General features: G+C 38.2%; 4 protein-coding genes and 2 long non-coding RNA genes across 8 annotated transcripts in view; 3 read left to right on the forward strand and 3 right to left on the reverse strand.

Annotated features, from left to right (window-relative positions):
• The first annotated feature begins 5,544 nt into the window (after nt 1–5,544).
• On the forward strand, nt 5,545–14,500 carry LOC307156921 (uncharacterized protein). The gene is made up of 2 exons (XM_079868635.1): nt 5,545–5,813; nt 8,647–14,500. Exon 2 carries the CDS (start codon nt 8,707–8,709, stop codon nt 14,167–14,169), a length of 5,463 nt encoding a protein of 1,820 aa, XP_079724761.1. The 5' UTR covers nt 5,545–5,813; nt 8,647–8,706; the 3' UTR covers nt 14,170–14,500.
• A 1,459-nt stretch (nt 14,501–15,959) lies between these two features.
• Nucleotides 15,960–19,199, forward strand: LOC307157782. Its single transcript, XR_013821073.1, has 3 exons — nt 15,960–16,085; nt 18,493–18,594; nt 19,009–19,199. It is a non-coding gene; the product is annotated as an uncharacterized lncRNA (long non-coding RNA).
• Nucleotides 19,200–22,211: 3,012 nt separating this feature from the next.
• On the reverse strand, nt 22,212–24,245 carry LOC307157735 (leukotriene A-4 hydrolase-like; the record flags this gene model as incomplete). The annotated part of the gene is made up of 5 exons (XM_079869656.1): nt 24,189–24,245; nt 23,277–23,373; nt 23,064–23,145; nt 22,877–22,981; nt 22,212–22,416 (listed from the first exon to the last, which is right to left on the reverse strand). Exons 1-5 carry the CDS (start codon nt 24,228–24,230, stop codon nt 22,212–22,214), a joined length of 531 nt encoding a protein of 176 aa, XP_079725782.1. The 5' UTR covers nt 24,231–24,245.
• Nucleotides 24,246–32,577: 8,332 nt separating this feature from the next.
• On the reverse strand, nt 32,578–57,810 carry adipor2 (adiponectin receptor 2). The gene is made up of 8 exons (XM_079869725.1): nt 57,679–57,810; nt 47,723–48,006; nt 37,877–38,020; nt 36,220–36,391; nt 35,371–35,557; nt 34,905–35,092; nt 32,872–33,065; nt 32,578–32,761 (listed from the first exon to the last, which is right to left on the reverse strand). The coding sequence occupies exons 2-8, from the start codon at nt 47,768–47,770 to the stop codon at nt 32,633–32,635; spliced, it is 1,062 nt and encodes a 353-aa protein (XP_079725851.1). The 5' UTR covers nt 47,771–48,006; nt 57,679–57,810; the 3' UTR covers nt 32,578–32,632.
• On the forward strand, nt 32,709–35,513 carry LOC307157784. Its single transcript, XR_013821074.1, has 5 exons — nt 32,709–32,786; nt 32,856–33,088; nt 34,093–34,785; nt 34,887–34,995; nt 35,380–35,513. It is a non-coding gene; the product is annotated as an uncharacterized lncRNA (long non-coding RNA).
• A 3,311-nt stretch (nt 57,811–61,121) lies between the features above and the next one.
• The window catches only part of wnt5b (wingless-type MMTV integration site family, member 5b), a 75,574-nt gene continuing 64,606 nt past the window's right edge, over nt 61,122–72,089 (reverse strand). For all 3 annotated transcript variants that reach the window (XM_079868415.1, XM_079868414.1, XM_079868416.1), the window contains 3 exons: nt 71,399–71,646; nt 68,726–69,018; nt 61,122–62,786 (listed from right to left, as the gene is read on the reverse strand). In XM_079868415.1, the coding sequence (XP_079724541.1) occupies nt 62,328–62,786; nt 68,726–69,018; nt 71,399–71,646 (1,000 nt within the window). In that variant the 3' untranslated portion in view covers nt 61,122–62,327. The remainder of the gene's footprint in view (nt 62,787–68,725; nt 69,019–71,398; nt 71,647–72,089) is intronic.

Genomic DNA, 72,089 nt, shown 5'->3' on the forward strand with positions numbered 1-72,089 from the left:
ATACGAATAATCATGCGCAGATCTATCTATCATGTAAAATACCCGTCAATGTGCAGATACTGCGGGTCGTAAGCATATGAAAGAGTAATTAGCGGCAAAAAGGCGCCAGCACTAGTGAGAACTACTTCTCACCTCAGATGGTTCAGACGATCACCATAAGCTGAAGAGTGTTGCGCCCAACCCCCATCGAGACTGTTTATCACTGCCATTTGTGACTTGAAGAAATGCATCTGTTTCTCTAAAACTGTTGTAACAAAAAAAGAAAAAAATATATTCCTCCTGTTTGCTTTTCATCATATAATCAAACATATTTTATCATATAGTTTTAGGGAATTTCATTTGTCTCATGTAAAAAGTCTATGGACAGAGGGTTTGTGCAGATGGAAAAGTAACCAAAATGCTGTACATTAATCATATGGGAGGATAATGGAAAAGCACTGGAAAAGGTTATATTAGATGATTTGGAAAGATATTTTCCACCAATAGAAAGAAGGCCCAGAGGGAGTTATAACTAAGCAAAACTAAGAGGATGGGTGAAAAGAAAAGATAGCTATAAATGTCCATTGGATCCGATAAGAAAAAGGTATAGAAATGAACTATAAGGCAATGGAAAGATCAGATGAACAGCTGGCATCTCAGTTTATTGCTTGCTCAATAAAGCTAATTCTTCTGAGACATTAGAATCTGAGAGCTTTCTTGAGACCCGAAAACTGAAAAGAATCTGCTACAACAATAGTAAATCATATCTTCTTGTGCTGATTTATCATATGTTTCCTTTGATGGTTTTGCTTCTCAAATAGTATCAATGGTGGATCTATATTTTTGACTGTACCTTTTGTTCTGAAGATGTAAGCAAGTTTCCAATAACTACTGGAACAAGTTGTTTTTCTGTAAGTGTATAGTATATTTTAGTGCCACGACTACAATGCCCGAAAAGAACATCTCAATTTAGATATACGAATCTGCATAAGTACTGTCTCTTGAGGCATAATACCAGAATTTTTCATCATGTGTTGTCTAGCAAGATGTTTGTCTGTTCTTTTGCCCCAAAGATGTCAAAACTATCTAGTTTTACAGCTGTGGGCCCAAGAGGCGTTACTTATAGTGTGTTTCCATTTTTCATGTTTAGCTTTCAGACTCAAATCTTGCTCACTGCAGGAGAGCTCTCGTCCACTCGCCTTAGGCGAGAATATTTTACTCAGGTATTAAAAGTGATTTTTAACTTATGTTTATTTTCCTTATTAAACTCTGAATTCTGAATATTCCAAAATATTTTATTCATTTTTTGTTTTTCCATCTGCTATTAAGAAATAAAATTGATTTCTATCTGCATTCCTTCATCTGACTGGATCTCCATGCATCAACATACATCACAGAATTGAGAATAATATTCTGAGAAGTATGTTCAATGTCCTCAATATAACTTCCCATCTTGAACCGCTTTTCTCCAAAAAGCCAGTTCCTAAATTACATCATCCTGCAGGAACTTCTGGTGGGGCGACTATGTAGCCCCTAAAGGGACGTGGTGGTGGAAAAATTTTGTGATGGGAGAATTTTTTTATTATTTTTTAAAAATCTTTTGCGTTCCCCCGTGAAACTTTATAAAATGCGGTGTTGTGGCAAAATTTCTATTAAATCACCATCACTGCGTAAGAGACACTCTGAATAAAATGGTCTTTTAAAAGTATTTATTCTTGCAAGAAGGTTCAGTCTACCACACAGAAGTTACGCTGTAGGGTGAGTGACACACAGACAGGAAGATCTGGGCAGCCTTGATACCCTGTTTCAAGGTTCCTTCTCAGTGGCTGTTTCTTTGACTCATATAGATAAGGGACCCATTGCTGTTCAAGTTTCTATACCTAAAGACACAAACTGTCAGATACTAGGGTCAAAGGTCCTGTCCCATATGTTCCTGAAGCTTCACACCAAGCCCCTCCCCAGGCACGTACATCTTGTTTCACACATTGGCAATATAGACACGTGACACATTACTTTGCAATATATGTTGAAGATCAATGGAAATCAAATTTTTCCATTACAGCGGTCAGTGCTCGGATCAATAACTAGTGAGCTAAACACAAATTATGCTTGTTTACAATCACAGTAACGTAGAGCTACAACCAAATTTCCCTCAAAACGAGCTTTAGCCTAAATGGATCTCTATGAGCAGGCGGCTGAGACACAAGTCCGAAGGGACCAAAAACGTGACTACAAAAATAGTCATTAACTTCAATGTTACAAACTGACACATGCACTGGGCTATTACACTGCTTTTGCACATTTTATATTATGAAAAATGTTCAATAACTTCACTGTAACACCAAATTTAGTTCACACATCACTGCTCTAATGTTGGTTATACAACACTTTAGTTTGGGAAGTAATTGCACATAAAAAATAAGAATAGGTTTACTCAAATTATATTGGTACTGTATACATGGTTACAACCATAGCTTTTGCATTATATTTGCTTACTGAATTTGATGACATTACACTGTAACAGTATGAAGTTATTGAAATTTTTTTCTAAAAGGGGTGTTGTTGATTTTGTTTCATAATAAATAATCATAAAAATTATGCATTTTTATCAAACTGAGTATTGTATAACCAGCAGGAGAGCAGTGATGTGTGTGAATTTGGTGAAAGTAAAGTCCAGTAATTTTAAGCCAAAATGGGGGTAAACCTTGAACAAATTGCAACAGAAGCAAACTCAACTGATTTTGTATCCTCAATATGTCCTGAGTAAAGAAAAAAAAAGCCCCGAAGAATCCCATTAGGGGAAAGTTTCGAAAAAGACTCAAATAAAGCCTATTCATACGCCTGTTCATTCTTTTTCTTACGTGAATATGGTAAAATTTTTAACCTTTAGATATCACCATGAAAATTACTGAGTTGATTACTTACATCAAGACAAACAAAAAATGTATTACAAGTTTTTTGAAATTGTTTGTTAACATGGACAAACGGTGCATAATCTAATTACGTAGGCTATGCTAATTTGCATAAATACCACAACAGGTCTAAACATTGGGTACAGCCAGGTGAAAATGTCTTGTTGAATCTTGTTGACATATAACAGTAAAAGACTTAATGTTAAGGTCTGAATGGAAGGTCTTTTAGGCTACCCATGAACATTAATAGAGGCAGGAAGAAGTAGCCTACTTTAGAAACCAGCCTTTATTCATTATTATTGCAGAGATGGGGTTTGGGGGCTGGGTCCGTGGGACGGTTTCTGGGGATTCACTTTTTATTTTGCCTATACATTTTGTCTTCTGCATTCTCCTTACCATTGTCTTCTGTTCTTCCCTCAGACTCGTCCCCCAGAAACAGTCCCACGGACCCAGCCCCAAACCCCATCTCTTCTTACTGCCTCTATGTATTAATGTTCATGGGTAGCCTAAAAGGGTTCCATTCAGACCTTAACATTAAGTCTTTTACTGTTATATGTCAACAAGATTCAACAAGACATTTTCACCTGGCTATACCCAATGTTTAGATCTGTTGTGGTATTTATGCAAATTATCACATACGTAATTAGATTATGCACCGTTTGTCCATGTTAACAAACAATTAAAAAAAACTTGTAATACATTTTTTACTTGTCTTGATGTAAGTAATCAACTCAGTAATTTTCATGGTGATATCTAAAGGTTAAAAATGTTACCCTATTCACGTAAGAATAGGCGTATCATATGCTATATTTGTGTCTTTTTCGAAACTTTCCCCTAATGGGATTCTTCAGGGCTTTTTTTTTTTCCTTACTCGCGACATATTGAGGATACAAAATCAGTTGAGTTTGCTTCTGTTGCAATTTGTTCAGGGTTGACCCCCATTTTGGCTTAAAATAACAACAGGTTTTGCGTGGGAACGCAAAAATCTTTGAGAGGAACGCAAAGTTTCTCGGGGGAAAGCAAAAGTTTTGAGATAATTTTTTTTTTCTCCCATCCTAAATTTTTTCCACCACCACGTCTCTGTAGGGCTCCATAGGCGATGCCGTGACATTAGGCCTATATTTTTATTTTAAGGAATAAAATATTTCCACCCATTTAATTTTTTTTAAAATGAATTTTAGTTGCTGCCATAAATTTTTACTTAATTTTGGATGACATTTCAACTTAAATTAGGCCTATATTAAACTGACTTAATGTTGAAATCGTGTTAAAAATCCCGTATTAAAAAACATTTAAATTGATTAAATTATTTTGATGAATAATGTTAAATGCAAAAAGATACGTTTCTATGACCTACTAATCATACTAATACATGGTTGAAAGTTTCAAGAGTATTTGTTTTGATTTATAAGTTGTAGCCTGTGCTTAGCCAGTATTATCTCCTGTATGATTTGAATATTGTATATGCTCTTTTGATATATGTTTTTAAAAATAGATTTGTTGGCAGTGCGCCGCCATTAAAAAGAGGCCAAGAAAGTTAATAAATAACTGCGGAAAAGGGAATAGGGGTGGGCTTACAGAAAGTAACAATGTAAAACAGAAAGCTGCATTGAGATTTTTGTACAACTGCATCTCAGCTTTGTTGACTGGAACAATGATCTTTGGCATGTGGAACTTCTTGATTTGAGAGTTTATTGTGGATAAAATAAGATTTTACACCAAAAGCAGCAGCACAAACAACAGTAAGTATAATACAGTAAGTAATAGGCCAGAGGACATGCATCACGAGGGCTCCCCGGGAAACCCGAATTTAGCTCAATGGTGCTCAAGGGTGAAGAGAAAGCAGTATTAAATGCTAAACAGTGTGAGCAGAGCAGACTTGTGAAGGACGTTGTTTGCATATTTATCACATGATCTTAAACTAAAAACCACATGCCTGTCATGCAGAATGACGCAATAAGAGCAAAATGCATCAAAATCACACTTTAGATAGCCTATTTGTTTCACATAGTTTCACATGTGTAAGAAGATTTATTGTTATGAGGCTGGTAGCCGTCCAGAAAACTTCTAAAATGCTCAGACGTTTTCTGTTCGCTGATTGAGCATATTGGGATCCTCATGCATTTTGCTGATTGCTCTTTTGCAAGGCGTGTGTTTGGATGTTGTCACAGGTGGTGGTTGTCAGTGGATGTTTCTGGGCTTATTACATCAGTCCTAAACACGCTTGTCGCACATCTGCAGCAGGATGTTGTGGTTTTCACCGCCCACCCCCAGGCTTTATATTTCCCTTTAACGGTATGTATAAAATGCGTGCATGCTCACAAAACCTATTTCAATTTTGTATTAGTATATGCTACATTGAAAAAATGGAATTAAAATGCTATTATGCTAATAGGACATGTATAAAGCAAGAAAGAAAATAATAAGCTTAAGTGAATGTCAATGAATAGTGATCGATCTTTTCGCTCCTGGGTGCATTGTTTAGCTATAGTGCTGTTTATTAACAATGTTGAGAGAAGATAACAATTTAAAAGAACAAAAAACAAATTCCTTTGCTTACATGAGGAAATTTGCATATGCTTCCCCCCCCCATAGGTGATAAGTGATGGGCGGAGCGAGGATGTCTTAAGACAGCCCCTTCTTTTGTCATGCATTGGCATCTGCACATTCTGCGGATTCTGTACAGCATGTGCTTCGGTCGCGCCCTCACAACGCGAACTGAGTTACATCCGCGCTCATCTCAACTTCCATGACGATTTATGGATGTGCGACAGGCGTTTTGCAAGTTTAATGCAACGCATTAAAACCAAGAGCGTCCGGGATTCTCATGCGGATTACATCTTTGTTTTGAACAGGATAAGTTTGGAAATCCAAACGCGGACAAGGACTGAAGGAGTCGATGTCAGAGATGCACTGTAAATTGTGAGTATCGAACTATACGGAGTTAGGAAAGTTCAATGGGGGGTCTTAGAGGCTTAGAAAGTATGTTAAAATTGCCTGGTTTGTTTTCTGGAAATGTTTCTATCTTTTTTTTAATCCACCCATGTTGTTTTGATGAGATGCATAATGTTACATACATTAGCTGCATAATTGTATATTTTTGCATCGTCCTACATGCATTGCCCACACACACACTTAATAGGTATGATAAGTCGTTAAACGTGTATTCTAGTAGATTTTATGTCACTATTAACCCAGCTTTTAATCACTAAGTTATCTTATAGAGAGTCGTTTCTTCAAATTAGTAGATGCAAGCAGTGTCTGTCGCACGAGCCCCGGTTTATTTTACTGATAAACAGAGTTGGGCAGATTACTGGCAAATGTAACGTTAGTTAGCCTACTTATTACAAATTACTTGACGAAAATAGTATTATTAGTATTATTATTATTACATATTACTATTATATACTACTATTATTATTATTATTACATTGACTGCCGAATGTATAAAGTGATTATTTCCGAATTCGCCATTCAATAATAAATCTCCAATAAATCATGAATCTGTTATAGTCTTGACTGGTAACGCCTTTCGCCTCGGGCTCGCGCTCCGCCAGACGATTTCGAGCAGAGACTTGAGATTGAGAAGGGAGTGAAAGCGCCCAGGTGAAGCAGAGAAGCAAAACTAATGACTGTGCAGGTCAGTTTCATCTGTAATTGTAAAATAGGCTAGTTTTGTCTTTGTTTACTTAGTCAAGCCTTAAACTGCTAGCGGAGTTAACATTATCACCCCATGCTCTGCCCATTAAGTTACTACCTATGCTTAAGGACATCATTATCTATTGTAAAGTTGCAGTAGTAATTTAGCTGACAAATATTCACATCGTTTTATAATAGGTTTAGAGCGAGCTAGGGCAGACAACAACACAACAAATTAACCAAAATAAATGTATGCCTACAGAGATAGCAAAGAGCGCTACCTACAGTTCCTTGAAACAAAACCTGCAAATGCATCCAGGTGCAGATCATAAAAGACTCTGTTTCCAAGTATCAAACCAATAACAAGTACAAATACGCCACTACATTACCAGGTTCCTTTAAACACGTACCCTGAAAATATTATAGTAGATTTATATTAGAAATCCAGTTTGTTTGTGGTATGGTTTTGGGAGCAAAATGAGCAGAATTAAGAGACTGCTCCTGAATTCATGACCACATATCAATACCATGGTTTGGTTATGGAGTGTGATATACAGTAAAACTACGTAATATAGTTAAAGTCTTTAACACATTTTTAATAACATTTAAAAAATAGTTGAATATGTCAATTTGTCTAGGCTGGACATCACTTTTGGCCACTACTTTACATGTACTACTACTATATCAGTATGGTATGTGTTTGTGTGTATATATATATATATATATATATACATACACACATACCATACTGATATCCAATACCGCCACTACCTCCATGCCCCTAAAGATATTGGTGCTACTTATTCATTAGCTACTAATACTCATTCCAGTAGCAATTTGTATATATTCAATTAGTCTCTAGTGCAAAAAAAATGCAGTTTACCAGTTACAATGGGAAAGTTACTTGTCAGTCTTAGTATTAGCTAACTATTAGTGACAAATTGAGTAGTTCCTATAGTCACACTATTGGAAAGAGTACTAGTATCTAATGAAACGTTACTAGTGAAAAATACTCATCAATTTTTCATATTTAATTCCTTTTTAAAAGAAAAAGTACTAGTAACATTCAAATAGAGGAATAAATGTTAAAGCCGTCTTATAATAAATGTTAAAATGCAGCTGAGGGTGTTTGTAGGCTCTGTATATAAAATTGAATGACATATTGAACACAGATCACAGCTCGAATCTGTTCTTCTGTGAACTTTCACATAATTACATAAGCCTAATATTACACTAAAAAGAATGCTGAACTATAGTTAGACAGCATTTGAGGTCATGACTTGTCACAGGTCAAAGGGAACATAGGATATGGGTATCCTATTACCATGAACAACAGCTGCCAGTGTTTGAGGAACAGGGGTTGGTCGCACCATCTATGCATTACAACTTAGCCCAGTTTTAAATGTTTGACTCAAGGACTGTCAAAGGACATTTATTTTGAGTGATATCTGTAAGGTTGCAGGGACATTTTAGGCATGACATTAAAAAACTGCTTGCAGCAGCATTGGTGAGATATAATTTTTTAATTTTTTAATTTTATTTTCTTTATCATCTAATCCAGGGTTTCTCAAACTCGGTCCTGGAGGGCCACTGTCCTGCACAGTTTAGCTCCAACCCTGATCAAACACACCTGAGCAAGCTAATCAATGTCTTCAGGATCACAATGTCTTCAGGATCACTAGAAACTCACAGCTAGGTGTGTTTGATCAGGGTTGGAGCTAAACTGTGCAGGACAGTGGCCCTCCAGGACCGAGCTTGAATAACCCTGATCTAATCAATCATATTTTAAATCATGTAAGATCATGTTCCTGTGTTCATCATTATATAATCTGAAATATCAGCATCAAAGTACTGCGAAAGTATACGGAGCCGTCTGCTCTCTAATCGCTCTTGTGGTCACTTCAGTGTCATACACTGATCGATCTGCGCAGCGCCGCTTCAAGTCGGACACACCTAATGACTTATCAAACAGATTTCTAGAAAACACATCCCCCTTTTCCATATCTCTGCATATTAAGCTAGGACAATTCCTTCTTAAGTGTTGTTCCTTTGATTTTTAATGTTATGTGACCCGATTTCCATATTTGCTTTTATTAACATATTTTTCTTTGTTTAGAACTCTTGTTGAGTAACTCAGCATAAGAGAAAAGGCAGCAGCCATTGAGGAACCTTTACCATGCAGGGATACACATGGCGTTCAAATCAACGTCCCCCGCCACAGTACCTAGAGCGTCCTTCACATCAGTACCAAGAACGTCCTCCACCTCAGTACCAAGAACGTCCTCCACCTCAGTACCAAGAACGACCTCCACTTCATTACCAAGAACAATACCCGCCTAAGTACCAAGATGTCAGGAATGAACAACCCAATATGTTCCAGGCACAGTTATACCAACATTATACCACATCAGAGACAAGATATTCCAATGGACAACAAGAGGCTTCAAATCATTGCCAGTCTTTTCAATCAAACTTGCATGGATATAATACACAGACAAACCAGGCCCATCCCCAATACCCATGTGCAACCTCCAACACACAGCAGCACTACCCGTCTGAAAACCCAAACACAAATGGGTATTATGCCCAATTTGGCACACAATCAAACGTTTCCTCCCCTCGGAACTACGGAAACACAGGACACAATCAAGCTCACATGTATCGGTCTCCACAGTCAGACCATGGCAGCATGGTTGTGGGTAACAACAGGAATTGGAGATTACAGATGTACAACAATGGCAGCCCTTGTTCCATGAACAATCAGCAACAAATTCAACCTCCTAGAACGGCTCCTCGTCATCATCAACAACAACAATTCTCTAGACAACAATCAGGCAAGAAACATAAAATGCACCACCGGACACAAGGACACCATCCACAATCCTCTTCTTGGGCCCATAACAATGGAGTTTCCCAAAGAATTTCCAACAATCAAGCTCAGAGCCAAACGGTGGCCAGTTATACCTCATGCAACTCTACAACACCACCTTCTGGAGTACAGAGCGAGATTTCATTGCCTTCCAGTAACTTAAACCAAAGTCCTGTTACCCATAACCAGCCAGAACTAAGGTCAAATGCAGGTCCAGATGTTTCGGCAACCCATTCTCAGAATAATCAAAGCACTGAGCAACAGTCTCAGGGCACAAACAGTGGGACATATAACGTTAATGAGACCTCTCAAATGACATGGACCAATGAAGCCCAGCCTCAGCCCCAATCTAGATTTGTTAATTCGCTAATATATAAGTTACTGAATTCAAATGACAATGAAAAAGCTGGTAAGCAGCAATCAGATGAAAGAAATGCACATCATAACACTTATTCAGAACAGTCGGAGGTTTGTGCAACCAACAAGACTGATCATCATTTTTCTGAACCTAGTGTACAGTGTACAGGTGAACCCCCAAGTAAGAGAATGAAGTATGCTGTGGTTCAGAGAGACTATTGGAACAAAGAAACAAGTGTTTCCAAAGACAGAAGTGATTTTGGAGTGCAATCTCTCCAACCTGGTACCCATCAGTCAGGTAGCAATAAGAACAGACCTAAAGAAATGAGTCAACACAACATACAGTACAGTACTGACCCAGCGGACTGTCTTGAAGCGGTGTTTGCACTAAGGAAAATCTCACAACAAGTTCACAAGGCAATAGCCATCGTTCCACCCATTTCCCAGCAGACCTCAAACACTGCACAGATGGCTGATACCAGCCCAAAAAAAGCTGACAGTCCACCGTTAAAGATTGATTCCGTTTGGTCAGTTGTTGAAGAGTCTGATGCACAAAAAACTGCAGATGACAAGTTGTCTGGATCCCCCTCACCAACTGCCCAACAGGAGGGCAAAAGCCTTGAAATTGAGACTACAAGCAACATTGCAGAATCTGATATATGCTCTACTAGCCCAGTTGAATGTCCAAATAATGTTCAGCAAGGTGACTGTGATTCAAGTGATACTTCATTTGACTTGTCCAGTGTGCCAGTGGTTAAGTACACACTGGAGAAACTAATGGACTTAGTGAAGTCTTTAGAGATGACGGAATTATCAACCGAACATCCAGAGAAATCTGAGAGCTTTTTTGATACGATCTTGAAACTCTTTTGGAATGGGAATAAAGCCAATCTTGTGGAGACATTGAAATCATTTAGAAAGGAGGTAGAACAGCAGCACTCATCTGTAGAAATCATAAGGGATTATGAGTCTGTGGTATTTGAAAGCATTGAAACTGAAAACCTAAAAAAGCTAGCTCATTGCGACGTTCTCAATGGCGAGATGTATTCATCGTCTGAGGAGTATAGGTCTTCTTGGTTAAATGTTGATGGACAGCCAGCTGATATTGAAAAGGTGCTTTCAGAGCCACTGTTGGATGACATAACTGAGATCAAGACGACATCACAGTGTTTTTCAGATAACACTGTTGTCACTTTAGCCAATTTAGGTGTGAATTCCCTCAAAGATGTGCCCACGGTTTCATCTGATGAAAAAAGTGTAAAGCCAGACACATGTAGTCCAACAGCTCTTTTCACACCCCAGTCAGGAAATGACAGGGAGGAAATAGCCACAGAAAACAATGGCCATTCATATGCAGGGCTGTCTAGAATTACATCTCTGAGCAGCATCTCCATTGAGAAAGAGACATTTCTGAGCAGCGTCTCCATTGAGAAAGAGACACTTCTGAGCAGCGTCTCCATTGAGAAAGAGACATTTCCGAGCAGCGTCTCCAGTGAGAAAGAGACATTTCTGAGCAGTGATTCAAGTGAGAAAGAGACATTCAAGAAACAAGAGGACATCAAACAAAACCACAATTTTAATTCAGATGACTTCCCATTAACAGAAAGATTCACAGAGAAACGTACAGCCTGCAGCGATGAAATAGAAGTATTCAGACAAGATCATTATGAGCAAGCACGTCACAACGTGTCTGTGTCAGATTCACTTCCTCTGAGCCCTGAAGACAATGTTTCAGGTGGTGTAAAAAACTCTGAGGAGTCTTTTTCTTCTGAGACTCTTTGTAAATCCAAGGATACATGGCAGATAGAAGATATTTCAGAAGATGAAAATCCAGGCAATAAAGAGGCTCTTAATAACTCCTCAGACATTGGGCTGGTAGAAGATATTTCAGAAGATGAAAATCCAGGCAATAAGGAGGCTCTTAATAACTCCTCAGACATTGGGCTGGTAGAAGATATTTCAGAAGATGAAAATCCAGGCAATAAGGAGGCTCTTAAAAACTCCTCAGACATTGGGCTGGTAGAAGATATTTCAGAAGATGAAAATCCAGGCAATAAGGAGGCTCTTAATAACTCCTCAGACATTGGGCTGGTAGAGGATATTTCAGATGATGAAAATCCAAGCAACAAGGAGGTTCTTCCTATCTCCTCAGACATCTGGCATGTGGAAGACATCTCTGATGATGAAAATCCAGGCAATAAGGACACTCTTAATAACTTCTCAGACATTGGGCTGGTAGAAGATATTACAGATGATGAAAACACTGGAAATAAGGAGGTCATTTCTATCTCCTCAGACATCTGGCATGTGGAAGACATCTCTGATGATGAAAATCCAGGAAATAAGGACACTCGTAGTAACTCCCCAGACATATGTGTGGTGGAAGATGTTTCTAATGATGAAAATTCAAGGGATGATTCCTTGTTAATGGAAATCACAGTGCTATCATCTGAAGACGCTAAAACATTTTTCCAACAGATGGAAGATGAACCTGTATGCGGCATCAAAACTACTACATCACAATTTGACTGCCCAGATCTTGTAGAGTGCTTTGATGCACCCACTCAGCCTAGCCATGAAGACAACAAAGCAGATAATTGCTCTCTTTGTGGCATCAAAATGGCGATATCCAATTTTTCTAACATGACGAACAGTGATGGTGATCTTTTCTGCTTCCGGTGTTGGGAACAGGCACCATTGCTGGAGCTAGAAGAGCAGCCATGCTCTCCTATGACAAATGAGGCTGACGTACTGGGCTCCCCTGCTAAATCAAACAAACAAGGCCAAGATTGTAGTCCGCTATGTGTTAAACTGGAATTCAATGAGCTAAATGTGGCTTCAACAAAGGAATGCATTGTGGATGAAATGCTGACAGGACAAAGAAGTGACCATTTAGTAAAATCAGAACAAAATTCGCCATCTCTTGAACCGAAAGACAAGGAGCTAACTGTTACTTCAACAAAAAAATGCATTGATGATGAAGGACTGACAAGACAAAAAGGAGACACTATGGTAAAATCAGAACTGGGACAATATCGCAATTCACCATCTCTTGAACTGAAAGTCAATGAGCCAACTGTTGCATCAACAGAGGAACACATTGATGATGAAGGACTGACAGGACAAAAAAGAGACACTATGGTAAAATCAGAACTGGGACAAACCCGTAGTCCACCATTTCTTGATCTTAAGGTCAAGGGGCCAACGGTTACTTCAACAAAAAAATGCATTGATGATGAAGGACTGGCGGGAGAAAAAAGTAAAAGTTTGTTCAAATCAGAACTGAGACAAAATTGTAGTCCAGCATCTCTTAGACCGCAAGTCAAGATGCCAAATGTTTCTTCTACAGAGGAACGCACTCTTTTTCGACTGATAGGACGAAAAAGAGAAAGTATGGTAACATCAGAATTGAGAAAAAATCGACCATCTTTTGAACTAGAAGTCAATGAGCCAACTGTTGCTTCAACAGAGGAACGCACTGAAGAAGAAAGACTGATGGGACAAAAAAGTGAACGTTTTATAAAATCAAAACTGAGACAAAATTGTAGCTCTTCATCTCTTGAAACGCAAGTCAAGGTGCTAAATGTTGCTTCTCCAGAGGATTGTGGTGCAGATGAAGGACTGACAGGACAAAAAAGTAACAGTATGGTAAAATCAGCGACACAGAAAGTGCCTGAAATTCAGAGGCCAGCTGATCAGGAGAAAAACAGAAAAACACCTTCAAAAAAATCAGCTTTTTTAAAGCATAAACTAAAATCTGGTAGCACTAGGACCGGTTCCGATGACTCTGTGCTTTTCGCTCCAGATATTGTGGTTAAAAAGATTGCAAAAAAACGCCCTAGAGGTGGGAGTCAGGACTGCAGCAAGGTGAAGAAATTAAAGGAACACAGACAAGATCCTGACAGAAGAACCTCTCCTCACCCTAGAGAAAACCTACAGAAAGTTAAGGAGAAAGTGCCCGGTCATTCAAATGACACACCACCACACCAAAAGTCAAAAACAAAGCTTGAGCTGTGTGGTATTCTGTCAGTGAATAAAACTAAAACAACTGAGCCAAAGAAAGTGAGATTTGACTTATTTGGATCTAACGGAGAAAATGTTCCCGAGCGGCGTTTTTCAGCCCCCGCTACCTTAACAGTCTCTGATAATTTCAAAGAGTATACCGATGGGCTTTCTGCTAAACAAAAAGTTCACAACCAGTGGAGTAGCACCTTCATACCTAAAACAAAGACCTTTTCTCCCAGATCACCACAGAAGAAAAAAACTCTGAAAACTCAGGATTGCATTAACATGACCGCATTAAAAAGCCATTTGACTCACAGAGCCTCGCTCCCGTCCAGTAGTAAGAGAGAGACAAAACACTTTAGAAAACCAGGTTTTCATCAAAAGCTTACTAAATCACTAAGCAGCTAACCTCGATGCTTGATTATTGCTGTTACTATGTTTACTTAAATGTTTGCACATTATAGCTGTGGCTGAAATGTGTACAGTTTTCTGTTGATGACAGCGATGGATGTGTTTTTTTTATTGTTGTTGAAAGCAAAAGAGAAAACTTTATTTTTCTAGAGCACCATTGTTTGTGATATACTCCACTGTATGTGACTGGAAAATTACTGTAATCTGTTATTTTATGAGAATATTTTTTTATAGTTATTTTAAGTACTTCTTGATGTTGTTACAAAGTGTAAAAAATATAACATTTGTATTTGGAAATAAATGCCAGTTTACTGGAAATTACATGTTCTCTTCCACTTGTTTAGAGCTTCTTTGGTTATTTATTTTGTTATTACAGAAACTCAGTCTTAGAACATCATAGTTCACATTACTCATTCCTTTATAACTTTTTTGTACAATTATGATCTATATGATATTTAATTGTTTTTATTTTATTTTACTTACAACACAGTCAGATTGGTATAGAATATTGACACAATAATTCAGCAAATCCAGTTTCAAAATATACTGGCATAATGCCATATAGATGATTTTTTTTTTTTTTTTTTTTTTTTTTTTTTTGTGTACAAATTGTTAGAAATGATTTTGCAGTTCCAACAAACTGATCTGTGTTTCAGTATCTGTGAATGCTGTCTAGGCTGCATGATAAGAACGGGACACACAAGCAAGTATGCACTCGAAAAGTATTCAAAATTTAATGATAGTTACAAACAGCTCTATATAATAATGAAAATTAAGAAGAAACAACTAATTGTAATGCAGTCGTGAAAAAAATAGTTCTAAGAAATGCACAGAAAGCACTTTTGCATGAACACGAGAAAATTTTGTTCAGGTAGAGAGAAGGTGTTTGAGACCTAAATATCCTTTTACAAATCAAATGTCTCCAATAAAACACCAAATAATAATAAATAAATAAAAAGCAGTCACGTGTTTGCGGCTCTCTGAGCTCCCGTGCGCCCCCTGGTGGGAGATCAATTTAGCTCGTTGCAGGGCACCAGTATTTATTGCTCAATAAATCCAAGCTAACACGATGTATGATTTTTATTTTATTTTACTTTGTTCTTTGAGTTTTTTTCCCCCAAAGAAATATTAGGGTTCCAATAAAAATAAATTGGGGTTGTAAAAGGGAATGCATGGTTCATTAGTCTTCATATATGTTGATTCATATACCAGTATTGTTAGAACTCATCCACATTACAGAGAAAGTGCACAAACTGCACAGTGCACATAGAAAATGTCCTGTTTCCTTTCCAGTGTAACCATTCAACCAGCGGATAGAACAGTAGATGCGCTTCGTCTTTTAAACCACCAGATGGCGCTAAAGAGAACGGACCAGCAGTAAAACGTTTTATTGGCCAATCACTAAAAAGATTTGTTTAAATGCGTTCACAGGTTCATTATCACTACAACACTGGGTGGCGTGTAGTGAATGTAGTGTTAAAGGAACATCAAGACTGAAGTGAAGAGTAATGTGCAAATAGGGAATTGCAAATCCATCCCAGTGATGTTGTTCATTTAAACAAGGAGAGCTGATCTGACAAAACCATAGATTAGTTTTCAAACATATGAACATCACATTTCAGCCCTCTCACCTATGACTGGCCACAGACTCACTTGCCCAGAACACATGTAAGTAGGCGTATAATGTGTTTAACAGTAATATTAATAGCAGAACGACTGAAGCGCAGTTCTTCATTCGCTCCACTGGGCGGCGTGAGCGGGTTTCACTGTCAGAGAGACTCATTTAGATCCTTGACAACATTAACACGTGCAGATGACAGCTATTAATATCACACAACTGTACATATTTCAGCAAATAAACCGACACACAGAGTCCGATAAAATGCGGGAATCGAGTGTCATTAAACTCCGCGGTAAGTAACTTTGCACTTAAAGTGAATGTCTCTAGTATAATGATATCGCGACGCTTAATGTTTTGTATAATTATATTTGTACTGATTTGCTGAAATGTCATCATAGCAGGGGTCGTCAGTTTAATTTTCATGGTGTCTGTATTGGTGACTGGATTGATGTTTGTTAATTGAGTCAGTTGGAGTGAGAAGCTCTGATGTTTCTGTTGCTTCATGCTTTTGTAACGTTAGAGCTGCAGTGATTTTACTTCTAATGAAAAGCATCAAGAGAACAGGGCTAAAACCATGTGCAGGGGCCGGTTTCACAAAGATAGACTTTGACTATGGCTTAGATATAGTAGATAGTCAGACTTCAGATAGACATCTAAATCAGACCGTTGCACAAAGCAGTAGGACTACACTGCAATGCATTCTGGGTAAAATAAGACACTTTTCAAAACAAAAAACATGGCGGATCGAGTACGCGCATTCAACCGCTCAGTCAGAGAATGTAGACGGGCTCTGGCTCAGTGCAGTTTACCCCAGCGGGAAATATGTGTTTGTTGGAGGAGTATAACAGTTACAAGGACATTTTTCTTGGGAAATTTAGTGGAGAATGTAGTAACAAGAAGAAATGTTTAAATTATGAGCCATTTTCCCTTTTCTTTTGGCTGTTTGTAATGTAACTGATTGTTACTGCTGGTTGCCAAGGTAACATAGAGTCTTAAGTTAGCCTGGGGGTAAGGGTGTCTAATTTTTTTGGACTAAAAGTCAGTCTTTATTATTGTGAAACAGTCTAACTTGCATTAGCCTAGTCTATGAGCAAATTTTACACTTGTCTAACACTATAGACCGATCTAAAATAGCTTTGTGAAACCGGCCCTTGGACTTGTCTAACACTATAGACCGGTCTAAAATAGCTTTGTGAAACTGGAAACAAGCCATTTAGGATTACTGTAGATTTGAAAATTAAGCTTTCCCCCGTTATGGTTGAATCACTGAAGTTATTTTGCCAAGAGATCTCTTATTTATTATTGTTACATGTCAGACATGCGAGAGAAACAGCCATAGAAGAGGAAGGTTACAGGAGAGGTGGTCTTCATTCCAGATGTCTCTGTTTCCCTCTCTGTCCAGAAAACTGTCTTTTAGTGTTTACATTCGTGGTACATTCATTCATTCATTCATTCATTTTATTTTATTTAAGTGTCATGCACAGAATTTGTGCCCAGCCCACATGGGCTTATAAGACACTGACATTTCAAATGAAAAGCAGACCTTATACCATTATAGACAATATCATTACATCTTAGGATAGAGCGTTCTTTGCCTTAAAGTCCAAGCTTTCTCCACAAATGTTGCCACACTAAACCATTCATTACTAAACAACCAGCCCAACATATCCCCTTCAGATAACCAAAATAAATCAGGATTCTTACATTGGATCTTTTCAAACAAAACATTTCTCAAATCATTATACAAAGGACAGTAAAACATAAAATGAAATTCATCCTCAACCAGACTCAAATCACATACAGCACAAAGCCGGTCTTCCTCAGGAACCCCTTTATACCGACCCACTTCCACCTCCAAAGGCAGCACTCCTGCTCTGAGCTGTGCACACAGGGATCTCTGTCTCCTTTTCATATTACAATTCACATAGGGCTCTGTGGAAAAGCAGACCTTGAACTGCACATAAATTCTCAGTTTAGGTTTATTTAACACTTCTAACTCCCACTGCTTTTTATGAATATCAAATAATGTTTCTTTTATAGTAGGTATTTTAAATTGTAAATTATTTTGAAACAAAATTTGAGAGTTTACTTTATATGAGATCTCATGAACATCTTTAGTCCAGGGGTGCCCATTGGCTTTATCCCAATTAAAAACTTTCCTGGTAAGTCTATAGTCAGATATGCATCAGTGAAATACATGCCTTTCCTTATAAAGAACATGCCAACTGTACAACGGTTGATGTACACACTCATCATCATTGGAAAACCTTTGCATCAGTGGAACATATTTTGCATTGCACACACACTTCTATGCAAAATATAGCTCATCCCATATCTCTCCTCAACACATGTACAAACACAATCTGACTTCACTAAACATAATATACAAATTATTATGAACATTAATAAAGAAAAATACTACTGAAAATAACATTAAACAATAAAAGTTTAGTCTTCACGTTTACTCTTGTTTATTTTGAAGGAAAGTCTCTTAATTTGAATCGAATTAAAAGATTATTATTGATACAGCCTTACTGAAGTATACTATATTATACTCAGCAATATATGTTTCACTCTGTACAGCTTTAGGCTTTTAATTTATTCCATTTCCATCTATTAACTAGTCTTTAGACTAACTTTCACATTCTCATAATATAGAGTAATGTTGTTTTTTTTCATTAATATGTCTTTCCTTACAGAAGGAATGTGTTTGGACCATTACATCAACAGTCAACAGAAGCAGAGATCTGAGTCGTGTGGACAGACGTTGACTGTAATGATGGACTTCTGCTCATGGACGGGTAATGTATATGATGTGTGATTGTGTGTTTTACTGTGCTAAACATGTAGGTTCCCATCACTTTCTTTTTGAAGGGCCTCCTCTTTGAAAATCAAATGATGGGAACCTAAACAGGTGGGAAAGGGAAGGGGGAGTAGGGTTGCAAAATTCTGGGAATTTTCAAAGATGGAAACTTTCCATGGGAATTTAAGGGAATTAACAGGAATTTATGGGAATAAATGGAAATAAACTGGGAATTTTCAAAGTTGAGGGTTGGCTCTTCATAGGGAACTTAAATATAGTTGAGGAAATTATATTTTAGCATAATCTTGACTAAAACAAACCGATGCCATTCAAATACACTTGAATATCCATGCCATTCCTCAATCACATGCACATAGCATTGACATTTAACTTTTTTTTTTATTCCCCAAAGCATAACTGCTGCTGGTGACTGTGCCGGACACTTCAGGGGTAGACCGCACTGGTTTCCCCCTCCTTTGGGCACGCGCCGCTCACACACACACTCCTATCGCAGAGACCCGGCTGGGATTGAACCAGCAACCTCTGAACCCATGAGGCAGCGCTCTTACCTGTGAGCCACAGATCTCTTGTCTGTTCATGTGAAGGAACTTGTATGTGAGCTGTGATTTTTAAATAAACCAGTTAAAGCTTTCAGTTGTGTGATTTGAACCCAAGCCTCAATCACAGTCTTGTTACCAGAGAACATGTGTTTAGCCACTTGTGCCACTGTGACTTTCACACTGAATCCTGGAGTTTGGGCCACTTTGTTGGAAATAATGCCAGATATACCAAATGTATACACAATCATAAGAACTTTATTCACTTTACATCCCAAACTCAACCTGATAACAGTAAATATAATGTCAAACTGGAAGTATTAACATATGTCATCTTATATTTATGAACTATTATTTAGACTAACTTTTAAAATCTGATGTTACTATATATGAAAATACTATTTGGAGTAACGTTTATGTTTATTTATGTCTGTATCCTACAGAATAAGGGATGTTTGGAGCGTCCAGTCAACAGAAGGACTTCTGCTCATGGACAGGTAACTCTTCTAATGTGTGAATGTGTGTTGTTGGCTTGTAAATTTGTATCTAAATTTGTATCTAATAAATGTATAGTTTTTTGCAATGGGGGTTGAATAATTTCGATTGCAACTGTATACACACTCACAAACAATATTGGCATTTCCTTGTTTGCAAGATGTCTAGTGTTCAGAAGGTCCAGATTTATGACCATCTGTGGGACAGCAGCAAGTCTTTTTGATTTTAGAGTTTAGAGGAAAAAGTCACTGCTAACACTTGTTTGGACTGAGCTTGTTTTGTCTGCTTAGGAGTTTTGAACCAAAATCAAGAATCCAATAAGTTCTGATATCTTTAGCAAACACAAACTCAGCATTCACATTCATCTCAGAGGTAATCGCTCAAGTTCTACATGTTGGTTTGGAAGCGCATGGCCTGGTTTCTGCCATCATTGCTTCATGGTCACATGGGTTCAGAACATTGTTTTGAGCCAATCACCAGATTCCTAATTGTCATGTGACTAATCACTCCATATTTGAACTCCTAAAACACTGTTGAGATTCCTATACATCTATTATAATGTCATATTTACTAACTAACTAACTGTCAGAACTGTGTTGTCTTCAGTGGCTCAATGGTAGTGGTACCATTGCTAAAACAAAAGGTTGTCGGTTCTATTCCAGCTTGTTGTGGTTTTATACAATTTCAGACTCAGATTTCGAAAGACAAATGTACCAGGAGACCTGATTTAATTGTGTTGTCTTTGGTGGTTAAGTGGTAGCGGTACCGTCACTGAAGCGAAAGGTTTCTGGTTCTATTCCAACTTGTTGTGATTTCAGACTCTGTTTCAAAAGATAAATGTACCAGGAGAACTGTCAAACCCGTGTTGTCTTCAGTGGCTCAATGGTAGCGGTGCCGTCACTGAAGCGAAAGGTTTCTGGTTCTATTCCAACTTGTTGCGGTTTTATACTCTGTTGTGATTTCAGACTCTGTTTCAAAAGATAAATGTACCAGGAGAACCGGCCGAACCGTGCAGGCGCTGGTGGCGCAGTGGCGGAGTCATGGTATAGCCTTCCCAAGGTCCATGGTTTGAGCCCGGGTCAGGTGTCTGTACACCCAAAAAACCAAAGGGGGGGGTAGTGTGTGTGTGTCCCCCCCCCGAGGTTTCGGAGTGCCTGTCGCTGTGGTTATGCTGCTTCGCGTTTATTTTTTTGCTACGTTTAATAATATAATAAATAAACTTTAATTATTTAAAACCTTTTTTTTTGGGGGGGGCGGGGCGGGGCTTCTTTTTTTGGACTTTTTTTTCTTTTTTGGACTGACTTTTTTTCTTTTTCATTATTCTTTTCTTTTTCATTTTTGGACTTTTTTCACTTTAGTTGTTAAAAGTAACTGTTACTTTTAAAAGTTACTTAGTAATAGTTACTAAGTACTTTTAAAAGTTACTTAGTAATAGTTACTTTTAAAAGTTGTTAAAAGTAACTAAGTAATAGTTACTTTTACAAGTACTTTTACAAGTACTTTTACAACTAAGTAACTTTTTAACTTTTTAACTAAGTAACTTTTAAAAGTAACTAAGTAACCGTTACTTTTAACAACTACATTTCTAAAACAAAAGTGAAAAGTTACTTTTAAAAGTAACTAAGTAATAGTTACTAAGTTATTAAGTATAGCTACTTTTACATAATTAAAAGTAACTAGTAGTTTTTTTTTTAAACTTTTAGTAACTAATAGTTACTTTTAATTATTTTATTACTTTTACTTTTAAAAGTAGCTAAGTAAAGTAAAAGTAACTATTACTTTGTTAATTTTAAAAGTAAAAGTTACTTTTTAAAAGTTACTTTTAAAAGTTTTTTTAGCAACTAAATTTAAAGTAAAAGTAAAAAGTACAAAATGAAAAAATAATTAAAAAGAAAAAAAAGTCACTTTACAAATAAAAAAAGTGAAAGCAAAAGTACAAAATGAAAAAAATAATCACTATATTTAAACTGTTAAATAGAAGTCAGCTTATCAAAATTTATAAATTTATAATTCAAAATGTATTGTTTAGAATTGTGTCTGTGCTTAAGGATCAACTGATGGAAAGAACCCAGATCTTTTAGCCTCTCTTTATGATGTTTAGCAGGCAGTTTATATGATAATGTTGTGTTTTATATTCTCTCGATGTTGGTTGAGTTGTGGGTTCCCATCGTTTTCTTTTTGAAAAGCAATTGATGGGAACTTAAATGGGTGGGGAAGGGACAGGGAGTCCCCTGAAGAACTGTCCAAAAATGCCACTTTATGATTTGTTGAATTGTGCAACTTAAAGAAATAGAAAAACATACGGATGTTGAGCATGTAGTACACATGAAATACATCTGTTTATGTGCCATGCACCTTATTCTGTATCAAGACACAATTTTTATTGGACAATAGATAGAAACTTTATTACAGAACATTACTTTTGACAAATCATATAAAGGGATATAGCAAGATATGCTGTTTTTTTTAACACCAAACTGCATGATACTGAGTCCTGAGACTGAAACCTCCATCAAGACATTAAAAAGCCAAGCTTCGGCCAATGAGAAAAACGTTCTGCACATTAACCTGATATGCAGGTTTGCATCTGAGGACTAAGCTGAATCACAGAAACACTGCCTGCACATAAGACGTTTTTTTTGATTTTCAGATCCTTGGCCACGAGCATCGCTGTGACAGGGTGCATTGCTCCACGGTGCATTGCTCCACGGTGCTCCTTAAAAGTCTTCACTGCCTCGTCGCTGTACTTGGAGAAGTTGTAAACTTCCCTAAAAGGGAAAGAGAGAGAGAAGGGTCAGCAAGTGCGCTTTTGAAATGGTCTTGAAGAGCTCTCGACAATTAAAAACAAGTTTAGTCAATGTTTTGTTGCTCATGTCAGCAAGGAAATTACAAAACTTTCGGTTACACTTTATTTTAAGGTGTCATTGTTACAGTGTAATTATATATTTAAGTACTGAGTAATATTAAGCAACTACATGTACTTACTATAGGGTTAGGGTAGGATTAGGATTTGGTTGAGGGTTAGTTGCATGTAATTATGCATAATTTACTGTTATTACTATGGTAAGTACATGTAACATATGTAACAAGGACACTGTAAAATAAAGTGTTACCAACTTTCTGTAACGTCCTGTTCCTTTTGGTCCATTTTCAACAACTGACCCTACTTATTGCTGTTGCTGTTTTTGGTCCAATCATGGACTTCTCAGAAAAAATTAATGAATTTACTTAAAGAGCGGGCGAGTGAATTTCATTCTGCCCTGTTCGGTAGCCATCTTCAGCGCCAGGGGAACGGCTTCCTCCCAATGTGCCCTCACACAGACACGCAACCACCTGCATAAACACAAACAATTTGACATGAAACACTGACATATGTGATAATCAGATCATTTAAAGAATCAGGTCTGCTGCTTACCTGAAGCGAACCTCTGAGTTTTTAACACTGTTCAGCTGGTAGACCTCCTGCATCTTCTTCACATGGGACAGAGGAAGCGGCTAAACATGTAAGATTTTATGTGTGGTTTTATAGATATGTGATTTTATCTTGCAGATTCAAGACAAAATAGGATGCAAACAAGATATTCTGGTTCCTAGATATGATCAGGTCCCAGTTTTAACTTATTTAGTACCTCTTGGAGTAACAGAGCCACAAACTCAATGAGTTGAGGAGAGTTTAATTGCTTCACATCTGCCTCAGTGAAACTCGCAAGATCCCCTTCTTTTGCCTAAAATGCATGAACACACAGAAATAGGAAGAGAGGGGTTGTAATGTAATTTAATTTAGATGTAATTTAGAGAAGCTTGAAAACTTAGTAGGGTAGGAAATGTTTTTCATAAACACTTTTTGTCTGAAAACACTGGTTGAACTCTCTTCACATCCTGATAGCAATCAATAATAGAAGTTGTCTAGATATAAAAAAATACATAAAAAAAAACTGTACATGTATCTTTTGTGGAAGTCTCAGGACCAAAAAATGCAATGTTTAAATCCTACCCGCCAGTAAACATATTTCCATACCTCAACACACCCTGCTCTCACAGACACCGCACGTCATCAGCACGTTTCATAAAGCTATGCAGAGTTGTAGACAGTTTACACTTCCTTCTGAACCAAAACAACGAGCTTATACTGCGTTCATGCCATAATTAATAGATTGTCAATAATTAATTATAAAAATTAATAATTAATTAACAACCCTTGACAGTCTACTCGGAGCTGTTCATGCCCTCCGACTCAGAATTATGCGTTTCTATGTCAACACTATAAATGGCGAAATGAATCTGCAGGAGTCGGGTGATACAAGTCAGAGCTCTAAGTTGTTTATGTTCATTATTTTTGTAATGTTATGTGCTTTGAGACACGAGGTAGTTTAACGATTTGCAGACTCTGCTCTGGCTGTGTGCGTTCATGTGTTCTGGAGGAGGTCTGGCTTTGGAGACGCTCTGAAGGGAGGGTGGGATCTTAAGCTTTCAAAGCTAGTTTTCTATTGCTAGCCTCTGGGAAGTTGCCTACCCTACCTTTAACAGGAGAAAGACTCACCTTCACCCATCTCTGGCACAGAGCAGTGCAGGCATCGGCCATAGTAGTGTCATACCTGCGCACAAAGAGGCCACAAACACATTTTTTGTGGACTTTCCAGAGACATAATGATTATTAATGATTTCTGGTATTGCTATCCATGGGGGGACATTTTGTCCTCACTACATAGGGAATACCTGAACCACACACATCCTGATAACACACCCGATGTGCAACATTTTTTATTCTACAGGTTAAAAAGACAAATACAGTCCTCATGAACATTGTATTCAATTTTAATTGAATCACACATTCCAAAAAATTATCTTTGCAATATAAGGTTTTAGGCTGCAGAAAAGAAAGTTAGTGATGTGTAGAATCTTAAACAGAAAAATATCTACTCTCATGCCGTTAAAAAGGTCTGAATGTGTTGTGGCCACTGCACCATAGACAGTATAAGAAGGGCACTGCACTCCAGCGCCATAGGGATCCAAGGCATTATGCTGGAAGTGAAGCGCGCTTGCGCCGCCTAGTGGAGAGGATTAAAACTGCATCAATCATTAGCTTAATTAAGGCAGGTGAAATTATCGTCGCATTAATAAACGAAAAGAGGTGGTGGACAGTCGCAGATGAAAGGAGTGCGATGTAAAATCCATTTATTTGAAAACAAATATATGATTTTGTCAGAATCTCGTCCAGCACGCAGTTTCGACGAGTGAGATCAACTCTCAAACAATACGGCAAGAGTAAGACATTTCTATAAGATATTTATATATTAGGGGACTATGATTGATTTGAAATATTGTTTATCATGCATCGTAATTAAACATTCAGTTTAATTTCTCGTTGTTGCGTCGGTTTTTTTGCCGTTTCAATCAACAATAATGACGACGCATTAAACAAATGGAGTGAACGCAAAGCTCGCTGACTTCTTTAATAGAAAGTTTAACCTATAAAACTGACTGTAAATATGTTTAGAACTTTGCTTTATTTGAATCAAATACTGTTTATGTAAATGTAAAGCGTTTCAGAGCACGTTAAGTTAGTTTTAGGTTCGAAATGCATTGGAGCCTATAGGGACTCATGAACAACTATCACAATAGCCTAGTTGTGGTCAGAATTATTGGCATCCCTGCAAAATATGATCAAAGATGGCTGTATAAATTAAATATGCATTGTTTATCCTTTTGATCTTTCATTCAATAAAAAAATATTTTTATTTTTATTTTATTAAATACTTTATTTTATTAAGCAATCTCCTTTTGCCAAGATATCAGCTCTGAGTTTTCTCCTATAATGCCTGATGAGTTTGGAGAACACCTGACAAGAGATCAGAGACCATCTCTCCAGATCCTTCAGATTCCCAGCTCCATACTGGTGCTTCTTCTCTTCAGTTTTCTATAGGGTTCAGGTCAGGGAACTGGGATGGTCATGGCAGAAGCTTCATTTTGTGCTCCGTAACACATTTTTGTGTTGATTAATGTTTGTTTTGGATCATTGTCCTGATGGAAGATCCAACCACGGCCCATTATAAGATTTCTAGCAGAAGCCGTCAGGTTTTGATTTTTTATCTGTTGGTATTTGCTCAAATCCATGATACCATGTATCTGAACAATGTTCAGGACCTCCAGCTAAAAAATAGGCCCACAACATCAAAGATCCAGCATTTAACCGTGGGCATGGGGTACTTTTTATCCCTGTTTCCACCAAACCTATCTGGTGGGTTTGCTGCCAAAAAGCTCTTTCATGATTAAGGGAATTTGGCCTTTGTGTGCTAAAAAAAGTTAAATATTAATGGGAATATACTTCAGAATTATTTTACTCATAAAAAATTCTAGGGCTGCCAATAATTGTGGCCAACGTGTTTTGGAGAAAAGCTTTTATTTCCTAATGTGATTTACCCCACACTTTCTATTCTTTTACTGCAATGAAAGGTTTTTTTTTTTTTCTTGAATTTTTTTTAATTAAAGATAAAAAGGATAAACAATTCAGATTTATTTTACAGCCATCTTTGATCATATTTAGCAGGGGTGCCAATAATTCTGACCACAATTGTAAAAACAGTTGTGGATCATCCAGGTAATGACACACATTACAAAGGTATGTCAACTTTTTATTTTATTTTAGCTTGTAAGCATCATCCGCTATGTGAAATAGGACAGTAGAAATGTGAACATGTTATCCTTGTGTTTTTGTCCTGATATATTTAAATAATATACCCATGTTAGACTTGCCCCCGTGTCATGTGTATAATAATTTACACTATATGCTATATCTGCATTACATGTAATACTGCTGGTTAGATGCTAGATGGTGCAATTTCCGTTGTAGCTGAGAAACATGCATTAAATGCAAGGCAGACTTTGATTTTATTTGGTTCATTTATTGTATTATTATTTTACACATATTTTACTCTGTTGATTAAAATAAGATTTTACTTTACTCAAGTCAAATACAATATTTTACTTGACGAGAGTGCTAAATTAAATGAAATATTAATGTAAATGTATAAATAAAAACAAAATGTGAGGATAGTCCTTAGTGTTATTATTTGGGAGCTCAGATTTTCACAACATGATGAAAATATTGGTAACACTTAACAATAAGGCATCATTTGTTAACATTAATGTATTAAACTAACATGAACTAACAATGAGAGCAATATATTTGTTAAAATTTTTTATTAAAATTTGTTAGTAAATAAAAAAAATACAGTCGTTCATTATTTGCTCATGTTAGTTCACCGTGCATGAACTTATGCTAACAAATACAACTTTTGATTTTAATAATGAATTAGTAAATGTTGTAAATCCTGCAGTATTGTTCATGTTAACTAAAGTAGTTAACTAAAGTTTACTAATGAAACCTTATTGTAAAGTGTTACTAAAACATTATTGTCGACCTAATAGAATGTTGTTAAATCTAAGTTTTTGTTCTTCGTTGTCTGTGTCTTAGACGTGTTTCGGTCCGCTGATATGGAGAGAATGTTTTCACATTCTGACTAGCATAACTCAAGTTCACTTGTGTGTTCAGGTCATTTTGTGCAGAGGCAAGTTGAAATATTACATTGATGTGTTGTGTGTGTGTGTGTGTGTGGGTGTGTGTGTACCTGTTTTTCTATCACGGTGGGGACTTCAACCTGAATGCACACAGACTCATGGGGACTCGTGTCACAGTGGGGACCTAAATTGAGGTCCACATGGGTACACAAGCTTATAAATCATATAGAATGAGTTTTTTTGAAAATGTAAAAATGCAGAAAGTTTTCTGTGATGGGTAGGGTTAGTGTAAGGAGATAGAATATACAGTTTGTACAGTATAAAAACCATTAAGTCTATGGAGAGTCCCCACAAAGATAGTGAACCAGACGTGTGTGTGTGTGTGTGTGTGTGTGTGTGTGTGTGTGTGTGTGTGTAAATCAATCTCATGTATAGGATGCCTTTGAATGCAAGGGCATGCATTGGTTTCATGAACAGGTCTTTATTATTGAAATTATTGATGACAATATTATTTTACATTGCAATATTTATATCAGAAAGACAAACAGACTAACACATTTATTTATTCTTTTATGGCTAAATTTAATTTCCATTCAAATTCTTCACATTTTTTAAGTAATACAATATATTGTACAATAGTTTTCATTTATATTATTTAAAATAATTTGGCAATTTGGGCTGATCCCTTGCACGTCACTGCTTTAATGAAGCTTTTGTTTCAAATCAGTATTGTTGTTGTCGCCGGCGCCGCCATGTCGTGGAGATACTCTGTTTATCGTTGCCAAACGCTTCTGACTCACAGACACAGTAAGTATGTTTTCATATTTTAAGAATTTTCTATTGACTATTCAAACGCGAGTTTTGAGCAGTAGAGTAGCGCTTGCTTTGTTGTTTCTACGATCACAAATGCAGACATGGTTTCATGTTTACATGGTGTTCTCCCCCGTGGCTCGACGCGTAAAAAGACAGTAAAGTCATTATAATCAGTAGTACCTTACCAATCTGATACGTTCTGTTCCAGTCACGCTGGCAAAGTTGATCGATCAGCTTGGTTATCTGCATTGTCCAGGTCAGAGATTCGGGATCGAATTGATAAGGTAATTTCCGACATCTTCACCTGTCATGATTGCTTTCGGAGCTGATGTTCCAAATATGGTAAGGGGCGTGACATTTCCGGTTTTTGGGTCAATCGCACTGGATCACTGGCCAATCAGAGCACACCGCGCTTTTCAGAACGATTTTTGTTATTTTATACACGGGTTTCTTGTATACAAACAATACCGGATGCGCGCGCATCCAGGAGGCAGAAAACCGCTAGCTGTTATGCCGAGTTCTGTAAAAGAACATTGTAATTAACGTAGATTTCGCATTGTTTGTAATTTCTTGTTGACTCAATAATAAATTGCAATTTCAGAGTTGGATCTGTTTGTGTTTCATATTAATATAACATTATGTAAAACGTCCAACTGTTTACGAATCAAAATCCGGACATACTGTGATGTATGTATGAATTATCATGTTAGACTAAGTTAGTAATGTAACAAATAAAATATAAAACATGAAATTAGATCATTGACAGTCTTATATATTAAGAATATATTACATTTTTTAGAAAGGATGTGAATTAAAACAACCACAGCAGGCAAGTTGATAAATTCTGTTAAATTTAAATTGACCAACTTATCTATTTGTTTTCTGACAGAAACGACTGATCTATATGACATTCTATATAGATCAGTGCAGGAAACACATGGAACGAATCACCGCTCCACATTTTGATTGACAGCCGTCACAACCTACTAGTGACCGTGTTTACTCCTTTCCTTTCAACCATTGGATAGGATTTAAAAAACGGCTGTTGTATTTATACTTCTGACGAAGCGCTGTTAAATATAGGTGAGAAACTACTCGGCAAAAATAATAAATAAAACTTACTCTGGTGAGATCTTGCCGGATCCCTACGCAATACATGACGATCTTTGGATTGTGGATGACAAGAAGTGGCCAGCAATTGTATGGCCTGATATATAGCCATAATTATCTTATTCAAGCAAGTGTGTATAACTTACAAGAGAAATTATTAGAGCGTACAAATCCCTTGATGCATACAACTACGTGCTATGTGGTCATGTGCAGCTCGTCAAATTATGAATAGAAAGAATAACATACAACTTCCTCCTTCTGTCCCACTCTTCCATTTGCCTAGATTTGGAATTACTTGCAACATGTATAATTTAAATGAGCAGATAAAACACAACAGATAGGCCTGCATGTAAATAAATTACGCAACAACTCCTTGGTATTTTGACTTAGCGACAACACCACCACTAACTGTAGCCTATGCTACTAGCCTAAACCCTTTACTCCAGTACGAAGACCGCGGGTCTTTCTGCCTCCTGGATGCGTGCGCAAGCAGTGATGACGTCGCCGAGAAATCCATGTATTTTATCGTATTTTATTTACTTTTTTTGCTTTTCAGAACGATGAGCTTTGGGTCAATCACTAGATTGACGCAGCGAAGAGGCGTGTCCTGAAAGCACGTGAGTTTGACACGCGTTCCGATTCACTGATTTGAAACAAAAGATTCATTAAAGCAGTGATGTGCAAGTGATCAGACCAAATTGCCTAAAAAAATTAAAATTCGCTGTCATAAACCCTTTCTTGTTTTAATGTTCCAACGCAAGCATAATTTATTAATTTAATTGATACGAAATATCCAGCAGCTTACAAATGTAATTTACTCACCCTCATGTTGCTCTAACGTTTTTTTTCGTGAAAAACAAGGACGAAGGATGATCGTTGTAAGTATCAAGCTCCAAAACATAATCACAGTAGTCCATGTGAATCGTATACGTTATTCCCAGTCTTCTGAATTGAGTCGCTTGCTTTGCGAGAATAAAAACGTATATTTTGCACTGAAATATTGTCCTCATTTCGAATCTGGCGGAACGTGAAAAGAACGTCTGTTTGTTTACATGAGCGTTGTGCTTTATGTAGCCCCGCCTCTTTTCACCGCTGCGCTCGTTGTCTTTTGACTTCCGGTCTGTATTTTCACAGTGATTTTGCGTGTTTATGAATGAACGGCTCGTTTTAAAATCTTCCCGGTCGACTGACATTTGTTAAGTCATCTGCTTTAAACATTACAGCCCTCATGATAACTTTCGTTAACTTTACATTAAGTAAATCCACTTCAAAAGCTGGACAGCAGCGCCATAGAAATATAAAGAGCGACCGCAAAAACAGAAGTTAAAAGACAATATTCTAAAGATGGCGGCGCCCTCGTTTCTCTGAAGGCATACAAGTAAGACTGCATTCAAATTCATTGGTTTTCGCGTCAACGCGGTCGTTTTGAACGTGTAAACGTGAGAAATATTTTCTGGGTTTTAAAATGACTCTCATTTTATAATATGTCGCGTACGGCATGTGCATGTACCACAATGTTTCAGACAAGAAGTTTGGTAGATGTGCTCTATGCACTTTCAGTCATAGCCAACAGTAAATTTAATGGAAAATGTATCTTAATATTTGCACGTTTTTTCTAAATATCAACTTTTGGCAACAAAGCAACATAAAATGCCTCACTGCTTATTGAGGTTGATCCTGATTGATCGCAGTTAAATGCCTCCATCCTACTTATGTAGAGCGTATCTTGAGAGGGTCAGTGCCCATCGAGCAACCTAAAGTCAAGTGCCCTGCATAAGGACAATGTTAACCCTTTGAATCCCATGGCTGAAAGAATCAACATTTAATTCTGATAGCTGATCACTTTCTTGATTTAAAAATGTCATGCCAGTTTAACATGCAGAGACTAGAAGCAATTCATAGGTTGACAAAATTGTACTTGTTTTAATGTTCAGAGGTCTATAATACCTAGAAAGCTATCTGTTAGAATTTATGTTTATTTCATTGGTGATGCCATTTCTAATCATGTGAAATTAGAAGTTAATATGAAACATGGCAGAAAACAAGTTGGCTTTCCTCCCAGACTGTAGTGAAGTTTTATTTCAGTGCTGTCATTCTTTAATGACAGAGCAAATAATGAAACAATATAAAACTAATAACTTTGCTAATTTTCTGTTTGTATTCATCTTATAGGTTTTGTAAAAAGGACGTAGGTACACTGTTCAACTTTTGACTTATTCGGTTAGTCTGCTTGAGCATTTTATTTTCAAGTCATGACTGTTCAACTTTTGAGAGCCCTCAAAAAAGGCTCACTAGTAAAATGTTTATTATAATATAATGAAAAAATGGTGATTTAAATGTTGCAACCAGTTTAAAATCATTAATTTGGTGCTGCACAAATGAACCAGAGTAGAAAGAAAAACAAACCACAACTGTCATGAGTGTTTTAATTTTTTTAATTTATTTTAAAATTAAAATAAATATCAATGTAAAAATCTCTGAGAAAACAAACATTGCTCTTGTTTAATGTGGAATATTACAGCTCGTAATGTTTCCATGAAAACTCTTTAATAAATTATATCATATACAGAGGATGAAACAGAACGTTACACAACAAACGCATCCTTGCACTGCTCGAGTATGATTTTGTGTACTTCGCAAACAGCAAGTCTCATCTATTTATTTTTTTTTTCAAACCAGGTTGAATCAACATCCACAAAGATGAATAAAATGAGAACAAACAAGAACAGAGAGAGAAAGAGAGAGAGTAACTAAAGATGGAAACTATGGAGTTTGGGAAAGTGGCCTTCTGTGTGTTGAAGGAAACAGCACTGACAGAGGTATGAAGGCCTGTGGAGTACGTGAGCACTGAATCCTGGCGGCTCCATCGGGCGCAAGGCGCTCTACTGTCCTACAGGTGCGTTTTTTATATAGCTTTTACCAGCCGTGCTTGGGATAACAGCACACTGAGGCATTTGGAAGGCCGCTTCTGCCTGACACTTCATCGGTCCACTTAAACAGTGGCTTTTTACTGATCTGGTCTCTTTCCCTGGAATAACACGTTCTCTCTTTTCCCTCTGTTAAACAATATCATGATATAATGATGTATTTTTTTAAAAACATTTTATAACTTTATTTTCGTACAAATCTATATAACCCAAATTTTAGAAATCTTATTTACATGAAAAAGTTTAAAATGGCTAACGGCCCACCCCAAGAAACGTTCACACTTTTTGTTTTTTGTTTTGTCGTCTTGTACAAAGAAAAAAACAGCAATAGACCAAGCCAAAAAGTCTCCTCTTCCTAAATGTATGATCATATGAATCACCATCCTCAACCTGTCCACCTTATCCCATGACTCATTTTATTTAAGGGGCAAAATAGAGAACAAACAAAAACGGAAAGAGAGAAATAATAATAATAAAGGTGGGTAACTTCGTCATTCAGTGCTGTCCTCTTGGTTTACCCCTCATGGGCAGGAGGAACAGAGCTGTTATTGGCGGCAAAGGTTAGAGGAACACTCTCTCCCTCTAGTGGTGCGTCTCAAGCACCGCAGGACAAGGCTCACACCCCACCCTCTTCCGCACAGCCTCCGCCAGCTGTGTAGCGAAACTCCTGCAGGTTGGACACACCATGGAAGTGCACAAACGCTCCTGCCACCACCAGGATATGGAACAGCTGATGGGAGTGGAACTGCAGTAGACAAAATGATGACAAGGTACAGGTTAGATCTTAAATAGAAGGCATTCAGTTTGGATTATGAACTACGTGTGTGTATGACTTTCAGGGACATTCACACTCACCCAGATGTCACACTTGCCGGGGAAGAATCTCTCGGGTATGCGCGCGGCGTACAGGCAGGCTCCGGTGATGTACAGGACGGCCATGAGGAACAGCCAGCCCATCTGACCCATGGTGGTGGCCCTCAGGAAGCCCTCTGAGATCATAAAGTGCAGCGTGGGAACGACTCCACTGAGACCCAGACCCACAAACACACCTGAGACACACAAGACAGAGCAGGTATTAATTTAACCATTTATATTGCATTACTAGACACTTCTAGTAATGCAATATTACTAGAAGTAATTACAATTTGTTGGATTACATTATATTTCTTTGCGCTGATGAAACATACCAATTCACAAAATTGATAAAAAAAAAAAGTCACAAACATAGTTGATGACTAGTAATTTATTAATACTTAATTTGAGAAAAAAACAGATTCTAATCATTGGACCAAAAACCTCTGCAAGTAATAACCTAGAATACCATCTAAGCACTTGATGGCTGCTCTGTCGTCGATACCAATCTTTCATTCGAAAGCCACATTTTTAGCATCTGTAGAACCGTATTTTTCCATCTTAAAAATATATCTAAATAACGAAATTAGTTAATGCGTTCATGACCTCAAGGCTAGATTATTGTAATGCTCTACTGGGTGGTTGCCCTACACGCTCGAACAAACTCCAGCTGGTCCAAAAACGCAGCAGCTCGAGTTCTTGCTAGAATCAGGAAGTATGACCATATTAGCCCGGTTCTGTCAACACTGCACTGGCTCCCTATTAAACATCCCATACATTTTAAAATCTTGCTAATTACTTACAAAACACTACATGGTTTAGCTCCTCAGTACTTGAGAGAGCTCTTAATGCTTTAAAGTCCTTTACGTCTATTGTGATCTCAAAATTTAGGCCAGTTGCTATCTAGAATATCAAAATCTACTGCAGGCAGTAGATCCTTTTCCAATCTATCACCTAAACTCTGAAATGGTCTTCCTAGCCTTGTTGGGGAGGCAGACACACTCTGTCAGTTTAAATCTAGACTAAAAACACATCTTTAACTTGGCATACACATAGAACATGACCAATGTGTATTATTCAAATCAGTTAAATGATTGTTAGGCTGCATAAATTAGGTTAACCAGAACCGGGAACACTTCCCATAACACCTGATGTACTTGTTACATCGTAAGAAGAATGGCAGCTACGCTAATATTAGTCTGTCTGTCTCATCCTTATCCCGAGGTTACCGTAGTCAGCCGGATCCGGTCCATATCCAGATCAGATGGTGGACCTGCACCTAGACACGACCAAAACGCAGCCCTGAATGTCAGCAGAGACCGTGTCTACACGACAGCCGTCGGCACAGATCCTCAGCAAAGACCACGAGAACCAGACAGGTCCTCCAAATAGACCCTATGGCCAGCTTTGGCTCCATACCAGCGTGATGAATCTATCTTCAAGCAAAAGGAACTGGATGAATATTTGAATGCTACCGATCTGATTTCTGACCTGTGATGCAGCCTGAATCATACTGACACAGAATTCATTTATTGGCCAGAAGAGAACTAGCCCCCCTTTTCTCCATTCTGTCACCTGATGGAGTTTGGGTTCCTTGCCACTGTTTCCTCTGGCTTGCTTATTTGGGGACACTTAATATTCAACAATATTATTGATATGACTATACTGACGCTGGTGTATGAGAACTGAACTGGACGATGACAAATAAAGGCGACTTGACTTCTAGACCTCCAAAATAACCCTCATTAAACACCAAGTGCAAGCAGAACTTGGCAGAAAAACAATAAAAAATAATGCAAATATCATTTTATGGCCAATAATTTCTCCATTCACCCATCACTGGCAGAAAGCTAGATGTTTCTGCCTGGGACATTTGACTGCTCCTAGAGGTCATGGTGTGTTACATCAGGATTTGAAGTAAATTGTTGCCTACTCTGATCTAAAACATACAGCAGCTAAACCCACTAGATGACGACCACAAGATGACCGATCAGTCTGCTTTTTTTCTTAAACAACAGAGTGAGACAGCGTCTTACCGGCCCTGACTCCGCGGTACTGCGGCGTGGCGAAGAAATCACACTGTGAGACTGTGATGGCAGCGATCCCCAGGATACACACCACTATCAGGTATATGAAACATGGCTGAGGGGAGCAGTAGAAGGAGTAATACAGCCACGGTACAAAACTGCCCATGATCAGGAACGCAATGCCCGAATAGTCTAGCCTGTGATAGGAGTGAACGAGAAAGAGGAGGCTGAGTGAGTTTCATTCATATGAAAAACATACTGAACTTCCATTATTAACCTTCATGAACTAACTGAATACATTTACAGAAATATTCTTGGTTAAGGTTCATCTAACATTAGTGGTGCATTATGGACTAAAAATGAACCATCTACAAATTAACATCAGCTGAGATTAATAAATGATATAAAAATGATCATAGTGCATCAACTAATAATAAAGTATAGAATCTTATCATTAAGTGTTACGTGTGCTTACTTTGAGAAGACACGGGACACCCCCTCTGAGTGGCAGTAGACTGTGTGAAAGAGCCAGGAGAAGGAGAGGCAGAGAATGGCCCCCAGGAAGAACATGCCGATGACGATCTTCTCTTGGAATGGTGCCACGAACGACATATTGGGTCTGAACATGTACACGATGCCCAGACAGAGAAAGAACAGGCAGCCTGAAGACACAAGAGAAATACTGGTTAGTGTAAAAATATATGTGCAGATAAATGTCTAAATGACGTCTAATTTTATCATTTGTAAAGTTATACAGAGCCCCCTCCCCGCTACAGGTCAATTCTATAAATCAAATGCATTAAAGTACAAAGAGTAAAATTGATCTGAGCTCAAAGTACATCAGAAAGCTAAACGGTTACTAGTAGACCAACATCAAACATCTCCCTTGTCTATTATGGTTCAGTCATACCACTAGTCCAAAGGTGTAGAAGATCAATAGCTGCACATTACCAGATCACCTCATGATCAATACCATTATCTAGGCCAAGAGTCTATAATGTTTAGAATGACCGTCCTCTACATTTCCCATTCTGTGTGAAATATGCTCACATTTCTCTAGGTGGCAGCACAGAGTCAGACTATGAAAGGGAGTGCTTATTGTGCTGATGCATTTCCATTTCATTTAAATGTAATTGTATCCATATACACTAGTCAACATTTGAAGTGGTTCATCAAACCTTTCATCAAAGTTATACATGAATTTTGAACAATACCCGTTCTTGTCTTAGGACAACTTTTTTTGATCCACTTCAAATGTTGGCTACTGTATGTATATAATATAATATACAGTAGTAAGTAAATAAATGATATGTTTTGTGTATACCCAGAAGATGTGTCCAAATGTTGCCCGTTTCCGTGTGGATTCTGAAGATGCTCTTGAAGCAGGCTCTGAAGGAGGGCATGGGTGGCCGGTGCCCATGCAACAGGTAGTCATTATCCTTCAGCCAATCAGGGAGGACGTCATGAGGAATAACACGCCATCTGCCCTCCCACATCTAAGACACAAAATTAAAAGCATCACTGTAAGCGCTCAAAAGCAACCCTGCAGTTTTGAAAAAAAAAAAAAGAAAAGGAAAAGATATATCAGGCCACTCTTTGACATGTCATTACGCTTAGCTCAGGTCAGCATTACTGGTTGGCATGAGAAAAGCCCTCTCATTTAACTTCAGAAAGTAATTATACGGTGTATGGGAGAGGACGAGAGCAAGAGATAAGCATCACAGTAATTATGAGTTAAGGGGCAAGCAAAAATTACACACTGAGAGCCAGAAATAATCTACATAAGTATGCTAGCGCAAAGCTAGGTACACAAGCTACACAAGTATACACTGCACTCTCAGCATAACGGCGCAAGTCAATTACTGTCATGGTGGAGCGACGATTTATAGATTGCTACCTTAATAAAACATATGGTTTAAAGACATTTGATTATAAGTCTATTGCTCCCTCAAATACCAAGTACTGTTAGGTTGAACAAAGTTAGTTAACTCTCTCACACAACCTGCACTTTATATGTCCAAAAGAGGAATAGAAAAGCTGTTATATTATAGTCCTCATGAACTGAAGTGAATATTTTTCTAAATGCTGAACTACATCTGGATTTTTTTTTTCTCTTGTGTGGTTTTCATAAAACTAGGTTGCCTAGCTTCTCTTTACCAGTTGTGGTGAGACTGCTGAGAAGCAGCATTAGTTTCTAAGTATTGCTCTGCCAGACAATCATACCAGTCACAGGCTTGACCACAGGATTACACCTATAAGTGAACACATGCACTGACTACAGCAGAGGGCAGAGGCCTATGTCTACATTCTGAAGTGTTCTTAGTTTTCCGTGTATATCAAGACACTTTTAAATAAATAAAACAAAACAAATGAATCTAGGTCAGGTTGTTTGATTGACACACCATGACAAGCCTTTCAGTCATCTGTCAAGATGTGTTCTCAAAGTCTGCCTTCCTAGAAGTGTTCCTTTCAAGACTCTGTACCTGAGTGCTGATAGTGAATGGCACTGATTGGATCTTGCACTGTTTTTGCTCTTCGACACAGAGAGCTTAGGCTTTTACCCCAGAGGGAAAGAGGAAGGAAAGAGCCATTAAAGCAGAAGGGGCTCGAAAAGCAAACTAAACCTGCGCTGGTTTATAGGGCACAGTTTTGCAGCACACACTACAAAGGACGGCTTTCAGTTCCTGTTCCTCTGCATATGGCAGACTCTGAATACAAGATAGAGATGAGAGGCTGCTGGCGCCAGGAGATGGGCGTATGGTTTGGCAGGGATGTTTTCCGTATTGGTGGACTGTGGCATGTTCGTGCAGAAGCAGCTGTGAGCACTCAGCTCGTGTCAGGTGCGTTGATGTCATCCGTTTAATCTCACCGTATGACCCTCGACATATAAACTCAATGATAATGCATATGGAGTGTGAGCAGGGTCTCAGCTGCGACATCAATATGCATGTGTGTGAGAGATGACCGTAAGAGATTCTGACCTTGTGCACAAACTCCTCCATCCTCTCCATGGCATGGTGTGCCTGTAGCAGAAGGCCTTCGTCAGAGCTCTTCTCCTCTTCCTCATCTTCCTCTCTTTCTGTCGTTTCCTCCTTTTCATGTACCACCCTCCTCGCAACGAGGCACTGAAAACACAAAAGCAAATAAGTCAGGTTTCAGAGTTTTTGTTTCTCTCTATTTCATATAAAGCAAAGGTCAATAATAATGCTGAGAATTAATTTAGGCTAAATTTGAGCATATAATCATCTTGGGTGAAGATGCATCTCAATATAAATATTGCACTAAAATATTAAAGAGATTTTCAAAAACTATCCTGACCCAAACACCCAGTCAAGACATCACACTCAGGGCCAAAATAAAAGGTCATTTAAGCACTCTCTCTAACGCACACGGACATACTCAATTTAATTAATACTGCATTGATTGGTACGACCTTGCTTATGGCATGTTCTCAGCACATTGTGTGTTAGAAGCAAAGCCCTGCTGACTCGCTCCAATTTATCTTTCTGTGCACAGCATGTGCTTATACCAACAATCAGCGCATATATAAGCCCCAAGAGGCATATATATGCTCATCTATCAAACATACAATGTTGAACACACCAGGGTGCATGTGCAAACATCACTAACACAAACTATTAACAATATCAGGGTGAACACATTCTCTCAAGTACTGCCACTACTCAGATACACACACACACACACACACACACACACACACTCGTGTACAGGTTTGGCTATACTTGTGAGGGCTGAATGTCCTCACTTATATAGGGAGATGGACATCATGACAACCGACTAGTTAGAACATTTTACTGGTCCACACTAGTTAAAAAAAAGAGCAAATTGGCCAACACTTGTTTTTATTTAAATCTAGTGTTTTGCACATGATTCTGTGATGGGTAGGTTTAGGGGTAGGGGTTGGGCCACAGAAAATATTTATATATATTAACCTGAATATATTGAAAAAACCTATTGAAGTCTATGCAATGTCCTCCTCACTAATATAATGAAATAAACGTGCGTGTTCCCAGAGCAGCCTGCACTGAATATATAGAAAGTTGGCTTTGCCTTGTAGCAAATCTGCAGCAAAAGGATGCGTCCCATACTGCTGAACAAACAGATTAAATAGAAGGAGAAAGGGTTGCAGAGGGTGAAAGTGTAAGGTGTTGTTCAGTAGCACAGGTTAACAAGCCTCTCTTAAGCAGATCAGACTTGGGCAGTGGGACAATCAGCGTCTCGGTAATCAGCTCTGACGTGGCATTAGCGTGGTGGTACTAATTCCCTTGTAGCTTTGTGAACAGCCCCATCCCCTTTCCTTCAGCTGATACCGAAACACACACAGCTGGAGGGTGTCCTCAACAGAATAGGGTCTGACTGGAGCAGAGGCACGGACACAGATGACCTTGAAGGCCCTGCGCAGGAACGTCAGCGTCACTTCCAGTGGACAGCCAGCAGAGGTCCTGCTGCAGTGCGTTCAGCGCCATTTTGACACCGTGTAAATGCACACAGATGACAGGAGACAAGATTCAACTGTGAACGCATCTGAACCACATTTTTCACTATATAATTAGGTGTAATCAGTCAATACAATTAGAAACAGAAGCTTTGCGTTCTTGCTTCCACTTTTTGCTTTAGCCCCAGCAGCGCTTTAAGGCAGGTCCATAAATAGACACACTTCAATGGTTTCTGAACTTATTCAGCCTTGAGTTTAGCTATTCAACATCACCAGATTAGCAGAGAGACGAATTGCATTTTTGCATCAAACAAGGCGTCTCAGCATACAGCACAAGCCTTCGAAGTAAAAAAAAATTACATTTTGAATTGATGACATGATCAAATGCGTGACATCTACCAATTCAAATAATTTACAAAAAATTACTAATAATAAAACACCAATTTAAACAATTATAACCGTCACAAAACATACAAAAAATATATTTTATATTAGTAATAATATAATTTTATATTGTAATAAATATATTTTTAATTATATATTTTAATTTTATTTTTGATACTAACCTTTAATACAATATTTTATTATTAACAGTATAATCATGTTATGAATTATAATAACATTGTTTTATTCATTTAAAAAAAAAATGTAAATTCGTTAAATTATGATTATAATAAAATATTCCCTTTCATTTAATTTAACCATAAAGAAGACTTGTGAGCTGAAAGGCATAAAAAAAATCCACTGCCAAGTCTATAAAGGAGAAACCTGAGCCATATCTAAGGCTCAAAGTTCACTGTGCAATACAGTAAAGCAGACTTTAAGAGTCCTAAATATATTATCATGTGACAAACTATCTGTCTAACATCTAGGAAATCTAGGACACTTCCATGGACAAGTAAACCTGCGAGCAGAGAGGTCACGGTTATAAGGTCGCCCAGCTAACTGTGCTTCTTTCTTGTCAACAAGAGGAGCCAACCAGAACCAGAACTGAATCTATAATGCATGAATAACCTACTTCTGATGCCTGCCAGCATGACAGTGTTCTGTAAGTGTGACAGTGTTCGGTTTGCTCTCGTTACAAGAGTACGTGTGCATATTAAACATGTGATGTCTGCCACAGTTTTTCCACCTTAATGCTTTAAATCAGAAAATATTCAAGGGTGCTATTCATAGCTCGATACCACTCTTGCTTCCTGTGAATGTGAGGTAAAGACATCAAGCGTTCCTTTTAGGGTACTTTATGCCTAAAAAGGGCCAAAAATAGAGCTCTCACTGGGCTTAAAAAGCCTATAAAGAAACCAACGAGAAAAATGAGTCTTGTATAAAGAAAGCGTGCGTCTTTGTGAGCTGCTGTTGTAAATACATGCTGTAGTTGATTCTCCAATTTGAGTATGTTCGGGGGGGCAGGGCGTGAAATAAAATGAACTCCTCAGCTATGGTTTTCATCTTAGGTCACTAAAGGAATACTCAAACACACCCAGAAGAAAAACAAAACAAAACCAAATAAGCCTGCAAAACACGATGTGCACACCTCAGAAAGGCATGCATGAACAGAGTCATACGACCAGTTTCTCACTCTTTCCAACTGAATCTTCCAGAAGGAAGGAAATGGCAAGTCTTCACATCAGATACAATTTCTTTCAGTTTTTCAGCTTTCAATAAAGTCAACACTTTCCCAGAGAGGGCGTATTACTGTATGGTTATTTAATATATAGATTTTTCTATTGAATTTCCAATAAAAAGATCTATATTGAGATATACTGCTGCTGTGATATAAAATGACTCGTACTGTAATATAAGATTTGTCATCCCACCCAGCTTTAATCCTAGAGTAATTGAGATTTGCAGTGTTATGCTCACTGGGTGCACTGACTGGTTGGATGTAATGACCCTCTCTAGAGATCATCAAGTACCATAATCACTTTCCAGCCAGAGAAAGAGGGGGGCAGTTTGCTTGTTAGCTGGGAACACAGCTGGGACAACTTGTATAGGTCTGTGTAAAGGGAAGGGGGAGAGTAAATACAGAAAAAGAACTGGCTCAACACCTCATAAAACAACCATGTAGGTTTATTATGGAGCCGGATGGGGAAAAAAATTCTAAATAAAATAGGCTACTTCAATGCAACATTGTACTCTAGTCCACTTAAACTCTTCAGTATGTTCACCCAAGCTTAAATGACATGCAGTCTGTCTGATTTGCTGGGTTTAGCATGACTCAGCTGTAATACCCCCGCCACCTGCTACCTAAGAACACGGCCAACATCTTAAAGCTTTGTTTAGGTGATGTTTTTCCTTCACTGATCAGAAACAAGAGACCACATATGGTGAAAATAAAGCAGCACGTATGGTCATGATGCATCTGAGACTACACTTGAAGAACAGTTGCTGAATGCAAGCAAACAGAGAAGTTCATTGAGCAAACTAAAAGTGTCCATATATAAATGTTAGTCAAGGTTTTTAGGACCAAAACAATTGTAATATAGTTTAACATCACCATTTTCCAGGTCTCTCTGACCCTTAGAATTACAGTCTATATTTATAAAAATCTTTTATGATTTGTTAACCTCTGCATATATTAATGCAATCATGCTTATGATTAAATACTATGGCACGGTACGCTACCATTCCAAAGCTTGTGGTCAGTAAGATCAATTTATAACAATATACTCAAAAAAATGGTTTTGTGGCACTGTCCTTTTTACCCAAATATTTTTTGTTAAAGTAACACACATTTATTTCTTTTACCACCAAAACACTATTGTATTGCGTTTAATTAACTTAACCTGTATAATTTTCCACTATACTTCATTATCAATCGTTAAACTAATGTAAAGGGTTTATTAAACAAACTTCAAAACACAGAACAGGAATGAATGCAAGATGTTTCTGTATTTTCTGTCTGAAAGTCAGACAGATGCAGTAGGTTCTCTGCAGGAGGCCAGCCGGTCTCTCTGTCAGCTCTTGGGTCTCGTGTGAGATTAACGAGAAGATGGCAGGTCATATTCTATTCCAGCTCATGTCTGGAAGTCGAATTAGAGCCAGATCACGTGTGAGCTACAGAAGAGGGTTAAGCCAAGCTCAAACGGTCCTCAAAAACACAAACAAAATAGCTGACAACTGCTTTGCTGAAATCTATTGATATTTTGGTTTTGTTTTTACATCAAACCTCTTACATTATAGATTCATTAAAACATTATGTTAAAACCAGTTGCAACATACGTTTACAACATCTATTAATTATTCTGTCAACATTGAATGCAAAATGCTGCCAAAAACCATATAGACATTTGATGTTATGAACATGACAAAAACAGAAACCAATTGCCTATCAAAAAGTCTCGTGGGTCAGATGCTTAGTACAAAAACTCATGGTTGGTGCTTTATCACGTCGGGCCTGGTGTGGACACAGTGTGAAGGTTCATGTAAAGGCATGTTCCATCATTAAATCAACAGTGTAAGCAGTCATGATGATAAATGCCATTCAAACATCAATAGACAGGCTATTGCTGTGTGAGGAGTCAAAATATTTATGCCAAGCATGCTGGCACCTCATCACGGGGAATATAAAAATAATGTAGCACATATGCACAGCACTCAAAGGTGACTTTGAAAGACCTCATGAGATATTTTGAGACAGAGGCACGTGTTCGACGACAACAGCAGCAAAAGTCTGGCACAGTAGCACGGGTTTGGTAGGGATATGATCCTGTACATTTCAATTCCAGGAACATCCTGTTGCTGTCCTCTGGAATTGCCTACTCTCAGTGGGAGGGCCCGGAGTCTCATTTAGTACAGTTCAGAGGCTACAATAGTTCAGCAACAACATCTACGCTTCTCTGAACCAGAACATTTATTACATGGGTGAGTTATTTAATTTCCTCCTCGCTTTCCCGCAAAAGTATACATAATGTACGTACATTGGATAAGCTAAGCAATGGTCAGATGCTAAGCACATGAACACATACAAAAAAAAAAGTTAATGTTTTAGACATAAGTCTCTTATGCTCTCCAAGGCAGAATTTATTTGATCAAACAATACAGTAGAAAAAGTTATTTTGTGGAATTTTTTTTACAACTTGAAGTAACCCTTTTAATTGTATTTCAATACATGTATATAAAATGTAAAAGTTCAAAAGAACAGCATTTATTTGAATATTTTGTAACATTAAAAGTGTCCCTACTGTCACTTTGAATCAATCCTTATTTAATAAAAATATTAATTTCTTATTAAACCCAAAGTTTTGAACATGAGTGTAATTTTTAAAAGGAAAGTCCTCCATCTGATAGACAGTTGTCCCATATCTCAGCATTGACAACAAGGGTTTGAAGGTCAGTCATGGATCAACAGAACTGAACGTTAAGCTAAATCTATTAATAAGATTGCATGTGCACCCCAGGACTTGTGACTGTACAAGCGTCCGAGAAGTTCCTAAAGTCCACAGCCACATATTTAGTTCATTTCCCTCTCTGTGCCCCAAACCTACACAGATTTGTCCTGCAAAACAACAATTTGTCCTTGGTTCACTGAAAGCAGAATGCAATCCAGCCAAGCAGGTTTAGCCAGCACTATCTGCGACTGATAATAATCATCTCAGGCTGGCACAAAAATATATGACATGACCTAGAACAACAACATTGTGTTTAAATGCAACATTGGATTGTTTTTAAATGTCTTCATTTTCCTCAGGACATATTTTCCTCTAATACCTTCTTACATGCTAGACATAGATAGCCTTTGTCACAGTAAGATTGACCTGATATACACTGCCTTGATACTCACAAAGCTTACAATTCACATAGTCTGTGTGCATACACAAATTTTATGCCATCTATGCCCTCAAGTCACTGTGACCAGCACCACTACGAACACACTACGGGAGTAATTCGGCCACCCGTCCAGGGAGACAATATCCCACAGGGGACAGCCTCCTCCGTCTTCGCTTACTAAGAGTCCTACTGTATGTGCTGTTCTGTCACCCTGCTCTCCTTATCAAACCCTTATAGCAACCTGTTCAAGAGTCGGCAGACCCCTGGCCATCCATTCTTCTTAATCCTCCTCCGTCTTCAGCCCTCTACCTTCAATATACATCACATGTTTGGCACAGTGAAAACACATTTTCTTGCTCAATCAGGAACTGACCTTTATACAGACTAACCCCAGCACCAGTGTTGCTGCGCACATGTGACGCTGACTCAAACTTTCGCTTCGTATGCACAGAGACAGAGCTCAAAAACAGATTTTCAACCTTTGCAAATCCTTAGGGACAGGAAGCTGGAATTAATGAAGCTCTTTATCCAAAAAACATCTCCCTTCCTGAGTTCCAGAAACGGGAAGGATCAAACTAATTACAATAGCACTGGTTACTTTGGTTACCAAAACATCCTTAACAAATACAAATATTTGTATTTAGGAACTCAATAGTTTGGGAATGTCTACAAATTTCCAAGCCCATGGCTTCCAGACATTAAGGCTTTAATTGAGATCATTTTTACTCCACATTGGTTTCCTCAGAAATTACCAACTGCAATAAGGCTACACGTTGATGGTGAAATGAATTGCGTGTCTCTGATTAGAGAGAAAAATAAGCGGTACCACAGAAATACCACAACCTGGAAAGCACCAGGGGAAGTTCTGACTACATGGGGAGACTAGTTACCAGGGTCAGTCATCTGAAGAGTTAATTGTTTATAGTTCACCAGATGGAGGAATGCAAACTATGTCATGATGACACATATGACATAATCACAGCAGAACGAGTGATTACAGTGATAAATGTTTAACTTTATCCTACTTCCATTAATAGAAAAACAAATAAATCTAACAGTTTTCCAAATCAACAGAATTAAGTAGTTCCTGGTTAAAAATTTACCTTGTGGAGCCGACAGAACCAAAGAGCATAACGCAAACAAACGGCATCAACCCCCTTTCACTAAGAACAGTATTTTCAATGCAACTAACATAATGCACTGTAGCTTTACATCAAACTTAAATCATCTATCCTAGCATCTTTCGGCCTTGCATGAAAGCAGGTGTGTTTGGCAGTTGTTCTTTGACCTATAACAAAGTTAACAGGTGTAATTGTACTAGTGTAGTGAGCTTCAGTGTATGCTTTGATAAGCAGAAAAGACAGGCTCAACGTATGGTCCACTGCATTCAGTGATAAACCAATGTTTTTCAGCAGTAAGTCAAAATGTAGACCATATAAGGAACATCTATTTCTTTAGGGTAGTAATGGGCCACACGCGCGAGTTTTTAACACCATGCCAGCTTCTTCGGCTATTTTCCTGGTGAAAAGTAAGATATTTAAGACACATTTTTCTTAAAATCCCATTTTTAAATACTTATCCCACCCGATGATTCATCTGATTGGTCCAGTAAGGCCAAATATGTTCCTGTAGCCCATTTTTACATTAACCAATATATATTTTTTTAATTGTCCAGATGGAGCTTAAGAATGCATTCTGTGTGAACTAAGAAAAAAAAAAACTTTAACTTTTTTATAACTTTACGCACAAAGGTGTAAAATCTACACCTGGTTATGAACATATAAAAATTAGCGTAGAAATAATGTTGACTCAGAAATTGATTGTAAATTGCACAAACAAATACAAAGAAAAAACTGCAACTAGAAAATCTAAAATAGTATTTTCTTGTAAAAAACATACTCCAATAATCAGTTTTATTTACAACTTGGCAAAATCATTTTTTACAGTGTGTGGACGTGGACAATTATGGCACACACTCAGGGGAAAATAGCTGATTCTCATTTTCCAGGTATGCTCACACGCCACAGTCTCTCCTGTGTATAGGTCGATGTTTGGTTCAATCAAACCCAACGATTTCTCTTAGTTGCACAAAAAGGGGAGTCGTAAATAGTGTTTGCACTATGCAGACACAAAAATGTAACCTCGTCTAACCAGAAACATGATGCAAAATAAACAGAACAGTGTCTATTACTGTGTCCTGAGGCCTGTTTAAAATTTCATCAGCTTGGCCTTGTTGTCGTGGATCAACCTTAACCCAAAAAGCCAGTGGGGCGTCTGCTCCCTTCTGTGGATGGGATAGTTTTACACCTGGCCTGTCTGACCACACCACAGCCTGGTAGCCAACCACCACGTGGCTCACAATGACGGACACAAATGTTGTCAGAGTCAGATTACACAATACACAACCATTGTGCAAGTTTCTGTTGAATACATGCAAATAACAGAGGGCGACAGCTCCGGCATGCAAATACAAAAAGAGTCCTCTCTAAACCTGCAAACACTGTTACAGCTATCTGCGTATCAGTGTAATGTAGCTGATAAGATGTAGCTGTGGATAAGAATTATTCAAAACCGAGCAAGTAATATAAACAAGCAACAAAATGAACAGGAAAACATCAACTTGTGCACAGTTTAATGTAACTGTCTTTTTCTCCCCAAGCACATTTCTCAAGACAATCTTCTAAACCTGTACACACTCCTCTGAGAGTAACAGACTCTCTGTCTATATTGGACTGTGATAAGTAATTATAGCCCACAGAAACAAATAACACACAGGTACATGATCCCTATGCCGTTCTCCTATACACTACACCTCAAATAATGAATCTGCTGGTCTCTGGGGCCATAATGGCCTACAGATGCAAATTAGACTGTGTGCAGTCATTGTAAAGCATTCATTAATAGTTCATTAGCTTTTATTAACAGTTCATTGAGTTCTCAAGTGAGTGCACTTATCTTATTGATTGAGAATTATTTATAAGCAACCAGTATAAGCTACTTGTGATCCCATACTTCTAAATACATGCACTTTAATGTGGCTGAAATGCAGGTTTCATATCCTTTGACGTAGATGAGTGCAGTCCGCAGTTTATAAACCTTTATGAAACTGAAACTTTGAGGTCTAAAATCTGTTATGCAACATCCTACATACAAACACCTGTGATATGCCATATTACTACAAACCATTAAAATTATTAGTTAGGCTAATGAACTGCATTACTTGTCAGTGGAATTGCTTATTACTATTAATATATAAATTATTGAACATTAGTGTATTTGATCATACTCCTGGAAAACACTCAAATCTGTGTGTTCATGATTTTACCAAGGCTAAGGGAGTTTTATGCACTCCACTTTGCATTGTGCCTAACAACACCCCTTAATTGACATAGAAATCACAGTAATGCACTACCTCTCATTGCTTTTTGTTTTGTTATACTACCAATACAAAACAGGATGGTAGTCATTTAGTTGTAGTCATCGTTTTTATATCAATGCCAATATCTAGGAGCAGGGTGGTTGGCCAAGTCTAAGTCTAATAAAAGCTGATACATCAGTTTATCATTGACATATAGCAGTGGCCTCTGTGTGCTGCACTCACCCTGTTCTGTGCGGGGTCGTCTGATCTGTGATCTGTACTAGGACTCATGGTGTCCTGGTCATCGGAGGTCGATGTGTGGGTGGGGTCGGTATCGCTGCTGGTGCAGACTCTGTGTCTCAAGACAAAGGCGGCGCCCTTGTCCTCCCTCACCTCCCCCCCGTCCAGCTTGCTTCCTGTTGCTTCTGCTCTTTCAATACCACTGGACCACACCGGACCGAGAGGACGCTTGACTCCAAAACTGTCCTCCGTGGATTCACAGCAGAACACGAGACTCACTGCTGGACCTGGTGAAAACATAAGAAATAACATTAAATATCTAAGTGAAATGCTTGGGGGATTTTTACACTACCATTCAAAAGTTCAGGGGACTCTCAAAGAGAGTTTTCTTTTTATCTCACGGACCACAAACTTTTAAACCATAGTGTACATAAGCCCATGTTTATCATCATGCTTGTGTAATTGGCACAAAGAGCTCACTATCTGAACTTAAGTTTTGCATCTGGTTAATTACATAAACAGGTAACCTCTCGATGGGCTTACTCTAGATAGAGTAAGATCTCAATAACACTACAAAAAATTCATAAATCCTGTTTCACAACACATTTTGAACTCAACGATTCTGCCTATTAGTACATAATGGGGTTTGTCAAAAACGTCTCTGCAAGAACCGATAAAACCTTAATCCAAGCTAAAAATGCAATACTTTCATCCGACTACCACAATCAGATGTTGCAACCCCTGCGGTCCTGCCAGGGTACTCGCACCACGCAAGCGCACTTGAGTTTAAACCGGTCACCTGAGGTTCAGTGTCGCTACAGATCTATGCCAGAAAGCGAATTTAGATCCCAAAGCTTAAGCATTATATGATAAAGGGAATGTTTTAACAAGGCCAGTCATGATCTCTAAGCAATCTGCATCCACTTTCTGAGGAAATAGAGATTAGCTTGGTTACATCTACATCTACATCTACAGCATTTGACCAAAAATCAGCCCTCTCCTTCAAACTCTCTCTGCCAGTCTGAAGTGCGTTTAATTTGAGTTGATCTCAGCTGCGAGCCTTGAACAGTCTGCCAAGCTCACAGAAGCAAGAGGCTTCACAGTCACAGCTGTGAAACTGACAGCATCCGTCTGCTTAGAGTTTCACTCCTTTTGTAAATGAAAAGTGTGGCAACAGCAGTCTGTTCACAAGCCATGAAATCAAATTCAGCTAGAAACTCTAATTGCACGGTGGTCCGTGTCCAGTTTGGTAAAAACATGAAGATGTCCTTTTCTCCTCAAGTTCAGCACTCTCTGGTGTCACATCAACTGCTTCGGTATCATGTGACACAGTAGGAGTGTGAACCTGACCCCTCTTGCTCCCATGGACTACTGCGCACTTTTGTGCCTGAGGAGAAAACTGATACAAATAGTTTGAATGTCTCCATACAACCATCTACCCATAGGGTGGGGAGGAGCCGACAAGTCATTATCGGTTAATTATCAGCTCATTCATTATGTCCACTTAATAAATGCCTGTTCAACGGCTCTGGTCTCATGTAACTCCCACATGAGTGTCATATTCGCATGCAATCCTACAGCTGTCGAGACTCGAAAGTGAACAAAATCAATGTATCATGTTATCTGACTTTGTTTTTTTTAGTCGAAATGTCAAAAACATGATAGCTGATGTTTAGACCTGCATACAAGGGGTTTGAAATGAGATTAAAGTGATTTAGAAATTCAAAACAGACTTGTTGACTGTGTGTTGCACAAAATTCCAATTATTCCTGGGAACAAAGTTTACACATAAATCGGTGACAATATTCATGAGCAAAATACACTTCCAAAGAGTCAGGTAGTCAATTTCCATTGTGTAGCTAAGACTTTTCCCGCAGAAACAAAACAGAGAACGAAATAAATCAATTGAAACACCAGTCAGCAAAAGTGTTTACCAGAGAATACAGGGAAGCAGGGAAAAAGGAAATGACATTTGAAATTGATTTTCGTTTGCCATTCAAACAGCTGACCAACATATGACTTTTCTGTGTTTTCAGCTCTAAATTGTCACAGTTCGAGAATGTCAGCAATTCCATATCTGCAAAGACAAGTTTCTTTCTCGAAGGGAGGCAGTCTTCACACTGTGCTTTGGACTGGCAAGAACTGTCAAAACGCACCAGAGAAGTGTCACTGAGTCATGACACCAGACCTTAAACTACATCTCGCTTTCTAGAAGTCTTAGATCCAGTGTAGATTCTACAGAACCTAAAAGGCATGTGTCCATCCTCACTGACTCTTGGAAAGCTCTCTAGAAAAGGGGACAGCCCCAATAGACCTTATGCGCCAGAGAAACAAGTAGTGGTCGACCGATATGGGATTTTTAATGGCCGATGCCGATGCCGATATTGAGAAAGCAATCTGGCCGATTGGCCGATATGAGGCCGATACAATACATGTGAATATAGTAAATGAGAGACATAAAGAATATTGGTGAAACTAAATGAACATTTATTGTACATACTATTTATGCAAAATTCTTTTTGCAATAAATAAATATTTACTAAGAAGTTAAAATGTAAACAAAAAGGTAAGGTAACACTTCAATAAATAAAGTTTTAGTGCAGCTTCTTGTCTGCTTTAATATTTAGTCATTTTTTCAGTCAAATAATTACTGCTGCTTACTGCAGGTTACAAATAACATTTATCATTAATGAACCAATCTAAACAATATTAATAAATTAATGACAAAATAGTATGTGAAATTATACATTTTATGTACAATACATAGTTAAATATAAATATCACAGTTTATTTACACTATTTACTTTAAACAGGTTGTTTTACTTCAAGTATATATATAAATAATAAAACAATATTTAAATAATAATGATTTATGTGTTTAGTTTTGCTTGTTTGTTTCTTTAAAACGTTGCAAGCCGTCACATGTATTTGCATGACATACATGAACATATGAAAATGTATACTACACACGATATTACGCCAATCATGGATAAATAAATACAGTAGATAGTGAATAACATTTTCAATGATTTATTTTCAAACGTAATATTATTACATAGTGTTCTCCTCTCATCCACCTCACGCAACCAACTGATCTGTAATGCACGCGACCCAGCTTTTCCGTGCACGCGAGTCCGTTGGAAAACAGCGTCTAGTTTAAATGTAACTCGAGAACAACGCGCGTATCTGAGGAACAGCCAGTCACAGGATTTTTGACTGTTTGTGAGGTAAAATGTTTTCAGTTTTGTTTGAATTCGTTTATATCACATCTGTGACCCCCACTGGAGCTACCGCTGGGCTGCGGATCTGACATATCACGGTACTGTCTGAATAGACTCTGCTGCACGGCCGGAGTGTTTTTGTGTGTAACACAATGTAGCGTCAGGTTAGAAAGCGAATGCGAATGGTCATTTACTGTGTCTGTCAGATGTCTGCTTCACTTCTGAGTGGCTTGTCTTACGGTGCTGGGCGGAGCAGAGCGAGTGTATTCAGTTCATTCACGCTCGCTCTGTTCGCGTCAGTGGAAAAAAGCGCTAATGCACAGTCACAAACTGTTTTGAAATATATCGGCCAAACGGAAATATTTATCGGCCGATGCCGATATCTAAAAAATTCCAAATATCGGCCGATATATCGGCCTCGGCGATATATCGGTCGACCACTAGAAACAAGCACATTTTTACTGTAGATCTATATATTTCTATGACATTGCCGTCGAAGAGTAATTAGCAGGTGAAGTGGATTTACTTATTGAACAAAAGTTATCATGAGCGTCGTAATGTTTGGAGCGGTAGTCATAAACATCAGTAGACCGGAAAGAAAATACAAACATAATAACACAACAAGTGCAGAACTGAAAAGGGACAGGCTACAAAGATCTATAGCATAGACTGTAAAAAAAGATGGATAACGCCCCTTCGCTCTCTTCCATTGGTGAAAACTGAAGCTGCCAGTGTCCTGATATGGCGCTGACATCTTGAGACTTGAGTCTGCGCAGTAGCGATCTCGGGACCAGACCTGCGCAGTAGTGAGCAGGAAGTAAAGCCGCGAAATCAACGCCTTGCCCTCACTCTCGCAGAATGCCCCTGCACTTTTTTTAAGTGGCGCATGTCTGCTCCAATTTTGATGTCTTTTGATTACAGTATGACAAAAGGCTTGTTCAAATAAAGTAAATACAATCTGCTCAGTCCTCCGAAGATCCCGAAAAAAAGTCAGTTGGTGCTTCAGTGACTACTTCGGTCAGAGAACCTGTCAATCACAGCTGTCAATCATGACGTTACACCACCGTTTTTATAGCATCACGTAACTAACTAAAAACAAACTTATTTTAAAAACAGACACTTGAACTTACATCGACGTGATAAAATCGACAGCAAATGACAGAAACCACCTTTGGAAAAAAGATATTTGAAGTGTAATTTAATTGTTTAGTTGGTCTCACGTCCCGTTGAATAACACGGGAGGCGGGGTTTATGACTTATACTAGGACCAGTCACCGGGGGGGGGGGGGGGGGGGGGGGGCGATCAAGACGCTTTTGCTTCACTTTTCAGGGCTTGTGCGGCACCCTTGGTCTATAGTAAGATGCAAAAAGAAGAATAGTAAACAGAGCTTGCAGGACTACAATAGTAAGTTATGTGTCGCAGGTCTCAATGTCCGTGTCCACTTGACTCTAGTCTAGATGTACTTTGTGACATCAGCCATTGTTCAAGTGTGAGCATGAAGGAAATGAGTCACTATTACACTGGAAGGAGAGAGAGAGAGACTAAGACGGAAACCTACAGATAGACAAGCACTTGGCTGCCAGACATGTCACACATTACACCATCACATGTGCTACTTATGACTAACTAAATTGGACAGAGAAATGATTGCATTATGCTTGACTCGTGAAAAGCTATAGCCAACTCCACCTCTCGGTTTACAGAAGGTCGCGCACACAGAAATTCAAAGCAGAAGTGGTGATTCATGGAATTGTAGCATAAAATAGTTTTGGCAGTAGATGAACCTCAGGACCACCACAGAGCTTTGCCAACCGTGAGAATCACTTATATGATGATGACATGCATGTGACTCATAATCTGTGTAGCGACGGCTTCTGAGAATTGCATTTGTTTAATAATAGTACATAAATTACATTTTTGTTTATATCTCACACATTAGGTTTTCGAGTTTTATGGGGACATTCCATAGACATCATGATTTTTAAACAGTACAAATTGTGTATTTCTCTCTCAACTCTAACCCAACCAAAATTTTTACATTTTCACTTTATAAGTGGTTTTCCTCAAGGGGAGCACACACACACACACACACACCAAAGTCAATCCATTCTCATAATCTAAAAATTTTAACAGAACATGCTTTCATCTGAAAACTTGAAAAATCTGGGTCCAAATTTAATCAATGTATTAAATTTCAAATGAACTGCACTCAAACAGCTATTTGTTTTCTCACTAGGCTATATATAGAGAGAGAACAAACAAATCTTTATAATTTTAATACCACACAACAGAAATGTACATTGTGTTCAGTGACACCCTGCAGCCATATTAAAAAACTAGACCACGCTGGAGCTAAAGCTAACATGTTGCTACAAGACACATAAATAAATACACAGCAGCAACATCTGATTATCATTTTCCTGAGGATTATAGACCGAAGGAAAAAAAATGTCTAAACCAAAACAAGTGAGAGAAAGGAGAAACGCAGAAACCCAAACAAAAGCATTTGTTGGAGCCAGCAGTTAGGGGTGTGTGTGTGTGTGTGTCATGTGACAGTGTAAGAGAGAGAACGGAGAGCTTAGGGGTGTGCCGTCTGTTGGTCATGAGACCAGGGCTAAACACCAGCGTAGCACTGAGCGTCTGTCAGAGAGTGAAGAGGAAAATATATATAGCTGAATGCAAAACTGAATGCGTTTACGTGAATACATGCCAAGAGAGATATTTTGAAATAAATCTGTGTGTATCAAGACCACTCAAGCGCAATACACCACTAAAGAGAACTGGATCGCATGCGGCCTTCAGGCGGCTGTCTGTTTGGCGCCTCAGGTGTCCTCAGTGCAAATAATGCATTGAGATCTTTTTCCATGGCTTATTGCGCTTAGCACACACACACACACACACACACTATAGACATTCATCCGAGTTAAAACATAAAATCCACATCAGCCCTAAATGCTATATCAGACCAAAATATTTTTGGTTTCAGCCGAGAATTTTCTGTGCATCACTATCTGACACTGAATAATAATAGCAACAAGTCATGACGCAGAAAGAGGTTAACCTGTCCTTCACACCACACCATGTGCCACAGTCATACCAGACTTTCAAATGCTTCATTTGCTTTGACACAGGCCCAGCTCATGTGCAAACCAGTGTGACCAAGGTCAAACTGAGAACTTTGCCTAAACCTCCAAATCACACTGGTGTCACAATGAATAAACTAAGGCAAAATGACATGGATTACTGAGCAGCTTTCCAGTATATTATCTACACAAACAGGATGAGCCAGAGGAGACTGTCGTCTTGGCAACGTCATCCCACCTTGTTCAGATTATGGGAAGTGAGGAATGACATGCTGATGTGCTGAACAGCGCATCGGATTTTGGTTTTAAACAGTTTATGGCCTCATACCGACTACATGGCATTTAAAAGATGTTTGCTTTGTCGATCAGTGCCACGCAATCAGCCTCTCTGATAAGGTGTCTTTCCACACTGCAGAGGCCCACAACTCCTGCTGACACTATAATAGAGACGGACTGATAATCGGTCTGACCGACATGAACACTTTCCCCTTAATAGACAGCATGCAACACCACCAAAAAACAGTTTTAAATGGCAAAGTAACTATGCATTGTTTCCAATAATAGTTTATATAACAATAGTTCATATAATGATTATTTTGTTATTAGTAAGAACATTCAGAAATACAAATTTAGTTCAACTAGTACATCAGTTATTGGACACATCTGTATTGGTCATTAAAAAAAAAAAAAAGCAAAATAAATTAGAATAAATAGGTCAGTCTCTACATGGGAAACAGCCATAAATCAGAACCGGACGGTTTTTGTTTTATTTTGGCCGATCTACATGCATGTAGCAATTTTGTTTGGATCCTGGATCGTGATGCAGTGGTCGCCTCTAATTTTAAATGGCTACAGATATTGTTTAAGGCCAATTTGACCTGTAATAGAGCAAATAAAAAACAACAAAAAAAGTTTCCTTAGAGATAAAAAGGCAACCGGTATCAGTCCATTTGAGTGTAAAAAATCATCAATTGGAATCTGCCATGAAAAATCGTGTATGGTGCATCCCTACTGGTTTTGTTCTATATATATTTTTTTTTACAAAGCATTTTAAATGTCAAACTACATCACATTATCTGTCTAAACAGCTGCGACTTCTTTTAGTTTCAAAACATCACAATTTTATTCCTAAATGAAAACGATTCGCCAGTGCCTATTAAAACCTTTGTCAAAAATCACACTAAAATCTGCGTTTGCGCTGACCGAGAGAGAGCAGTTGTCATGTAGAAGTATGAAACAGCCTTTTAAACCACATTTTATGGTTATTTCTCTTACATAAATTCAAAATATCAAATAAGTACTGGGATAAAAGTTTATAGTTCGGATATAAACACTTTTGGCAACTTGACGCTAAAAAACGATTGTATAAATTGCACTGTTAGGCCACTAGGTGGCAACAAGTGACTGTTTAAAAAAAAAAAAAAAAAATGTATTCGTCATTGAATCATTCATTCAACAGATTTATTCAAAAACGCCGTTCATCCAGTAATGAACCAAGTTAAATATTTACGAGTCATTGAATCATTAATTCAAACAGATTTTTTTTTTTAAATAATTCATTCAAAATAACTAAACATTTTAAATAGACTGCCACAATTAACATTTTGTCAATGTTGTCTGTTCAGAATCGTGCAGCTGTAATCTCCTCCAGTGAACCCTACCTCTTTTCTGTTCATATCTCTGTCCATATTTAAGTCTTAAGTTAGGCGCACGGACGTAATATGCAGTGATTGGCAATGAGACGACAGTAAAGAGTGCTTTTCACTTGCCTGATGCACAGACAGGCAAAGTCAATTTGAAATGGCAAGTGTTTGGCCTAAGATGCTTACCTGATGGCAGGCAGCTTTGACAAGCACGGGCTCTATTTATAGCTGATGTGCCACTATTTGGGTGCCCTTGCCAACAACCAAAAAAAAGCAAATGCTCTTTGTAGTAGTAGAGATCCCTACGTTATCTTTAGCATTCATCCCATGCATGAACTTTGCTTTGGGAGCGGAGCTGTCAGTTATGTGAAAGTACAACTGGCTTGGGGCAAGACTTCAGTCCCATGATAACCAATTTATTTTAAGATGACTACCTGTCCTGGAACACATATTAAAAGTGTGACAAACTTACTACAAAAAATACAGATAGATAGGGAGATGTATTAAAAATATGCAACTATAGAGATCAAATGATTTTTTTTATGACCAATACAATACAGACAACATTTGTTATGTTTAAGCGTCCATTAATGTACATGCAAAAATTATTTTGATTTGTTTTTATTACTGTTTTTTGATTCAATAATAACCAGATGATTATTTCACTACAACAATAAAAACATGCATTTAGAAATTATTATGAGAAAGTTGTTTTGTGAACAAGACTGTCTTTAATTTGCTTTTATGACAAATTGTAAAGCAATTGCTATATCACTTGAAAACAATATGCATTTATTTAAAAAATTGAGAAATTATTCAAGTAACTGTTGTTTAGACACTCACCAAACCCGGAATTATTAAAACAATAATCATATAACCAATTAAAGTTGAAAATAACAAATATCAGTTGAGTGCATAAAATTACATTGGTCAAACCAATTAATAACTATCTATACGAGCCAGCATCTGACTGGATGGCAATATGACATTGAAGAGGATCTGAAATAGTGAAGTGGAGCTTATCCTCCTAAAAATGTTTAATAAAATAAGAAGAACCTTATGTACTCATGGCACGGGACGCAGGAGAAAACTAGGTCAGAAACGCCAGGGGTGATGACAAGTCAATAAGATCAGCAGTGAGCTGTCAAAACACTTTCACACTTTGATGCTTAACATAGACATCATCCATGATTTTTAACTATTTTTTCCACTACCAGTATACCAAAAATGCATCCACTAAAGTCCATCATCATTTGACCTCTCCAAAGTTTTATCCAGTTATTTAAAAAGGTAAAATTAAAGTACTAAAACTAAACCAATTCAGTCATCATTTACTCACCCTCATGTTCCAAACTCCTATGACTTTCTGTCTTCCTTAAAAACACAAACGTAGATCTTTGGCAGGATGACAGCAGTACTCACAATTCGCTTTCTTTGTGTTGGAAACACATATGGCGATTGACATAACATTTTTTCAAAAACATGTGGACGAGTCGAAACAGAATATTAAAATGTGGTGAACGGTGCCTTTAAATTGAAGCGGTTTTGTTTACAACCCAAACAAAAACATCTTCTATTGTCATCTCTCTAGTAAGAACGTGAAACTCGACCAGAACTGTCTATGAGCATACAAAAATGAGGATAATACAAGACAGAAAGATGAAAACTCCAAACAAAAGCCCCATCACCTCTCAAAGACTGACACAAACAAGTCTGAAAGTGACTAATGCACGGGATTTAGACTACGTACTTCTATCTCCTCGCGTTCGTCGCGCTCTTTTAAGCTTTAAGACGCGTCAATAATAATATTTCGGTCTGTTGAATCATTTAAATTCAAATTCCTCTTAAGAAAAAGCTTAAAAACAACAGAAGAACCGTTTCAGGCAACGTAGCAACGAGAGCTAGTCGGCTAGCAATACTGACACAAACAACTTAATTAGCGCAAACATACAGTCAGAACACCTTCGGATATATTCTAACAACTACATGTGGATGTCAGATTTTTGCTCACCTGTTTATGTAAGCGACGGGCGGTTGTCCTTCAAGAGTGTTTTTGTCGGAGTGGAGCTGCCGTTCCAGAAGGCTGACTGACTGACTCGAGACGAGCTGGCTGGATTTTCTGGATATCGTTGCGTTTCAATGTGACGCACCTCGCGTGAGGAAGACAAGCCAATCAGAATACGCCCATGTGGTCTCGTGATCGAGTTTCAGGATTACGGGTTTGACGGGATTTGTAGTCCGCAGGTGACTTGTTTGTGCGATTCATGCTTGATGTTTTATATTTATTTATTTTTTTTATGTATTTTTTTTTAATATAAAATGTTATTTTATGTTTAAATATGAACTATTTTAATAATAAGTTATGTTCATTAAAATAAGACATTCATTCACAACCATTTGGATATTTTAATTTGAAGATATAAACAAATATTAATAAGACTGGGGGGATCAAATGTAAAAAGTTTACAAATCTATAACTGGAAAAACCCATGTTGATTGACCACAGTTGTGAATATTATCAATGTTGCCTATAGACTAATGGTTTCAATACTGCTGTCATGAACCTTTTTTTTATAAATTATTGCACAGGTTCAAATATTTGCAATAAAAAAAGTTGGGATATGCAGTGACATCCCTCTTATCAGTTATTCAGATATGATATCAGTGCTAACAGCTTCAGTTGTGCAATGTTGGAAGGTAGCCTACTTGATAATGATGTAATCAATGGCAAACGTTACAAATCAAATGCACTATGATCCATATTGTGAAAGTATTACTGGGCTTTAGCAACCATCATGAAGCAAGACTTAAGTCTGTATGTTGGTATGTTATTTTTCTCCCCCAGTGTGTGTGTGTGTGTGTGTGTGTGTGTGTCTCTCTCTCTCTCTCTCTCTCTCTCTCTCTCTCTCTCTCTCTCTCTCTCTCTCTCTCTCTCTCTCTCTCTCTCTCTCTCTATATATATATATATATATACACACAAAAGCAATTGTGAAATATTTTTACAATTAAAAAAAATTGTTTTCTATTTGAATATATTTTAAAATGCAATTTATTCCTGTGATCAAAGCTGAATTTTCAGCATCATTACTCCAGTCATTTTCACATGATCTTTCAGAAATCATTCTGATATGCTGATTTGCTGCTCAAGAAAATTTATTATTATCAATGTTGAAAAACAGTTGTGTACATTTTTTTTCCAGGATTCTTTGATTAACAAAGTTCAAAAGAACAGCATTCATCTGAAATAGCATTATAAATGCTTTTGTAGCATTATAAATGTCTTTACTGTAACTTTTGATTCATTTAATGCATCCTTGATGAATAAAAGTATTAATTCAAAAAAAAAAATTCTTACTGACCCCACACCTTTGAACAGTAGTGTATGTTGCTGGATCAAAAAAAATGCAGCCTTAGTGAGCAGAAGAGACTTCTTTTTAAAAAATTAGGAAATCTTTTGAAACATATATATATAAATATGAAGAGTTCAGATGCAAAAGCCTCTAAGTGCCATCTGAAATTTTCTTCTAGAATGATCATTTTAATCAAGCTCGTATATTTAAATTCAGTAATTTCACTTAAATGGCAACGAAAATAACCTATTAATTGACATTTAAGTGAAATTACTGAACTTAAATATACAAGCTTGATAAAAATCATCATTCTATAAGAATATTCCAGATGGCACTTAGAGGCTTTTGCATCTGAACTCTTTATATATATATATATAATGCAAACTTTATGCTCTATTTTCAAAAGTGGTCTCAGGCTGTGTTTATATGTTTTGTTTCCTGTGGTGTTTTGACCTACATGAGCTTTCTGGAGAATTTCCAGTCTAAACAGCTCAGGTCATGGTTTGTCCTTTGACCATACAAACCCAATGAGATCCCAGACAAGTGGAACATAAGCCTGTGTGCTCCATCCCAATATTAAATGAAACTGATAGCCATCCAAAAAAACAAAAAAACAAAAACTCTCACCTAATTGCAAAACAGATGTTAGATGCATGCAGACAGATCCCCACCTGTCAATACTTATTGTTCCTGATACTGAGCCAGAGTCACTGGAAACTCTCCCAACCTGCACATGGTTCACAAGTAGTTTGTGCCAGTGTCTGTCTACTAATTGCATAACAAAACAAGAGAACTGATCTACTAATCATGCGGTGGGAACTGCACTCATCAACAGCAGTGAAACTAATCCGGACCAGTGTAAAAGAGGGTGTGAGCCAAGGAACTGAAATCTGAATTAAGATGTTTGTGTTTGGTTTAGGTTTAAAAGAAAAGCAAGCGCCACCCCACCCAGCGACTCTCCAAAAAAGACCAGTTGAGCAACTTTGACATCCATTATTTTGTGGTTCCTGCCTTGTGAAGAATATTGGAGTGAGTGTAAAGGTTGCATTATATAGGCCTAGTTTATCTTATACAACACATAGATAAAGTACCAAAAATGCATGATGTAGTCCGTATCAGTAGAATAGATAATATATGCATCATTTTTATGACTTATGCACATATTACATTATCCCTTCTCAGCACATTTTGTGTGTCTCTCTTATCTGACACGCTCAGTTCAGGGGTGGGTGTGCTACGTGTGCTACGAAGTGCACTTAAAAGGGTATTTCACCAACTTAAGGGAGATTTCAAACCGAGGTGTGTTTGTATGAGGCTGTTCACGGGTGTAAAGTGTGTGAGACGCAACAGTTACAAGTCAACTTTCATGATTACGGGTTAAATAATATAAAAAGATATAGGAATATTTAAATTAACCAAATTATTTTCATATTAACAATCGCAACAAATTTATGGCTTTTGAATTTGACATTAGATTAAGTGAAATTTATATTTTTTATCTAAATGTATAACGCAGATGTAGTCTACATTAAATGAAAGTGTTGGAATTTATATTCTATTTATTTACAGAATAACATTGTGGCATCAAACCTTAAACTCCTCTAATATGCCTGACTTGTGTTTTGTCTGTGTTTGATGTCATTGCAGGGTGTTGCGAATGAATGCATTTGGTCAAGTGAAGTGAACTTCAACAGATAGCCCGTGCTCAGATAGTAGGGCGCAGTGAACACTGCATAGGGACCCAGTCAATTGGAACGCACCTGAGTTCATGGAGCTCATCTGAATCAGGTGTGTCAGATAAGAGAGACCGGTGGACCGGAATTAGAAACCCCCGCTTTACGCAATACCTAAACCTGGTTATAAATTTGATGTATTAAGTCATTACACAAAGCAAACAGAACGAACACAGAGAGCAAAACAGAAATAAAGCAGCTAAGTAGGTGATAATAATCACTATTCATATTTTTAATATTACTGGTTTGAATGAGGGGGAATACACACAACATGAATATGATCACAGGGCAGCAAAAAACTGTGGAGTGACGTGTCAAAGAGATTGTAAGTGTTATTTGCATATATGACTGACTGTTATTTACAAGTGTAGTTTTCCTCCAAAACAAAAGATCTTATTGTCATGTTCCACGGCTTGACAGACAGTGGGAGAGTTCGGCTATGATCACCCGCTCCATCCAGTGGCCAGTAATATCTTCTCTGCTAGCATATAAATCCCCAGTAAAAAGCTTCTTTATCAAAAAAATAATAATCAGAACAATACATATGATGTATAAAATGAGAAGCAATTAATAAAATATAATCTGAACCACTAGTATTTGGTTACAATAATAGTTTTTGCAGTCCTTATGTAGCCTTGACTTTTTTTTTTTTTTTTCGTCCTATTTTCAGTTACCAGACACACATTCATTACCGTGAGGCTTTAAACCGTTTCAACCAACAATGACAAAAGACAGTGACAGAACAAACACAATATTCTCTGCTCTAAATTAGATGGAACTCCCAGATATGGTGTACAGAAGACCCTGAAATGCATCAAACAGGCTTTTGAAAGCCTATAAGAAGGATACAACAGCGATTTTGTAAGAATAAAGGGGAGTTTTGTGTGTGTGCATGTGTTGCTTGAAGCTCCGATCCAGGCAAAAGTGTTCAGTCCTACTCCTTCCTGGTTTCATCTTTCACACGTCTCTCCAGGTTTCTTGTGTGAAGGGTAACAGGCAGCATTCTGTTCTTGTCATATCTCAAAGATTATCATGGAACACAATGTCCAATAATTCCGCCTTTCTCTGACTCAAGGTTCTTAAGAGCTCTAATATGGGCAAGGTGGAGTGTGTTTGTGGAGGCGCGCTCAGGAATCAGCGGCGAATCGAAGGTCTGGGAAAAGGCAATGGGTGATGTGCCCTGTTGTTCTCCGTCCTCTTTCTGCATCTCTACCTTTTCTTGATCCCTCTAGAGTCTCTAAAGAGTTTGTAGGCTCTTCCTTTCAGAACAAGCAAAGAGTACGCGCCTCTCTGAATCCAAAGACGGAGAGAACAACAGCTCGAGTCAGAGTGCATCACACCGGTGCCTCCTTTTCATCAATGACGTCCAACTTTTGATTCTTGAGTCAGAAAAGGTCATTAAATTACTATCAACGGCACACGTACACTTACTTATATACTTTAATTTGTTGCTATTTAATATATCATTTTACATTTCATTATCTCTAAGTTCCCCCTCTGGGTCCGTTAAGGGTCCCGTTCTTCTCCCGCTAATTGCTCAGTGCCTCTCCAGGGCGTCTGTCCCGTTCCCTAGGCTGCTACTTGCACACGAACTGGTCTACGAGCGACGTGCAGCGTTTGCACTTGACGTAGCAGCACCAGTGGAACTTGCAGTGGCAACGCTCGTGTTTGTAGGTCTTGAACTGGTCGTAGCCGCGACCGCAGCACATGAGCTCGCAGCCGTCCATGCCCTCCGAGGTCTTGTTGCACAGGCGGCCCTGGGTGCCCAGAGAGCCGGTGGTCTCGTTCCGCAGGCAGTAGTCCGGGCTGGGGTCCGTGTAGACCAGGTCCTCGCTCGTCGGGGGGTTAAAGCGGTTGTTGACCAGCTCCAGCTTGCCCCGTCGGCTGATGCGCATGGCGGCGGCGCTGTCGTACTTCTCCTTCAGGAACTCTCCCACGCGACGGAAGTCGGCCAGCTGGAGCCAACAGGTTTTCAGGCTGCATGAGCCGGAGACTCCGTGACACTTGCATGCGACGTTGGCCAGATTGTACACTGCCTGTGAGTGGAGAAAGAAACGTGGAGAATATGACAATGTAACTTGAAACAAAAGATTCAGCACTAAAAGAATAAACCAAACGTATCTCCAGCACCACAACGTTCCCAGTCAAGATATGCTTATACAACATATATGAAATATCATCAGACTGGTGACATCTACTGCTGTTAGTTATACAAACGAGCACTAAAGGAATAGGAATACCTTGTTTTTCAAACTGGTCAGCTAGGTAAAAATGATCTAACAGGTAAATATAGATCTTGTCGAAATTGTAAGGACGATTTGTGATAGTTTGAAATATTAAGTAGGAATGGGTTGAAAATTACAGACTAATCAATAATACTTTACCATGCATGGCATAATTTACCCCACAAAGTGTTTACGAATTTACAGTATGTCTGTCTTGAAGTTTCCTGTATAATTAATGGTATAAAAATGGTATAATTACCAGCTATTAATACAATTTTAATTTAAAATTATTTTTTTTTTTTAATTAAATTAAAAAGATTATAAGAAAAGATAGGGGAAAATAATGTGAGAATGTGTGAAATAATAATAATAATAATAATAATAATAATAAATACTATTTTGTAAAAAAAAAACAACTTATCAAAATAAACAGCATAAAAAGTATTAATAAATTGTTAAATGTAATATATATATATATATATAAAAGTAGTGGGTATGTGAAAAATGAAATAAATCATATTTTAAACATGATTTTAAAACAAATATTAAAATAAAAGGAAAAATTAAAATGATAAATTAAAATTTAATTAAAAAAAATTAGGCCAATGAAACTGGTTTAGTGCAACAGAGAGCTACAAACATGAATAATAGTTTTGCTATTACTTTTATTTTGTAAGGGATTGGAAGCAATCACTCAGAACACCTATTCTTGGCAAAAGCACTTTTTTTGTTTATTTTTATTATTTTTCATTATGGGTACACAGCCATAGTTCAATAATAAGCTGCAAAATAAGCCCTGATGGAACAACAGCTCCCTCTAGAGGCCAGATGAGTTCAGTGCACCAGCCTGTTTGAAGTTGAAGGGGCCTCCAGAGGCCTTTGAGTTTACGGGCCCTTTACAAACAGAGAGCCGCAGTGAGAGCGTTTGGAGAACAATGGGATGAATAGTCATTCTGTTCTAGAACACACAGAGAGTCCCGCGTCCACCGACGGCAGACTTCCTGCTGATTAAACTCAACGAAACCCCCAGCTGAATCAATAAAGAAACGCTCGACATATTGTCCTGCTAAACCAACGGCTGTTCTTCCCTTTCCTTTTTAATGATTTAACATGTAACATTAACAGACTATTACTTTTCATTAACCACCCACAACAGGGCGTCCCAAATACGTTTCATACAAGCGCGTCGCGTTTCGCCGACAAACACAAAAACAAGGTAATGAGTGCAATCTCTTTTCCACGTCTGGGCTCGATCAAGGTTGGGTGGCCAGCGTGGGTATTTCCGCCTCGGTATGTGACGTGTCTTGTTTGCTGTGTCTTTTGTGTCTGTTTAGTGTCCTGAACGAGGGAACATTAAAGACATTTCTCTTTCTGTTTCTCTGTCATTTAAGACCCAGCAGTGCTCCTCCCTTTAACACCTCACGTGAGAACATTTAACGGTCGTCTTTGAGGATGTGCTGCCCCGACTCTTCAACCCCCCTCCGGTGGCAGCTGTTTAAGCCCCCTTCCTTTTACCTGCTCACACACAGACATTAAGGGGAGTTCCAACACCTTTCAAGTCTCTGTCATCACCGGCCCAACCTGCATACCTGTCTGCAATCCAGAAACAACACACACACACACACACTTTCCCACACAGCAGCGGCCCACATCACGCAAGCCATTCTCGGCTATTTACCATCTTGCGTGTCAAGCTGCAGTTCCGCTACCTCATCTAAATGATCTCACACAAAAGGGTTTTTGAGCATTTCTATGCAACATGTGCGCCCAACTGAAACTGCGTTCACATAAAGGCTGCCATTTCTCTCTTTTATTCGTCCTCACTTTCATCTATCTCCTTTTCGCGCCCCCTCCTTTTCACTCTCTGTCTCTCTTTTTTCTCTTTTCGGCCCAAGTGACCAAGGTGTGATGGATAGACAGGCTCATCGGTGCGTGGAAAGGACACGCATGCGGTGCCGTGCACAATGGAGCGCGCTCAGACGGGTCAGGGTCACTGCTATTCTGGGCGGGGTCGGGGCGGAGCAAGGAGACGGCAAACAACCATCCCTGGAAGGGTAGAGATAAGAGACGCGGGAATCTGAAGTAAACAAATACAAATCTCTCTGAGCTACGGAAATGTAGCAGTTTTCAAGGCCACAACAATGTATCTGTAGTAATGAGACTTTTTAAAACATCTGATATATATATATATATGTATTTTTTTTTACATTAGGTTTAAACAACTGGGGGACCATTTCTGGCAAAACCTTAGTTTGGGGCATTCTCAGTAGTAGAAAATGATTAATTACGCATTTATCATATATATATATATACACACCCACACAAACATTTATAAATTACAATTAAATCTGTTTTAAGTAAAATGTAAAAACACACACACACACACACACACACACACACACACACACACACACACACACACACACACACACACACACAAACATTTATAAATTACAATTAAATCTGTTTATTTTTTAAGTAAAATGTAAAAAAAAACTCATTTTTTATTCTTTATTATTACTGTTTTACATTTTAGAATAATAGTAAAGTATAATTCACACACACATACACACACACAAACATTTATAAATTACAATTAAATCTGTTTATTTTTTAAGTAAATTGTAAAAAAGACTTATTTTTTATTCTTTATTATTACTGTTTTACATTTTAGAATAATAGTAAAGTATAATTCTCTCACACACACACACACACACACACACACACACACACACACACACACACACACACACACACACACAAAACTATTAAAATATTAGTGAAAACAATTTTTATTTGAATTTCCTATTTACTTTCTTATTTTCTTTTCTATTTTAATTTAACTTTTTAATGTTTATTCTAGTCTTTAGTTCATAGTCATTTATCAAAGTGTTATTATGCTGCATGCATAGTACATACATAGTACTATTATTTTAACAGATAACAGTATTTCATTTAATTTTCCTAGATAACAGCTTTTGAAAACAGTCTTGAAGGAATTCCCATGTATGCTGGACTCTAGTTAGCAGCTTTTCCTTCACTATACTGTCCAACTCATGTTTTGTGAAGTTTTGTAAAGAAATCCCATGTCTATTTGTCAACGAAGCTAATTTAAGGCACTTACTAATATGTCTTCAGATCAAAAGTTTAATAAGATCCTAAGAAACATGATTCAGTCACTTTTGACAGGTAGAGTAGATAAAAACGAGAAAAGTATATGGTGCGTCCTCATTTAGATAGCTAAGTAAATATGCGTGTCTGTGAATACAAAAGCATTCAAACATTAGTAATGCAGATAAATTGAGTGAGACAGAAAGCCTAAGCAATGTATTAAAATACGTCACGCCTACGTGTGTGTGAGTGAGTAATAAAGTGCTTTAGATTAAGGTGTGTGTGTGTTTGTCTCCGCTGCAGTTGATTTCTAATGAAAGACACACAGAAGCAGGTGATCTTTATAGAGGGTGGAGGCCTCCTCTCTCTGTACAGTCTGGGTCACGAGCCTTTGTGACCCACAGCACCGGAACCACACGCACCATCTTTCACTAAACCGGTCTTATCCCCACGACTCCACACCGAGGGGCATCCGATACGCTTCTGTCACCTCCACAAAAGCCAACCAACACCAAGCCTTTCCAAGCAAGACAAATCTCCAGCAATCAGGCCCCGCAAAAATAAGGAAAACCGGGAGTATCAGGGATCACACCACACCTTCTAATCCACCTCCGCCAAAAAGCAGGTGCCAATAACTCAAAAAAGAACAAAAAGGACCAAGTTGATGGTGGTCGAGTTGCTCGGCGTCGCCGAAAGATATAATCTCCCCAGCATGCACGTACAGAACATGTCCAGACCTTGACCTCCTCACCTCAGGGAACCTCCAGGAGAAGAGCCAGGGATCTCAGATGTGCCATAACTCCAGAAAAGAGGCCCTCTCTTCTGTAAACACCTTAAATACACTCATCTTCCCTAAGACAAACATGTGTGGCGGAGCTCTGCGCACGGCAAGCACCCACGTCGGCAGGCAAATGGACTTTTTATGGGGCCGCTTCGTTTTAAAAGCACTCAAATAACTAAGTGGAAAGAGGATGGGATCAGGGTGTGGTATGACAAAGCGTGGGACTCGCAAGGGGACGGAGGAACACATTCCAGTTTGATGGTGTGTTTTGGCAGGATGTGGTGACATTCTGCAGTGCGTTCTCCGCTCCGGTTTTATGCCCACCTGAACGTGGCAGGGGGGCCACAGTTTGCCGGAGCCAGACACACACACTCACATAGTTTGGAAACGTTCCAATAATCATTCCACCATATAGCTGTTCTATAAAACAGCAAGAAGCCATTCAACGAGAAAATGTGCAGTGTCAGAGCGTTCCTGACTAAACAAATTTGCTACACATCACCTTATAAAAAAAAACACAAAAACTATTTGTTCTGGCATCGACTACTCCATTAAATGAATAAAAGGCAGATTGGATGGGAATCTGAGAAACATGCTGAATGGGACACTAGAGCAAGAGCAAATGAGTAACATGGGACGCTTTAGTGGTCCCATCATCCCCGGTGGTGCTTTGACCTCCTGACCCCCAGCAGACTCTATGGGCGCTGGCCTAGCACAGGCGCCATTTGGTCACTTAAATTAAATTAGCTCTCTCCCTAGTCTGTAATCTAAAATAGATGCCGTACAGACCACTGTTATTTGTATATAAAGCTAAAGTCTTAATGACTAATTAATCATCTGACAAGTCATGCAAATGGCATGCTCTAACTACAGGAACTCTCTCGCAAAAGTTGCGTCTTTAAATTCATCCAATTAAAACTGAATGTTTCTCATGCTTTTTGTGAGTGTCCTGCCACAAGGATAACGTTTTTACAACCCATTTCAAGATAGTCCAGCAAATAAAAACGTGCATTCAGACCCCTGCATTTGTTTCCATTCAGTCCAGCTGATTTTGTCTCATGTAAACAAACACCCCCATGTAACACGTCCAATCAGTGTCAGGTGAATCCAAACCAGCCTAAATTAGCGGTCACATATGGGCGAAATGTATGAAGCACAACTCAAACACTTGTCTGTTGGTCAAGCGAAACTGCATGAGGAAATCTGCCGCCCTCTCGCAAAATTCCCAATTGCATGGATTCCTATTGAACTGACTGGATTTCGCCAGCAAAAACTTGCAGGACAATTGTAAATCTTAACTATACAGGGCTTCCTTAAGATGAATTAACTGACAATGGCTAGTCAGTTTTGAAAATGTGTTATTGCACATCCCTAAAAGTTATATATAATTACTGTAGACCACACACCTTCGAGGACATCTCCAAAGGAAGATTTTAAAGACGACTTTTAAAGACAGTTCTGTTCCCAAAGTTTAGCTAAGTAAACACATTCACTCAACAACAGAGGGAGGATGAAGTAACCGTGTTTGTTATTGTGTTTGTGGTGATCTGCAGGAGACATAAGGGCTGGCTTTGGTTTATTCACGCACAAACATATTTAAAGCCGTGTTTATCCGTCCGAGTGTACATCTGGCCTCTTATTTCTCAATATCACAATAGAGGTTGCAACAGCCGTGATTCATTCGCTATGCATTAAAGAAACACACCTTAACCAAACCAATGCACTGTAGACTCTTGCACAAAATGAAATTAGGTGGATCACGGTGGATTTAACGCCCACAGTACGGGACACTTACTACTATCCGATAATTTCCATGTATCAATAGGTCAGTCATCTATGTGTGTGTTCATTTCCTCACCATTCTCCCAGCTTCATTGTTCTGTAGATTCATAAGCGTGCGTGCATTCTCGACCGATCCACGAGGGTAGTTCTTCTCGCGCTCACGGGCGTCCACAAACTCCCGGGCGAAACGGTAGCCGTAGTTGACGTTGTCCCCGCAGCCGCCCCATAGCCAGTCTCTCGGGAGGTCTCTGGGACGAGCCGCTCGGCTGCAGCCACAGGTGGAGAGCTCACCCTCACGGCACGCTCGACTCACAGCGTTCACGACACCCGCTGCGCTGATGGCGTAAGTAAAAGCTGTTTCTCTGCTGCCTGCACAAGACAAGCACAGAAAAACACATAATTAGGACATGCAGAAGACAAGCACAGGAAAACACATAATTAGGACATGGACGACATTCCACTGGCTGCAAATCGCTTTGTTAAATCATCCACAACTCTTCAGTATACTATTTTTCTTGATTATTCACTTAGGAAGTAAGGCAGAGAGTAAAACAACTCATTTCCAGAACCCCACAGATGGTAACAATCTTTCTGGTAAGCCCTGCAGTGAGAGATAAGATGATCAGAAACGTGTGCATCATAGACAGCACTGATTCATTGTTCCACTGTTATATATATATATAATATCTCAATGAACGTATATTAAAACACAGGCAAAAAGAGGACTGACAGATTTTCCAGTTTTGGTACAATTCACATAAGGCATATGATAACCCGCAAAGCTTTCCTGCCAAAGAGGCGCTAGGTTTATAAAAATTTGTGCTCTTTTTCCGCATCTGTTGTGCATGTGTTACCTGATTTTTTTCCCCATCTAATAAGCCATCTGGAATGCAGATTTCACATACCTCAACAGCACAGGCAATACAGTTAATAGCGTTTAACGTTTAAAAGCTGTTTAAACATGTTAAAAAGTGCTAGTACAACCATATTTAGAGATAAGCAGTTTGTATCAATGCTCAGCAACAACATAATTACAAGAGGAAATTTGTCACACAAAACGTTTTTAAACTGCAGGCCCTGAGAATTCCTTTTTAATGATCCGGCCTTCCTCAATGCCTTAATGAAAGTCAACTTGCCCCTGACTAGACGGACCACAAGTAACTGTTCTGTCTGTGCATTATAAAAAAATAAAATAAAATAAAATGTAGCACAGGAGCATATAGCTTATAATGTTAGGGATTTAGGGACTTTTACAATAAATTATTTTACAATAATTTACTTGATTTTGTGTGGGTTTTAGAGTACCAACTCCGATTTTAGTATAGGCCTATGTTAATTAATACATTTTAGGGCTAAACTTTAGGGGGCTGAATTTTTTTTTTTTTTTAATTAAATAGACAGACAAGGATAGATAGATTTGCAATATATACAAAGACAGAGAAAATAATTGCAATATTTTAAAATAATGTAAAAATTCGGTGCTTCACGGCATCAAACTCACAATGCGTCGCGTGCAAACGGGTGTGAACCTGCATTCCAGCGATGCGCCTATTGAATTTGGAGGGCCACTTTTATTGGCCTTTGGTGCCCGGACTTCAAATAGAGTCCCGGATATCCCGACTCTGTGTCATCGTGTCATTGCATTTCAAAAGCGACTCTGGACAATGGCCCGACTAACACCTCAATATAAACCTCGCGATTGACTGCAAATAAGTCCCGTGCTATTTGGGGGACATGAGAGGGGGGCATGTCGCGTCTTACACCTTGTTTCACTGATGAGCGGAACTAACACTCAATTGAGGCAACGAGCGCTGTCTTCTGTGAGAGAAACACACGCATACGAGCATGCATTCAAGTACACACTGCTTCATAAATACTAGAAGAAAGATTGACCATATCTAGAGCAACTTTCTTCATGTATCTGTATACATCTAAACATGCATGCATAAAAAAATATAGAGCACCCATTTAAATAAAAAGCAATGTTATATGAAAATCAACAAAGTGATGTCAAGAGACCAACGCGTAAATCTCACGGGGAGCGGTTCGAGTCATGCTGAGAGCGATCCTCCATTAGCAGGTTACATTTAAGCTATATAGGCTATAACAAATATTCAAAACTATACATTTATCAAAAACTCAAAAAGAATGCGTTATATATATATATATTACAAATGTGATTTATAACCACAATTTCACTTATTCCTACTTTTTTCACAATTAAAACCAGTGGGACAACATTGTTCAGTTGCTCAATAAAAAGTTGCAAACAATAAAGTAGGCTACCATAAATTAATATTTGTTCATGATAATCAAAATAATATATGCATTTTTCTATAAATGTTTCATTTAAAATAACAATATCAATCAAGTGATTGAAAATGAGTCTATATCTTATAACCACTTACATTTTTACATGCATTGTGATTATGATTTATATGACTTTAAAAACATGAACAATCACCCAATGTACATTTATTTTAACGTTTAATGTATTCCTTTTATCATCTTTCAGAGGGGCAAACTGGAATTAAACAACTGGTCATGTAATATTTATATCAAATCAATACACCTGAACTTTTATTTATAGCTGACAACTCTAAGCAAAATACATTCACTTCCTTAAAGACAAACTGGTGGGCTCAAATGTTATCAGAGGGATTTTCAAAGCTGCATGCTTTATTACTGTGCATTTGATCAATTTGTTTTAAGTTGCATGTAGATTTTAAGCATCATCACGGTGACTCACCTATCTGCATGACGCGGCCGAACACTGAAGTGTTGTCCACCGTGCTACAGTTCCATCGCCTTTGTCTGAACTGATACTGACACTCCTTGATGCCCGTCTTCGCCCCCTCTCCAATATAAACCATATGATCCTGATAGAGCTGGCAGAGCTTCCTCTGACCCTGAGACAGGCCTGTCAGCTGGCTGCACAGAGGCTGTGCTCCAATGATGTACATCTCCGGTCTCTGGATGGGGTTCATGGCTAATGACCTGAGAAAGTAAGACCAATGCACCGACCATCAAATATGCACAACTAACCTGCAGCATACATGACACAAAATAGTGTCAAATTTCATTAGGATATATGGAATCTGGACTGCATGTGGGTTTTTTTTTGGAGAATGCAAGGTGAGATAGCAATAGGTTTTGTTCTTGTGCATATGCCAATAGATTTTTGAGACTTTTGCCAATAAACCTGTGATTCATTTAAATAATTATGAACCAATTTAATTTCAAGCAAATTCGTTTTTGTGATAGTAAGTTAAGGATTGCACATCGTAAATGGTGTCTGGGGAACTTATTATCAAGTTGAAAACTGTTAGAAAAACCTGTTGTCCTCAGGACATGAATGCCCTTATTTACAAACAGTTTGACCATTTGTTGCCCAAGGTAAATATTGTGACAAAGCCTCCACATTTGTTCTCAGTGAATAG

This window comes from Squalius cephalus (assembly GCF_949319135.1).
Source record: "Squalius cephalus genome assembly, chromosome: 4".
NCBI classification, from domain to species: Eukaryota; Metazoa; Chordata; class Actinopteri; order Cypriniformes; family Leuciscidae; genus Squalius; species Squalius cephalus.

What these genes read in the sequence shown, in the direction of transcription:
- LOC307156921 (XM_079868635.1), top strand. Translation starts at nt 8,707, where the DNA reads ATGCAGGGATACACATGGCGTTCAAATCAACGTCCCCCGCCACAGTAC.
- adipor2 (XM_079869725.1), bottom strand. Translation starts at nt 47,770, where the DNA reads ATGAGTCCTAGTACAGATCACAGATCAGACGACCCCGCACAGAACAGG. An exon ending in CATTTGGACACATCTTCTGG is followed by an intron (nt 35,558 to 36,219) that starts GTATACACAAAA and finishes TTGTGTCTTCAG; the next exon opens with GCTGCCTGTTCTTTCTCTGT. An exon ending in GTGTCCCGTGTCTTCTCAAA is followed by an intron (nt 35,093 to 35,370) that starts GTAAGCACACGT and finishes CTCCTATCACAG; the next exon opens with GCTAGACTATTCGGGCATTG.